At 41.4% G+C, this 53,949-nt stretch overlaps 1 protein-coding gene across 9 annotated transcripts; it reads left to right on the top strand.

The window, feature by feature from the left end:
- The first annotated feature begins 17,205 nt into the window (after nt 1–17,205).
- tcaim (T cell activation inhibitor, mitochondrial) lies at nt 17,206–38,794 on the top strand. 9 transcript variants are annotated; one of them, XM_033641225.2, is made up of 11 exons: nt 17,235–17,269; nt 17,896–17,996; nt 20,857–20,989; nt 21,265–21,415; nt 21,496–21,751; nt 24,699–24,821; nt 25,024–25,121; nt 28,701–28,792; nt 28,879–29,111; nt 29,212–29,343; nt 37,926–38,794. In XM_033641225.2, exons 2-11 carry the CDS (start codon nt 17,932–17,934, stop codon nt 38,269–38,271), a joined length of 1,629 nt encoding a protein of 542 aa, XP_033497116.2. In that variant the 5' UTR covers nt 17,235–17,269; nt 17,896–17,931; the 3' UTR covers nt 38,272–38,794. The 9 variants fall into 9 exon arrangements, with proteins under 9 accessions (XP_078028137.1, XP_033497116.2, XP_033497115.2 ...); XM_033641224.2 differs by lacking the exon at nt 17,235–17,269 and adding an exon at nt 17,276–17,808; XM_078172011.1 differs by lacking the exon at nt 20,857–20,989 and having other exon boundaries at nt 17,206–17,269.
- The last annotated feature ends 15,155 nt before the right edge of the window (nt 38,795–53,949 follow it).

Genomic DNA, 53,949 nt, shown 5'->3' with positions numbered 1-53,949 from the left:
GCTCTAACTCGACCACACGTTATGCAAAGCACATGCCGTTCATCTCAAATGAAAGCTGAGACTCTGCTGTTTCCACACATATGTGCCAAAGCACTCTACTCCAAAGCTTCAGAGAGATAGAGGCCAAAGAACAACAACAGAAATCGTTTAGCCGATATATAGTTGTAATATTTCTCTTACCTTGTTGTTTTTGCCGAGAAAAGCTCATTCTGTCGTTAAATCACGCTTCATTCCCATTTACCGACATGTCCATCATTCAAAGGAATCTGGGCGGAAAACTTGACGGCCCGAGGTTCCGGGGATAAGCATAACAATGACCACTCACAGCAGCCGACATCTCCCCCACAACACGTTCTGCTGACTCTGATTGGCTTACAGTGCTGTCAATCTCTTTTTGGTGGGTATGGCATCATTCTATTGGCTCTAACGAATCAAACAAGGTGTCAATCACTCAAATTGACCGAGCCGTCACAGAGATACGGACCTCCAAACCTCAGAATAGAAACTCAGTTTCAAATGTAGTAGGTGCATATTGGTCAGTTTGGGTGGGAAATAGATGAAAAAAACGAAATGGACAGTTGTATGTGTATATCCTAAACATCATTAGGGATTTACAGAAACAAAAAATTAAAGATATAGGATTGTATATGACAAAAATCACATGCAAACATGGTGCAATTTTGGAGAGCTCACCTGGATTTTCTGTACTAAAACCTCTCTAATATTCTTCCGCTTCACTTTATCAGAATCATCCTTTGCAGAGTTAATGTTCACATACTGTGCTATGATTTGATAGAGGTTTAGAGCTGCAGCTGCATCATTCCAAAGGAATACTCATCCTGAAAATGCTTTTTTTTTTAGGCGAACCTCAAAATGTTTCATTTGTGCTGTGTGCCATCTTCATTTACTCTTCACGTATAACATATATGCTGATATTTACACATCTTAACAAATCTCACAAGTGTTCCCTTTACCATGACACCAAAAGTATTCAAACAGACCTTGTGGTTGCAGAGACATATTCATTTCCTTATGGGTATGCAATTTTCGAGCAGAGGCCTATAAAATAGGCTTCGGGTTTAAAAGGCTAAGTTATACCTCCAGACAGAAAGTAACACATACACGTAGTGTTTGTGTGGATGGTGGAGATCAACCTGTGGACAAGAAAGAACACAAAACAATACAGCAGCTCAGTGCTCAGGTGGAGACTTTAACAAACATGGTTGCAGCTTTAATGGACCAGCAAACAGCAGTCATGCATGCAACCTACTCAAAGACCCACACCCACGACCAACCCGCCTCCTATATCCCCTCCCAGTAAAGCCCCCCCATTCTACACCAGGTCAACCCCCTCACAAGGAAGACTAAAATGCTAGTTGTACTAACTGTTCACTCCACGGCTCAGAACTGTAATCACTTCTTTGTGTGTGGTGAATTAGGACACCTGACTGTCGGCTGTTTAAAAGGAGCCAGGCAGCAGGGAAACTGGAGTTGGTCTCTGATGAGGAACAACCCGGTAACCCCCACATGTAAGCAATGACAGTCTAAACATAAAAAGCATTGCAAAAGACCTTGTGTCCCCTGCTCTCACAAGACACCTTTCGTTGAAAATGCAAGTCACACAGCACCACTGATTGGTAGGAAGAGTCTGCTCAAATGTTTCATTAGTGGTTTTGCAGCAACCGTGCTATTCGACTCCAGCTCACAAGTAAGCATAATTGATAGGTCCTGGAGAGAGACATTTATCCCCGGTCACCCAGTACGACCACTGGAAGAGCTTCTCAACCCAGGGGAAAGCCTCAACCTGTATGCTGCAAATGGACAATCAATCCCATATGATGGATGGGTGGAGCTTACAGTCAACCTGCCAGGGAAGGACAATCCAAACCTTGCAATACAAGTCCCCCTGCTTGTAAGCCAGCCTCCCCTTCCTCTGCCCCAATTAGGGTCTAATGTTCTCAATGAGATGATTAATGGGCCACAGTCCTCTGATGGTACACATGCTATGATTACTAGTCTTTTGCAAAAAGCACTTGGCGTGGAGGGAGACTAATCAAAAGGTTTGGTTAACTTCGTTCAGGTCCAAAAGACACCAAATGACAGTATAAGTGGGTAAAGAGGATTTGAGTATCTCAGCTGGAAAAATGGCGCATGTGAGGTGCAGAGTACCACCTTTGACACGTCTGACCCTGTTGTCTTATGTGAACCCTCAGAAGAGAGTACACCCTTAAAAAAGCTGAGCTTCAGGGAGGGCCTCTTAGAGATCAGTAAGAACAGGTGGATGAAATGAAATCATTCTCCCAAAGAAAACCCAGTTGGGCATCATCCAGCAAGTAGTCAAAGTCATTGAATTGAGAGAGACAGAGGCACAACAGAGTGAGATGCCACAAGCTCCAACAGTTACGGCAGAAGTCAATAACATCACCATTCCTTCCACTGGATCACTGGAGACAACTATGTCCGGCGTGGGGCTGAGAGAGCTACAGAGACCATGAGGAACATCCTTGGCTTTGATGATATCGACATCTACCAGTTCAGCTGAGGTGGTCTGAAGCGGAAGAGCCTTCTTTCCTTCTTCATCCAGTCCCTGTGAGCCACAGCAATCCCGGATGTCCACCTCATCCACTGTGGTGGGAATGACCTGGGAGATGTCTCAAGTTTCAATCTAATCACAGCAAAAGAGGAGGACCTGCACCACCTCCACCTGCAGCATCCAGACATGATCGTTTTCTCTGGCACCACCCAGAGATGCAGGAGGAAGGCTGCTGCCAATGCTGTAAAGATTATCAAGGTTTGTAAACAGTGTTATGGCTGCCTATGTTCATTGTTTAAGTGTCAGCTTTGTACATCACCCTCACACAAAGCTTGACACTCCTGGGCTGTTTGTGACCAATGCAGTTTATTTCACCATGAGGGAAAATGAAATGTTTTTAAACAGTTAAACTGAGTCCATTAAAGCCCAGCTTCAATAACAGTGAAATGTTCATGTCCAATAGTTTGTTCTCTGCTGAAGTTGAGTCTTAGAGGATTTTTACATTTTGCTCAGCTTTATTTATATATATATAATATATATATATATATATATATATATATATATATATATATATATAATATATATATATATATATATATATAATATATATATATATATATATATATATATATATACATATATATATATATATATATATATATACAGTACAGGCCAAAAGTTTGGACACACCTTCTCATTCAATGCGTTTTCTTTATTTTCATGACTATTTACATTGTAGATTCTCACTGAAGGCATCAAAACTATGAATGAACACATGTGGAGTTATGTACTTAACAAAAAAGGTGAAATAACTGAAAACATGTTTTATATTCTAGTTTCTTCAAAATAGCCACCCTTTGCTCTGATTACTGCTTTGCACACTCTTGGCATTCTCTCCATGAGCTTCAAGAGGTAGTCACCTGAAATGGTTTTCCAACAGTCTTGAAGGAGTTCCCAGAGGTGTTTAGCACTTGTTGGCCCCTTTGCCTTCACTCTGCGGTCCAGCTCACCCCAAACCATCTCGATTGGGTTCAGGTCCGTTGACTGTGGAGGCCAGGTCATCTGCCGCAGCACTCCATCACTCTCCTTCTTGGTCAAATAGCCCTTACACAGCCTGGAGGTGTGTTTGGGGTCATTGTCCTGTTGAAAAATAAATGATCGTCCAACTAAACGCAAACCGGATGGGATGGCATGTCGCTGCAGGATGCTGTGGTAGCCATGCTGGTTCAGTGTGCCTTCAATTTTGAATAAATCCCCAACAGTGTCACCAGCAAAACACCCCCACACCATCACACCTCCTCCTCCATGCTTCACAGTGGGAACCAGGCATGTGGAATCCATCCGTTCACCTTTTTTTTGCATCTCACAAAGACACGGCGGTTGGAACCAAAGATCTCAAATTTGGACTCATCAGACCAAAGCACAGATTTCCACTGGTCTAATGTCCATTCCTTGTGTTTCTTGGCCCAAACAAATCTCTTCTGCTTGTTGCCTCTCCTTAGCAGTGGTTTCCTAGCAGCTATTTGACCATGAAGGCCTGATTGGCGCAGTCTCCTCTTAACAGTTGTTCTAGAGATGGGTCTGCTGCTAGAACTCTGTGTGGCATTCATCTGGTCTCTGATCTGAGCTGCTGTTAACTTGCGATTTCTGAGGCTGGTGACTCGGATGAACTTATCCTCAGAAGCAGAGGTGACTCTTGGTCTTCCTTTCCTGGGTCGGTCCTCATGTGTGCCAGTTTCGTTGTAGCGCTTGATGGTTTTTGCGACTCCACTTGGGGACACATTTAAAGTTTTTGCAATTTTCCGGACTGACTGGCCTTCATTTCTTAAAGTAATGATGGCCACTCCTTTTTCTTTAGTTAGCTGATTGGTTCTTGCCATAATATGAATTTTAACAGTTGTCCAATAGGGCTGTCGGCTGTGTATTAACCTGACTTCTGCACAACACAACTGATGGTCCCAACCCCATTGATAAAGCAAGAAATTCCACTAATTAACCCTGATAAGGCACACCTGTGAAGTGGAAACCATTTCAGGTGACTACCTCTTGAAGCTCATGGAGAGAATGCCAAGAGTGTGCAAAGCAGTAATCAGAGCAAAGGGTGGCTATTTTGAAGAAACTAGAATATAAAACATGTTTTCAGTTATTTCACCTTTTTTTGTTAAGTACATAACTCCACATGTGTTCATTCATAGTTTTGATGCCTTCAGTGAGAATCTACAATGTAAATAGTCATGAAAATAAAGAAAATGCATTGAATGAGAAGGTGTGTCCAAACTTTTGGCCTGTACTGTATATACATACATACATACATACACACACACACACACACACACACACACACATGTGTTTTTGTTTTTTTTCCCCATACCACACCCCCACCTGTCATCTGCAGAAGTTCTCTGACGACTCTGCCATAGTCGGCCTCATCACAGATGGGGACGACAGGGAGTACAGAGAACTGAACCAAGTCTTTGTGGACTGGTGCCTGAGGAACCACCTTCAGATCAACATGGGGAAAACCAAAGAGCTGGTGGTGGATTTCTGCAGGCACAGACTCCTCCCCCCAACACCGGTGAACATCCAGGGAAAGGACATTGAGATGGTGACATCTTTTAAGTACCTGGGTGTTCATCTTAACAATAAACTGGACTGGACTGATCACATAACAGCATTGTACAGGAAAGGCCAAAGCAGACTCTACCTGCTGAGGCAGTTCAGGTCTTTTGGAATGCAGGGGGCGCTCCTGAAGACCTTCTTTGACACTGTGGTGGCATCAGCCATCTTTTACGGAGTGGTCTGCTGGGGCAGCAGCGTCTCAGCTGCAGATAGGAAGAGACTGGACAAGCTGATCAAGAGGGCCAGCTCTGTCCTGGGATGCTCTCTGGACTCTGTGCAGGTGGTGGGAGAAAGGAGGACGACAGCCAAGCTGTCATCTCTGAGGACTAATGACTCCCATCCTCTGCAGGAGGAGATAAAAGCTCTGGAGAGCTCCTTCAGCGATAGACTGATTCACCCAAAGTGTGTGAAGGAACGCTATCGCAGGTCCTTCCTGCCTGCTGCTGTCAGGCTACATAACCAACACTGCTCACAATAAACTGCACCATAGACACTTTAGGGACACTATGGACACTTTATAAACACCACAGCTGTTTGCTGTTTTTCGCACATGCAATCACTTTGCACTAGATATGCTCTTTTTAATCCATTGCTCATTTGTATTCACTGCTCATTATTATCCACTTCTCAGTCTCATATAGCCATTTCTTGTGTTTTTGTACTTTATTTTGCATGCCTAGTTTTTAAGTTTTTAAGTTTAAATTTTGAAATCTTTAATCTGACTCTTTCCCCTTGACTGCTGTAACACTGGAATTTCTCTATTGTGGGATCATTAAAGGTGTATCTTATCTTATCTTATCTTATCTATAAGATAAGACACTATTTCTATATTAGCTTTAATTAACAACATAAATGATAGAACAAATCCTTAAACCATCCTTGAACATTTGACAATGAAGGATAAAACAACAAATATCAACAGTTTGTGCTTTCTGGTGTATTTTTTCTGACATTTATAATGAAACTGAAAAATGCAAATTTCACCAAAGTGTCATATTAGATTAACTATGAGGCATACGGTAAATCTGAAATAAACCAGACAACAGTGTTCTATAGTTACTGAAAAATGCACTCAGTACTGTTTAATCATGGTGGGGTTATATAAAATTCAGTGAAATAGAAAATATCATTACAAATCACAAAGGCATCAAACACTTTTTTAAAATGTAATTTCTGTATAATTTGGAATAAAACTAATGTACATAAGCTGTACCACGCTGACATCTTGTAGGTCTGGATCAAATGAAAAAAACATACAAGGGCATGTGGTATGAATTACTAAACCCAACTGCTTTGAAATTAAAATCTTAATTGTCAAATTTACAAGAAAAAATACCTGGTGGCCTGATGTGATGCCTAGCTGACAGCCTGTCAGTCAGAGTGACCATGCCCTTAATTATGCAGACCTTTGAGCCTTAATAACATTTAAACGGGATCATAATAAATTCACCCCGATTCAACCCCATTCACAATACACAGTCACTCCGTTAAAATGACCTGGGATAAAAGGGGTTAAATATGACAAGTATGTCAGTACGCAGAAGGACCAAGAATAGTGGCAAATATTGGCAAAGCTGGCTGTAATCAGAGCCAGCTGTAGCCAAAGCTAGCCGTCAGCCAAGCATGTGGTAGATATGCAAGCTTCAGATGAAGCACAGCCACAGTAAGCAAAGCAATGGTTATGGATATGCTTCATACTGATCAGGCAAGGTTTGGTTGCTCAGGAAGAAGAAGAGGTGACCTATGGTGCTCCTTCAGCTAGCAGCCATTACCTAAAGTGAGGCATTCAATTAGCGACTACATGCTACATGCTAAAATTAGGTGGACCTATCGGCAGATATCTGCAACAGAGTTACTCCTAAAGGAGGGGTGGGAGCCAGCCAGGACAATCTACAGAGCCATGAGTCACCAATGTAAGCCAAAGGAAAAAAAAAAAAAAGCTTATGGCACAAAACCATGCAGAAACCACTCTCATACCTGCAACAACTGCGGAAGCTCTATGAACTGGAAGTGGGGCGTGCATTCAGTCTCAGAGAGAGAACTCTAATGATAACTACCTGCCTTTATTGAGTGTTCACACATGTTGATTGGCTAGAAATTGCAGACAAATTCAGGCAGCAAATCATACAAGCTCACGTAGGCTGAACAGGAATATAATATATTTCTGTTCTGCTACAGTTGAAGCGCAGTTGCCATTTTGGTCTGAACGCTGCTCCAATTAATATTAAAGTAAAAGCATAAAGCATCTGTAATGTCAGTCATGAAATAAAGACAAGCAGTGTCCTTTAATTAACAGCTTCAATTGATAGCCTATCCTTTCACAGGTTTCGTAGGTTTCCCTGAAATGTGATAATTAAAGCAACACAATGGAATTTTTGAGCCCTCAATATATAGGCTATCCAAGATCCTTGTGATGGTACATCACCTCACAATAGGTTGGATGACACCTCCGTCATTGCTTGAGAGCGTCTGTTTCACTTGCACTGGCTACAAAATTTGGCTGCTTTATGGCATATGTCATATCCCTCTCCTCTCTTTAGAGTAGCTTAGCCATACTGAGGTGAACGAAGTTAGATGTGGTTGTCATGGCTGAAGCGACAAAGAAAAGGAAAAAGGTGAAAGTGTAGTCCGAGGAGACAAGGAAAAGAAACGAGAGAGCGATAAAACAAGAGCTCGAACAAGGATTAATATTGGCCCGTGCGCACTGTGAGGAGGAGGTCAGCCCTGACATGCCGAGAATTCGAAAATGAATAAATAAATAAAGCAATCGGCCTAATCATGGATGTACAAAATGCTATAAGGCTACTTTACCTGTTCTGAAGACATGATGATCGCACATTACACGGCCAGCTTCAGGAAGTTCACCAGTATCGTTGGCTTGTCAACAAATGCACGCACAGAAATATTTTTGCGACAGTTGTAACAGACAATACCGTTTTTCGTCTGTAGGGGGAAGCCGTGAGGTAAAAAGCGCAATCCTCTGTTATGTTGCTTTAAAGCCGGTACAAGGAACTTTTAACTGGATATGCAAAAGTCTCTCGTTTCTGCTGATGTCTGTGCGTGACCTACAACAGCAAATGAGACCATCGGTGTGAAGATAAGCTATTTCTATATAGTGTATATCCATACCTTTAGGAAACTGTCTCTGGGTCCGCCCCAGGTCACTTCCAGGACGAAACGATTTACGGCACACGTCATCTTACCTAGCTGCTTACATTTATAGTGACTCTTATAAATAGTCGCTATTCCTCCTCCTCAACCTGACCTCCGTGGGGAGTTAAAATAGCAGCAATCATCGGGTAAAAGTTCTGTGAAAGCACTGGACTCACCAACAGTCAGCCACGTCTCAGTCACACAGAGAAAACCCAATCCTCGGAAGTCAGGAAATCCTTCAGGATAAACGTTTTGTATGCTAGCGATCTAGCATTTACCAGCCCAATCCTGGCAGGAGCCGGCGGGTCCACGGTGTTAGCTGTCCGGGGAGCCACACACAGAGGCCGCAGGTTGCGCAGATTCACCCCACGCCAGCGGGGATGAGGAGAGCAGGGGCCGCGGGGCTGGAACACCTCATCCGGGCCGACGACAGGTACCAGCCAGGCGTCGACAGGGTCCAGCGAGTGCCGAGAAATAAAGAGGCGAGGCACCGCTCCATACTCAGTCCAAGAAGCCGTGGAAGTGCTCGCCAAACAGGCCTTCAGCCTTACTGCGTTTACCCCGGCGGCGGTGGTGCTTACGCCGGTGAGGTGGAGCTGCGGCGCAGCAGAGGTGAGCTGGGATCCCCGATAGGAGTGGGGGCAAAGTTTTCCCGTCTTATTGTATATATATTGTATATAGCGTGAGCCAGGTAAGCGTCTTTACGATATTATGCGCTAGAGCTCATGGGAAAATTAGGCTTCATTCCGGCAAAACACTACCGCTTTTATCAACAGGGTCGCCAAAATCAACTCAAAATTAAAGTTCCTTGTAGGGGCTTTAACAGAATATAGGCTTTAGCATAAACCTCTATTTAAGTTAAAGTCAGACTTAGACTGTTTTATGGCCTCAAGGAGACTCTTTTTATTACATATTATTATTCATCTAAATTACTTCAAAATACAGCTGTCAGATGCCCATTAATGTTCTTTAAACTGCCTGTAACCCTTCATCTTGGTTCAGTCAGTAATCAAGCTCATGGCATAATTACTGGATGAAAGACACATACAGACCCGTCATCAATTTGTAATGAAGTAACTTCTAACAAAAAAAAAGGGCCTAGCCAAGGCAGATATCATAGACACTTTCAAGTCCTTCACACCATTCTCAGTGGCATCTATTTGGTGTTGAATGAAGAGGAAAAAAAGCGCTCTCTGCCTCTTGCTTTCCACGAAAGCATGTGAAAGGGCATTTAGGTGTGCTGTCTCCACCTTAATGCGGATTTAGGCTTTTGTGTCAGCTCCATACAGAGCCTAAGCCAGGGCTATTCAATTACAAATTCAATTGGGCCAAATTTTATACAAATGCAAATTAATGTGGTAAAAGTAACAATGTTTATCATTGCACATTTAAAATAAAAACATAGATTTTCAGTCATGTATCGAAACAAGCAGCACAACATAATGCAGAACTAGAATAAAAAAGAGCTATCAATGCACAGAAGCATAATAAGTGGCATTAACAGTAACTAATAACACAGTCTCTCTACCAGCATCTCCCTCTCTTCCCTCTCTTCCCCGTAAATACACATGCACACACCTCACCTCCTGACGTTTTTCTTTGAGGTCAAGTACACAGCACATAGTCTTATATAGTCTATGGCAGCAACAGTCATGTTTACAACAACAAAGTCACAATATAATCTCAATAATATGTCACTGGAAACAAATCTCAAACTTCAATAAAATAAATATTCCTCCTGACATCACAATACTGAGTGAAAAAAGTAATGTTATGTAAGCATGAATAACATGGATATTAGTAGCAGTTATTCAGCCTACCCCTCCACTGTCCCCCCTTCACTGAAGAGACTCACTGTCTGCAGGTCGGCTACCTCAGGTACATTTTAAGATAAAGTGTTAGCCTACACACAGACAGCTTTCACTGTAGACTGTTTTTAACAGTTTGCTGTTAGCCCTACTAACGCGATGTGCGTGTGTAAACTGCGATTGTAAACTATAATGGCGGTGAATGAGAGACTGTGCACAGAGCCGATTGAAATATGGCTTTCTACATGCTGATCACATGTATTGATAAAGTATTGGCTTATTACTGGCAGAGGTTTTATTGGACTTACTTACAGTAATGATTGTTGTCAGCTAGAGTAATCGTGAAGTTGCATTCCCTTCATTTGCACCGTGGCCTCTGCTGTTGTCTGACTTCACTTTATTGTCTTCACAACTGGTTGTTTCTTACCTGTGTAATAAATATCAATTAAAGCTTTGTTTCCACTGAGGAAACTGGTTTTCAGCTTACAAAAACAGACATGTGGTTACATTTCTAGGGAGGTGCACTTCAGTAAGTATAAATCCCACTTTAGGCTTTCCACATACTGTATGCATGTGAAAGGGCATAGAGGTGTGCTCTCTCCACCTTAGGCATGCAGACTCATGGAAAGGCAGAGAGGTCCCTGAACAGAGCCATGCCTCCAAATATCATACTGCACATAGAAATAAAGTTTTTTTTTGACTGAAGTGGTCCTGACTGAAATACAGAAGTGTAAAGGCTGAGGAATGCTGCCAGGGAACAAAGCTCTCACTGTGTCACAGGGAAATATCTTCTCTATCTGCCTCTTTGTGGATTGGAAGTATTCTTCCTCTGTCTTCTACAAAGCCTTTGCAGTCAAACAGAAAAGAATGATGCAGTTCAAGTGAGCACACATACAGTATGTGCACACACCCAAATACTTGATTGGAAGTGCTCTCTGCTGCACAAATATCCCCGCTTGTGTTTTACACACATGCGCGCGCGCGCGCACACACACACACACACACACACACAGCATCGTGTTAAAAGGATCTTTCATTCAGCTGAAATGTCATGGCAGTTAGAGCTGTAGGGGTCACATGCCCGGGGGATCAGGGCTCAGAGGTCAGCAGAGTCAGATGAAGCAGCTGATTGTACAGTGGGATGGCCGTCCTGAACATTAGGAATGAGTGAGTTGGTGGCAAGGCCGCAGAGAGGCAGAAAGGTCAGAGATCAGATGAGCATGATCAGCAGAGCTTTGTGTTGTCACACTGTTTGACACATGCATGCGTGCCCACACACATATGCACACACAAGCATAAACAAACATGTACGCACACACACATGCACATGCACGTGCTCACACACACACACACACACACACACACACACACACACACACCTTTCCTCTCGTTACGTCTGTATTTCTCCACACACCAGGGGCCGCATTCACAAAGCTTCCTAGTACTAAGAGTTGCCTGTAGTGATGAAATTCCAAGAAAATTCTTAGACTTTTCCACTTAAAGTTAAGACTAGGTCCTTGTAAAGATAAAAGTTATTCACAAACCATTTTAGCCCTTAAAAGAGCTCCTATGGTGAAAAACTGTTAGGAGCAGGGAGGAGGACTTTCAAGAGGCTGAAGAGTTTCTGTATCGAGGAGAAAATGGTGGAAACACAAAGAGGCTGGAGAACTATTCTCCTAAAACTGAATGACAGTGAGTAAATGAAATGCCACAGATTAGATTGTGTCAGGATAATATTTGTGGCCGATCTAATTAGGGGTATGCACGCCTTTCCCACCTAACACAATATCATTATAATGCCAGAAATAGAATAATCACAACACTAAGATACTTGAAAAACTGGAAAAATGCAACCGTGCAGCAGTGATGACTTGGACCTGTCTAATCCTTCCATCAGCAGTCAACACACTGTATTACAATGACAACACTTTCAGAGTCAGCAGTTCATTTCATTTCCTCTGGGTGTCCACACCTTGCAGGCTCACGAAAGGGCGTGTCTGTGACAACCAATCACATCTGTTAAAAGAAAGCATCATATCTCCTCCCTAAAATAAACGTTTCTGTCTCTTCCTTGCTCGGAGGTGCTCTGAGAGCTTTCCTAAATCACTCCTAAGCTAAGATTCCTTACTAAAAATTTTTAGGCTAAGTTAGGAGCTCTCTGAGGGTATTCTCAGAATGTTTGTGAATACGGTCCCAGAACTTCATGTTTCTTTAAACGCATACTTGCATAGCTTGAAATTGTTTTCACATGGGTTTGAGTCAGGAGCTTATCTTGAGGGATGTGCTTTGGCACGCTCTAGTGGTGTGATTTCAATCATGCAAGAATAGGTTGGAATTTTAAAAAGGAAGCACTGAGGACATCAAAGGATCTTAGACAGAAAGACAGTAATCCCTATGTCTAATCAACCTGTTAAGAACGTGTCTCCACAAAGTAGAATCTTAATTTAAGCTTATTTGAAGTTAAAAGGTGATTTCCATTACTGCAGTAGCTTTTTAGTTGTAGCAATTGTATTTGTGATAAACCATTAAAAGAGCTAAAAAGGACATGCTTAAGTTTGTCACTAGTGGAGATGCTGGGTCACCAGCCACTACAAGCACAGACTAAGATAATCCGCATCCAGCCTCAGCCACATCTAACCCTAACCCAGTACAGCGTCAACAAATAGGCCTACTAACAATAATACGATGTTAATTGTAAGTAGAATTTTTTTTTCCCTTTTTCAGGCAATTTTGTGACAACATTTTATCCAAGCGATACTTTTACCCTTTGTCTTTGTTTCTCATTTGATCACTGTACAAGACTTTGCACAATATTATTAGATACAGTATTTGTAAAAATGTAATTTCTTCACTATATGGTTTCTTTGTGCAATACATGTTTTTTGGTTGTCCTTAATAAGGCAGGTAAATTCAGCCCTTTCCAATTACAACATAATACTAAACTAATACATAATACTTTAACTAGGTCAAGCAAAGACCCTGAGAAGGACCATTGGTGGCATTAGGGGGTAATTAACAAATGCTTTATTTACTGTAGTTCATTTAATGCATGCCATTTATTATAGTTATATATTCAAAACAAAATGTCCCTTTTGTTCAAAACAACAACAAAAATACACAATAAAATAAAATAAAATGCCATTTCCATTTTGACATAAATTCAAATAAATACTCAAATAAAACAAAACCTTTCAACATCTTAATTTTTTTTCGTACTTGGAACATGCCGTTTTCATTCAATCTAGGCTCCTACAGCTGGCAAAGTATCGATAAGCGTACCACTTCAAAACCAAAAGTAAAAAAAATGCCATTCTCACTAACAGCCTATCAGGGAATCGTTGGCATGAATATGACAGCCCAATCCAAAACACACACTGTGAAGGACTCAAGTGTTCAGCTCGCGGTACCCCAAGTGGCAGCTCGCGGGCCGGATGCAGACTGCGGGCCGCCATTTGAGGGCCACTTAGGCCGGAATTCCACTGGATGTGTGTCCATTGCTGAATGGCTGCGCTGGTTATCTGCTGTGTGCTCCGCCGTCCATCAACACCCACTGGCTGCGTTTGCTGTGCGGAGTGGTGCAGCTCCGCCGGACAGCGGGAGTCACGAGGACCCACGAGATCTCGCGAATTCATGCATAATAGCGTGATATAACAAGATGTAGTTTCTATAAACAGAACCACAAAACCAGAGGAGAAGTAGGAAGCCATCTTGGTGCACCTCCATGATTAACATCTCCTTGTCCATGGTGTCAGCGGGGTGAAATGACATCTGAAAACCTCTGACCTGTTGACTTCAGGCCTGTCTCCGCCCATTATGACGTTTTCAAGGTGTAATGCAGGGAAATATGACCCACCATGAACACTGTGTATTTTATTTTGAAAATTGACCGGATGTTTTATTTTGTTTCTGTGCACGACTTCCTGATCTGCTCTGTGCTGAATTGCTGCGTTGTGCTCCGGCGTCTGGCAAAAATAGAAGTCCTGCTGTTGCAGAGGATTCCGGAGCACCGTAGCTGTGACAGAGCGGGAACGCAGCACAGCCACAGCCGGTGGAGGCACACACATTGACTAGGCTATAATTGAAACGTATGGGCTCCGCTGCCGGCCCGGAGAGCAGACGCAACCAACATGCATCTGGTGGGTATGCTGGGGGTAAGCTATATGAAACCCATTTCTATGTGAATAACATGTAAAACTTGATCACTTGTACCTGCCTTGCAAAATGTCTGTGCCTGGCACTGCTTTACAGGTTAAATAAAATTTCATATAAAAGCATTTTATACCAAACTATTCACTGACTTTGTTCTCTTTAACAAGACAGTAATGGGCATCTGTGAGATCAGTAACAAAGAAACAAACAAAAAAAAATCTCGTACCAAGGTTCATTGAATTGAGCTTTTCTTTTGAACGTTGTTGTATATGGGCTAAGATTTTAGTCTATATATTTGTGAGTAGAATTCTGGTAACTTAACTGGTGATTTTGGACTAACAAAATCTAGACAAAATCTTTAAAGTATTCAACCCTCCAATTTTATACATCTATATGAAAGTTACTCCCAGAGGTGGGAAGTAACTAACTACATTTACTCACGTTACTGTAATTGAGTAGTTTTTTTGTGTAGCCTAATTTGTAATTTTTTCAGTAGTTTTTGAAATCTGTAATTTTACTTTTACTTTAAGGGATAGTGCATCCAAAAATGAAAATTCAGCCATTATCTACTCACCCATATGCCGATGGAGGCCCTGGTGAAGTTTTAGAGTCCTCACATCCCTTGCGGAGATTGGCGGGTGGAGCAGCTAGCACACCTAATGGCAGACGGTGCCCCAGACTAACGTCCAAGAACACAAAATCTGTCTCGTCTCGTCGTCCTCCGCTTATCTGGGTCCGGGTCGTGGGGGCAGCAGCCTCAGCAAAGAATCCCAGGCAGTCCTCTCCCCAGCCACCTCCGTCAGATGCAAAGCAATGCCAGACTGGGAATTGGCGATGCCTGCACTTGAGAATCTGGACATCAGTACTGACGAGACTGCTGCTCTTCAGAGACCGTGCATCACCGATCACCCTGAGCACGCACACGTGAGCGCGGAGCACAGAGAAACAGTCAGAGCTACAGGCTACAGTGAGGCTAAAAACAGAGTTCATATGACGTTTGTCGAAACAACTTTTTATGTCGGGGCTGCAGCACACTTGGATCACTATGGATGAGCAGTATGGAGATACTTTGTGGATTCAATTTTGTGTTCTTGGACGTTAGTCTGGGGCGCCGTCTGCCATTAGGTGTGCTAGCTGCTCCCCCCGCCGATCTCCGCAAGGGATGTGAGGACTCTAAAACTTCACCAGGGCCTCCATCGGCATATGGGTGAGTAGATAATGGCTGAATTTTCATTTTTGGGTGCACTATCCCTTTAAGTAAATTTTGACTTAAGTATTGTACTTCGCTGCATTGGAGGTTTTCGGCTAAATGGAAACCAAAAGAGTGAATCTCGGAAATCTTGCGTGGAATTGACCCAAAACAAGTGGCCAGTGCCGGCAAGTTACTGTAGAGAGAGATGGAGGAGGGTGGGAGTGCTTCAGCAGAAGCACAAGCAGACGCAGCAGTTGAAATGAACGAAAAAACGAACGAAACGAAAGAAAACCCCGTGTGCACAGTGCCGTTTATAATTGTAGGTCAGACAAATGCGGCCCGAGCCGCTCTCTTGTATGCTCACCTGTGTGTGTGTGTGTGTGTGTGTGTGTGTGTGTGTGTGCGCATCGGGACCAAACTCTGCCGCGCACGATACAGAGAGCAGAAGAGGGTTGTAAAGGTGCGACCATGTAGAGACAGAAATGACATGCCGTCATGTAAACAATATAAGTCATCACGTTATAAAGTGAAACGTTTCACCATATAACACGATAAATAGTATATTGTTATGTTATTATATGAAGCGTCCGTCGCACAAAATAATATAACTTTAGTTTATGAAGAGATAAGACGGAGCCCTCTCCTCTCCTCTCTATGCTTTACTTACAAGTGTGTGAATTGACCTGGATATGAAGCGTCCATAGCAACCAATAATATAACAGTAGTTTCTAAAGAGCTAAGACAACAAAAAAAGAAAAATAAATCAGCAGCAGTGGTCATATTTCAGCAGCAGAGCACCACCGCTGCTAGTTGCATATAGGGGAAACACTGTTGCTCAATGGATTTGTTCTGTTTTGGAATACACAGTAATCTTCCAAATTAGTGTTAGTGTATTTTAATATTGAAAATTTCACTTCAACAAGCTCTCTCTTTTTGACCATACACCTGTTTGCATCCATGAGAATAATGCCCAACAACATTGCTCAAAAAATTGCTCTGTGCATCATCAGTCTAACAGTTGTGAATCAAAATAAATGAGGGCTGCGCAATATTAGACAAAACTGACAATGCGACGACGATTTTGTATACTGCCATATGTATTGCAATATACAGTGTATTGCAATAACTTGAATAGCTCTATTTGGAAAGAAGTCATCATTTGTGCTTTGGAAAGGCTGTATTTGCATGAAATATACATTTTACAATCAAACTGTCATGGAAATTGAGAACTTCACAACCTAAAGGATTAACCAGCAAAATAAGTATGGCATATTGCCTTTGACTAATATTATATCGATATGATGAACTTATACTGCGAGTCTCACAATGTGACTATTGCACAAGAACACATTGCGATGGTGATGCTCTAATGATATTGAGCAGCCCTAAATTGAATTGAATTCTATGGTTCATCATACAAAAATAACCAGTTTTTGGATTGGATTTATGACCCCTGGACCATTTTTGCACTGCATAGTGACCCCCATCAAGTTGTTGGAAGTAACTAAGTAACTTCTACTTTAAGTACATTTTAACCTAACTACTTTTTACTTTTACTTGAGTAGATTTTTAGATGGGTAGCTTTACTTGTACTTAAGTAGAATTCCATCAAAGTAAAGGTACTTTTACTTGAGTAGAATTTTTCAGTACTTTTTCCATCTCTGGTTACTCCCTCACCTCCACCGCTGGTGTGCACACCCGTCATGTTCCTCCAGTCCGAGGGGTTGCGCCAGGGTGACGCTGCTCTGTTGTCAGTAGAAGAAGAAGAAGAAGAACGGAAGTGAAAACAGAGTCAGCTAAGCTAGCAGTCCTACGGTGAGGGCAGAGAGTGACTGTGCTCCTTGTCGTCAGTTTACCAAACAGCCATCACTTGTAACGTATTTTGAGCCTTTGATTGTCTGACGGCCGAAGTTGCTGCATTGCTAATACTTTACATGCCAGCCGGAGTCGCTAACAGGAGCCATGTTACGTAGCTGTCATTGACTGTCGTTAAAAGTCACATAGCAAACAACGTTGTAACCTTAACTCGCCGCTCACGTCACATCGACTCCTGCATGGAGGTTACTTGTTATTTTAGTCTGATATGTTGACTCATTATCGTCATTTAGACCCAATTTGATCTTTGTTTTGATGCATTAGTGAGTGTGTTATCCATAGCGCTCAGTGCAACTCGTATAGACATTGTAGCTAATATAGTTGATAATCCCTTAAGTAGTCTAAGATGCTTATTCCTTGGATATTTAGTTTTGAGGGTTTATGTATTTGTTGCTGACACTGAAGAACATAACAGATAAACGTTAAAATTGATCTCCCTTTGTGGGGCAAATGAGTCATTTCCTCCTGGTTGCCTAAAGGTAATGTAACTACGATTGACTAGGTGCTGTGTTGTGTTGACGAGAGACGCTGGGTAAAATTGGTGAAATGATGTTCTGTGATATCAGGACTGCCAATGGACTGGCTGCATAGGCCATGGTTTAATGCTCATCTGTTGGCAAGCAGCACCAGCAATGTCAGCCAGCTCCCTCCTGAGATACACCATCAGGTAACACTGCTTTGAGATATTTACAGGACTTTGTGCATGGTGTTGGATGTGACGTCAGCTCAAGCTCAAGAACAGATGAGGCTGCCATGATTGTGGTCACCTCAGGGTGTTGATGCTAAAAACCCCAATACCCCAAAAGTTGTGACACTGTCAAAAATGTAAATAAAAACAGAATGCAATGATTTGCAAATCTTTCTGAACCTATGTTCACCTGAATACAGTCCAAAGACAAAATATTCAACATTCAAACTGAATACACTTGTTTTTTAAAAAATGTAATTTAATTTTATACACTCATTCTGAATTTGATGCCTGCAACACATTTAAAAAAAGTTGGGACAGGGTCATATTTACCACTGTTTTACATCACCTTTTCTTTTATCAGTGCTCAGTGTTTAGGAATTGAGGACACGAACTATTAAAGTTTTGAAAGTGAAATTCTTTCACATTCTTGATATTAGGGATGGGAATCATGAGAGGATCCACAATACAAAACTATTACAATGCTTAAGTTACGATACAATATTATTGTGATTTTAAATATGTAGTGATATGCTGAGTATTGCGATAAAATGTGTTGCATTCCATTACCTTTTTTCAACTGTAGATTATGTCCCAAAGGGAAAACTTAGTCAACATCTGTTTTGTCTAATAAGATAAAGTTTTCAGTCTGTTCATCTCACTTCAGCAATTTTTTTCAGCAACAAAATGTATCTAGTGGACTGAAAAGGCAATTGATTATATGATTCTGGTAGGCTACTTAAATGTGTCTCATTGTCTTGCTGGAATAAGCAGGGATGTCCCTGAAAAAGACATCGCCTGGATGGCAGGATATGTTGCTCCCAAACCTCTATGGACCTTTCAGCATTCATGTTGCCTTCACAGATGTGCAAGTTACCAATGCCATGGGCACTAACACACCACCATACCATCACAGAGGCTGGTTTTGAACTTTGAGGTGGTAATAATCTGAATGGTCCTTTTCCTCTTTAGCCAGGAGGACACGTTGTCCATGATCTCCAAAAACAATGTGAATTGTGGACTCGTCAGATCACAGCACACTTTTCTACTTTATGTCAGTCCATCTTTGATGAGCTCAGGCCCAGAGGAGTCGGCTTTGTATTTTGAAGTTGATAATATGGCTTTCACTTTGCATGGTAGAGTCTGAACTTCATGAGTATTAGTATGATCAAACAATGACTCTCTGGATGTTCACTGGTGTGATTGAGGGATATTTTTTTTTTCAGAGAAAATCCACCACCTGCCCCTCTGTCTTGTTTGCATTGAGCTTGAACAGTTCCGCTACCACCACTGCACAAAGTTCAATTCAATTCAATTCAATTTTATTTATAAAGCCCAATATCACAAATCACAATTTGCCTCACAGGGCTTTACAGCATACGACATCCCTCTGTCCTTAAGACCCTCACACCGGATAAGGAAAAACTCCCCCCAAAAAAAACCCTTTAACGGGGAAAAAAAACGGTAGAAACCTCAGGAAGAGCAACTGAGGAGGGATCCCTCTTCCAGGACGGACAGACGTGCAATAGATGTCGTACAGAACAGATCAGCATAATAAATTAACAGTAATCCATATGACACAATGAGAGAGAGAGAGAGAGAGAGAGAGAGAGAGAGAGAGAGAGAGAGATGCAGGTAATGACAGTAGCTTACAACAACATTAATGAAAGTAATAATATTATAGTTATAGTTCTGGCTACTGTGGTACAATATGTTGAAAGTATGTATTAATATCTGACAGTATACTTGTGTGACAATAGTCATATGTGTATAATAACAGTAGAAGTATGACTAATGACTAATGATGGCAGCAGCAGCAGGAGGCATCTGGCAGGACCACGGCAGCAGCACAACCACACACGTCACACTGTCCAGGCACCGCTGCGGTATGAGTTAATCTGAGAGACAGTGGAGCACAAAGGCTCCGGAGAAGAAGCCGAGTTAGTGACATCCAGAATGGCCGAGTTAGCAAGATGCAGTTATAGGATGAGAGAGAGAGAGAGAGAGGGAGAGAGAGGGAGCCCGGTGTATTATGGGGGTCCTCCGGCAGACTAGGCCTAAGTCAGCCTAACTAGGGGCTGGTACAGGGCAAGCCTGAGCCAGCCCTAACTATAAGCTTTATCAAAGAGGAAAGTCTTAAGTCTAGTCTTAAATGTGGAGACGGTGTCTGCCTCCCGGACCGTAACAGGAAGATGATTCCACAGGAGAGGAGCCTGATAGCTGAAGGCTCTGGCTCCTGATCTGCTTTTGGAGACTTTAGGGACCACGAGTAACCCTGCGTTCTCAGAGCGCAGTGTTCTGGTGGGATAATATGGCACTATGAGCTCTCTAAGATATGACGGAGCTTGACCATTTAGAGCTTTATAAGTTAACAGTAGGATTTTAAATTCCATTCTGGATTTTACAGGGAGCCAGTGCAGAGAAGCTAAAGGTATTCACCTTCTTTTCTAATGAGAAAATACAGTTGGTAGATTTTTTACAATAAAGGGGATTATGTATTAACATTTGTGCTCAAATGATTAGTTAGTTGACAGAAAATTAACTAATTAGAGACCATCTTGCCATGGGATCACATCAGCCCTGATACAGCAATCTGTGACTTGAAACAAATGTGGGCCAGGGGCATTAAGTTTCCCCACTGACCCCTTCCCTACTTCCCACCCCTCCACTTAAGCATCCTTGCCTGCACCACACCCATTTTCAAACTCTGCCTTCACTGTGGTCTCAATAACACATCTCTGAGTATAGTTCATACCACTAATACTTTATCCCTGTCTTTTTCCACATCATGGAATAGAACTAAAAAAAATAGTTATCTTCCATGTATTTTTCTCTGCAGGCTGGAGAGGAAACATGTAGCTGCACGTTTAGTCCAGCAGAGAGCTCTGTCAGGGGCAGATGCTCTCAATGCACTCAGACCTTTTTATTTTGCTGTACATCCCGACTTCTTTGGTCAATACCCCAGGGAACGGGTAGGTCTCTCATATATCATGACTTGCTTAGATGAATGAAACATAATGTTGTAAATGAAACAAATGGAAGACTTGTGGGTAGACTGACATGAGGCATTTTGATGTGCTCAGATTGTCAGTAGTGTTTGCAGCAACAGGACTACACCAACACAGACAATTGTAGTGTTTTGCTAGAAGGCTGCTGTTGGTCAGAACACACGACTTATTATCATTGTGCAAAGATTTTTTTGAAGAGGAGGCTTCACCACACAGTGTAACATTCAATGTGTTCACAGGAAGTGAATGAGAATTCATTAAAGAGGCTAAATGGCTATCTGGACAACCTGCAGAAGCCCGGCTCACGCTCACTTCAGCCAATGAAGCTCACCTTTTATGTCAGGGACACAAAGGACAGCAGTGATGTGGGGCCAGACCTTCTTGTCTCAGGTGAACTTTCTATTAATATTACCTTTTAATATTTGGGAGTTCTGTCTTTGCAAATTTAAAACCTCTCCCTTGGTTCTCAGGGTTCCGGTCAGTGAGTTTCACCCTGCACACAAACGATGTCTTGAGCACAGTGAAGAACGTCTTGAAGTCCTGCAGCCTACCCATGGAGCACATGAAGGGACTGAAAGCACATTCAGACATATCTAAAAGTCCACCAGAGACGGGGTTGCCTTTCTACAGACCTATCAAATGGGATAAAAGTTACTACACCTTCACTGGATTCAGAGACCCTGAGCAGGAGCTGCAGCAGGCCAGGAGAGTGGAGCCTACACTCATGTTAGTAACACTGGACCTCAGCTCTGTATCTCAACTCACAATTACAACTGCCATACATACAGTACATTATGAAGACCTGGGTGTCTGGTACAGATTTGAAATATCAGAAACAGTTAGGCACCCTCTAAGGGACCGTACAAATGCCGCACTTTTTTGCACCATTGTTTTTAATGTAGATGCACGGCAGGCACACTCAAATGCCAGAGCAACACCGTTGTGACGCGTTTCTGAGTGCCTGTTTTTTAGGGCACATTGTCTGTACCCTGAGATAAACAGAGTTCAACTTTTGGAACGCAGCAGTGTGCACTGCATGTCATGTGACAGATAAAAACCAATCTGTCCTCTCATCTGTAAAAAGCAGTCCGTGGTTGATACGGGGAAGACGCTAATCATTATAGTGCAGGGCTACTCAGAGCTTTATATCTGTCCCACGGACAATATTTTAGGCCTACACACTTAAAAAACAGCACCTGGGAGAAGATCAGCTCTGCACTCTGGATTTCATGTAAGTAGGCTATGATATGGTGCTGGTTATGGTTGCTCAGCAAAGTCTCACAACACCTTTTCCAGGCGGTTAAAGACGCTGCATATGTACGGCCCCTAAGACCTCTGTAGTTTGTAGATTAAACAACCAAGATACAACATGTATTGGTGAGCTTTAGAGGTGCTTTTGAATGTTTGACAGAGCTAGGGTAACTGTTTCATCCTGCTTTCATTCTTCATGCCAAAATAGGCTAACCACCTACTGACTCCAGCTGTATACTGAACACATAAACATGAGATTTTCATTTTCATCACTTGAAGTCGATCTTCACACACGCACCATTTTCTGTTTTTGACTTTTTCATGTTGTTCAGCCAAATACAACAATCAAAGGAACTCCTCTTTCTGTTAGGAGGTGGACATCAGGTTTTCTAGTGAACATTTTTGGAACTGCCTGTGTATGCAGAGCCCATATTGTAGTATCTATAGAGGCCAGGATCTGAAGTAAAGTATAATCAAAGCTTATAGTGGGGCAGATAAGCTCATATATGGAAAGTATTGTGCATTTTATGACTAAAGCATGAAACTTTCTACAGTGTTTCTATATACCATGGAGTTTGTTTTTAGACATGGACCCACTTTTGAATTGACCTCTGGAACTTGTCAGAGGCTGTACATTTTGGGCTGTGAAAAACATGTTTTTTTCCACTTTTTTTTTTTACAGAGAAGAAGAGCTGTGGAAGTCACTAGTCATCCTAAAATTGCTTTAATAGGTGAAATCAGACTTACATTCTGTCAGCTGTATAGACAAAAAAAGGACTTTCAACAATTTGTGTTAAATTTAATTGAACAGTGCTGTCATCTTGACATTTCTTAATCTACCCTAGTAGTAGTTAAGTATTACATGGCATTATTAGTGACGTTTAACAGTCTCCTGAGCATGAGCAAAGGGCAGTACACCTGAGAGCAGCCTTTTTGCACTTGCAGCGAGTCGTACACCCTTTCTTGCAGCCACAATGGATTAGTTCATAGCAGCTCTGTGAGGCCTCTGGAAGGGTGGTCCACAGTGGCTGCCATCCCACTCCTTCTTTCACCCATCCCCAATCAGAAGGGCTTGGCAGCTGAGGGCCAGGTTCCAAGGCTTGCACCAGACATTGGCTTGATAGGAATGAATGAATGAATTAATTAAATTTGTTTATTTTTGGTCATCAATAGTAAACACATAAAAAAACTTACCTGATAGGTGGCCTGCTTAATGTGTTGCTCTAGTGCAGCCTTCGTTGGTGGCGTGCTCTCCAGAGCTCTGGATTTCTGAGTGAAGAGCTGTTTTCTAGCTTCATTCACCTCTGTGATTTCACTTGTCCTGTCATACATTAGTACAACAAAGCAACTTGGCAGAGAGCACAGAGTTCCCAGTTAGTGGGGTAATGCAGTTTAGACTGCTTAGATGTAGTTGGCTGGGCTGGATCAATCAGAACATGGCATTTTGACATGATGCAGGGACAGTGTCAGTGTTCTGAAGAGTGCAGTATATATAGCTCGCTGACACGTACAAGAATCCTGTAGTGCACAAGAACTTAACATATTAGGTGTACGTGTATATTCATATTATTTTACACATTGTTATTAAGTTTTTGTATGTTTGGTGCGAGAAATGTTATTAACATCCTCTTTGGAGGAATTAATGTTGAAGAGGTTGGAGGTGGATTTGCTAACATTACACAATAGCTAGCTAGCTAGCTGTATTTCATTTCATCCATCATCAGCATTTTATTTCATTCATCATCAACAGCTAGCTATAGTCTTTGATCAGAAGGAACATGATTAAAATACTCACTTTTCCATACATCAAAATGTCACTCTTATCTCTCTCGCAGGTGAAGTAGCCAACAGTAAACAGTGCATCCAACTAGCTCTACTGCCCTCTGCTGGACTGCAACAGTAGAATCATGCTACAAACTGACACATATAGACACAAGGCAATGGCTGAGGAAATAACAAGCATATATAATGGCCAATAATGGGCGAAAAGTGGAAAAATGCAATACTGAGGTCAATGACTCCTCAAGGTCACCAGAGGTCAGACAGAAAGTGGGTCCACGTCTGAAATTAAACCCTGGGGTATGTAGATTATATGCTGAAAGTTTCATGCTTTAGTCATAAAATGCACAATTGTTTTGCTTATCTGCCCCACTATTAACTGTGTTTGCTGCTGAATCGGTCATGTACAGTGCGTTTGTGGAGCTTTTTGACAGAAAGTAGCAGCTGCTGCAGAAAACAAACATAATCCATGCCAAGTTGAGTAAAAAAAAAGTTATGGTCTGGAAAACCAAAGCAATGAACTAAAAGATGCTTGAAAGCTCCATAGAGCTTAGGGGAACTGTAGATTTGAGTATAACTCTGTGGGTTTTTCCACAACTAATAGCCAGCTCAGAGTGGTTTCATGTTGCCTTTTCTTCTTCAGCTTGTGGCTGAGAAACAATGAGCCTGAGGCAACAAAGAAGCACGGTGCTAGTCTTCCCCTGAGAGAAGAGCTCAACAGACTGAAGAAGGAACTGTGTCACAAATTTGATCTCGCTGATATCAGGTACACTCAACTCTAGTGTTTGCCCTAACACTGAAGTGTATTCCTCTGTACTGTGAGTAACTGTGGAGCATGATTTAAATGACACAATAGAAAAGGTTGTTAGAGGAACTGGGACTTTTGAGCTTTAATTCAAGTCTATGCATGAAGTTGTGTGAGGCTGTGTACATATTACCACGATGATGACGTCAGTTGTGTGGTGTAGGTGGCAGCGCAGCTGGGGAGTGGCCCATAGGTGCTGTCAGCTTCAGAGTCTGAGCCGACTGTCTCAGCAGAACCCTGAGGCCCTGATCAACCTGCAAGGTAAAGAGTCTCACTGAGGACAGGACATCAGTCTGTATGCATTACCTGTCTGTGCTTTATGCACCTGCTGTGGAAAACAATGTCCTTATTTAGGTACTGATATGAAAAAATCACATCATGATAACTGCTATATTTCGACTTAACATACTGACGTCATACTGTTACCCATGGTAATAACTAGCTTGGCTGACAGCTAAATTATTACTGACTCGGTGGTGGTTTTAAAAAGAGGAGCAGCTCCAGTAGTGTAATAAATCGTGGCATCCTCAATGTTTTATGAACAACCCCAGACTTTTAGCGTCTTATTGCCCAGAGGAGTCCGGGTATCATCGGATAATTCCTAATTCATTTGCAATTCAAAAACCAGAAAACTAAATCACGTGATATATTTCTTTTTTGTTTCCAAACGAAAAACCAGAAAACTGCTTCCAAAAGACGTGCAATTTTGGTTTTTGCAAATTCCTTTTTTCATTTCTCATTTGGGACAGACAGTAGCGCAGTGCACAGACAGGAAGCGTAAGTGAAGTGTAAAAACGTCAAAATAAAATCCAAGAGGGTAGAATGGCCATTCTATTAAAAATGTAACACCCAACATTATGCAAGCACAGGATCTAATAAAATAAATAAATAGGCCTACATTTGCTATGCATATTAAATATATATTTTATCCATAAAATGTGTGATATTATTTAGTTGCGTAGTGTGAATTAATAGTCTAATTAATTACATATGTGGAAATAGCCTGTGTCATCTTTCCCAGTCACAGAAGTGACAAGCAGAAGTTACCATGTGTTACCAAACTGTTGTTAACCAGTTCACATACAGATGTTACTCATTTCAATGCCGCAGCCATAGTGAAGGGGGTGAAATAATTGATCCAGGTAGCTACAGTGCACAACAACAACCAGCAGGTGGCACATGTCAGCAATTGAGATGCAGCGTCCAACTGAAACTGTTTGAGAATTAGCAGTAGGCTACTGTTATATTTTCTGCCGGACCTGTACAGTATACTAACTCGTTACACAGTCTTAATTTAATAAAGGACATTTATATTATGATATTTAAACCAACCATCCGTATTATGAAACATGGAAATAAACTTTTAGCTTCTAAAGTATTTATTTAGACAGCTCTGATAGAGCTCAGGATTTATAAGGAGGACACTGCTTTACTCCAAACAATTTCACTGTATGAACCTGGACTTTGTGCGTGACCTTTTGGATGTGCAGAAGAACACAGAACATTAATTAACGTTAGATCCTGATACATTAGATCCAGATAATTAAGTTAGGCTGCTCTGTCTCGTGCGTAAATGCGCACAGCGTCTCTCTCAATGGGGAGACGCACATATCATTTCTGATGCGTCCAATTTTATTAGATCCTGTGCTTGCATAATGTTGGGTGTTATATTTTTAATAGAACGTCCATTTTATCCTCTTGGATTTTATTTTGACGTTTTTACACTTCACTTCGCTTCCTGTCTGTCCACCATGTTACTGTCTGTCCCAAATGAGAAATGAAAAAAGGAATTTGCAAAAACCAAAATTGCACGGTCTTTTGAATTTAGTTTTCTGGTTTTTCATTTGGAAACAAAAAAGGAATAGATCACATGATTTTGTTGTTCGTTTTTGGTTTAAAATGAAAAAAAGGAAAAAAAAACAAAACAGGTGACTTCCGTTTTTGGTTTCAAACGCAAAAACGAATTGGCTGAACATCCGCAGACCTGTTCAATATTCAATCCAAAAAGGAATAACCGTAAAAACGAATCGGCAAAAAACAAAAATGGGCCGGGTTTGATTGGTTTTTCGTTATTTGATTCTGACACCAAAAACAGTTTTCTGTTTTTTTGTTTTGAATCAAATAACAGATTTACCATTTTTTGGTTTTTGAATTACAAATGAAGTCCCAATTATCCGATGATACCCGGACCAAGAGGGAACTCATTCAGCGGCTCTTCTGACAGCAGCACAGCGTCTCTACCTCTCCTCTCCCGCAGTGCCCACACGAGAGTCAGTGTTATCAAGTGATTTTGTCATAAACCTTTGGTAATGTAAACCTACATGACGCCTGGGGTTTGACAAAAAAAAACCACGTATATGTTAATGTGCAATAGTTATGGTAGCATAACAGCCTGTCACAGGTTACAGCGTAATGATTAGAGGAGAAAAGGCAGAGCATAAAGGTCCAGGTGGAAAAAAAATGACTCCATCATTTAGGATTTTGCTAAAAGAGAAGGAAATCACCTATTGATTTATATATATATAGATCCCAGAGTGCATTTTTGCGTTAACAATATTCTTGACGATATGACAAATTGTAAAAAAATATATTATTATTAATTTAAAAACACAGTATTGCAACACAAGTGATATAGTTTTACATGTCAACCGAACAGTTTTCCTTCAGATATTCAGTAAAAACTAAAGAGAATTTCTCTTTAGTTTTTACTGAATATCTGAAGGTAACAGTAACTCAGAGTGAGATTCAGATTCTGTATACAATATTTATAGTGCAACAAAATAAAATCTAAATGTTCTAAATAAAATCTCTCTCTCACTCTCTCTCTCTCTACATATATATATACAAAATCCTCTAATCATTACGCTGTAACCGGTGACAGGCTGTTATGCTACCATAACTATCACACATTCACATATATGTAGTTTAATTGTCGAGCCACGAGCGTCATGTAGGTTTATGACAAAATCACTGGACACCAACTCCCGTGTGGGCACGGCAAGAGAGGAGAGGTAGAAACGCTGTGCTGTTGCCAGAGGAGCTGCTGAATGAGTTCCCCCTGAGCTGCAAGTTGCTTAAAGAGTCTGAGAAGTTCGGGGCCATTCATAAAACATTCAGGACGCCACAGCTAATCCCACACTACTGACGCTGCTCCTCTTTTTGGAACCACCACCGAGTTTGTAATAATTTAGCTTTCAGCCATGCTTGTTGTTGCCATGGGTAACAGTATGATGTCAATATTTTAACAAGTTGAAATATTGCAGTTATCATGATATGAATTTTTTATATCATATTAAAAATAATACCAGTATTATCAACAACGTTATGATACAGCACACCCCTAATTTTTTTACTTATTTTTCATGTATACACAAATGTTTTAGAGAATGTGTGGTCATGAAACTTTGCCTCAAAGGAAAGGATAAGTCATGAAAAAGCCATGGAAATGTATGGTTAAAATGTGCATAAATCCTGCTTGTAATTACTTCAACAAGTTGGGTTAGCGTTGTGATGCCATTGGCATAGGTTGCTGATTTAGGTTGCTTTTTAAATTGTCAGTGGGTGACAAATGCTGGCTCAGCCAGTTTGCATAAAAATAAACCAGTTTAAGCTCATACACTGGACTGGACTGACAAAACCAGAAATGGACCTAACTCTACATGGCAATATAAAACTAAAGTATTATTATTTAAAGATGCAGTGTCAAAGCAGCATAATTATCAACCTTTGATGAACTGCTTTCTACAACTCATTTCACTAATTTAGCTCCACTGCTTGAGACCAGCAAAATGGACTTACACAGGTGTGTGGAATTAACCTGCTCCTTTGCCTTCCCATTAGGACACACTGTGGTATTTGCTGACCAGTCAGGGATGAACGCCTCTGGAGACATCACACTGGGAACCATGGATGTTCATCATCAGTGGACCAAAGTAAAGTAGCCACAGTGCTCCTGCTGTCACACATTCTGTGTTTTCCTCTCTGTTTATGTACCCCTTCTCTGCCCGTGTGTCTCCAGCTGTTTGACCAGCTGCCTAGCTATTGCAGCCTGCAGCAGCAGACAGACTGGCTGAAGGAGAGAATCAGCCTGCTCCTGGGTGGGACTCAAGTGGTTCATGTGGAGAGGCTGGGACCAGTCCAACCCATTACTGAGCACTACAGCACCCTCAGCACCTTTCACAAGAGCCTGATGTCCCGACGCCTTCGCCTGCACCCCAGGAGCCTGCAGGGGCTCACCATGTTGCTGGATAAGTACGTTTTCACATTACCACTGAACACCTCAAATAATGTGACACACTACTATTTAAGTAAGAAGAAGCAAGAAACCATATGTTATTTGTGTCAATCACAGTGACCGCTCTAACCCCAGTCTTCATGAGATGGGGCACTTCATTATTCCCACCATCTGTGACCCTCCCAAGCTACAGGTCTTTCTTCAAAGCCACGCACCTGAGGCCAGAAAGCGCACCCATCACAAAAACCAGTGAGTCAAAAATCTCACTTTATTCTAGAACTGCCCACTAACAGGACCCAGACTCAACTTGCATTTTATTTGTTGAATCATTGCATTTTTTTTAGCAGCATCATTATGCACAGTGTTGCAGGCTACAGCCAAGTATTGCCTCAAAATGACTGTGACGAGGTAGAGAAAGAGTTATGGCAACAGAAACAGTTGGGAGTTGGAAGTTTTCCTTGAGGGCTTTCTACCAGCAAGGGATTACTTGGTTAAGGTTAGGAAGAAAGTCATGGTTTTGGTTAAAATGAAGAAAGAACCATACGGTTCTGCTTTGTGATGGTGATTTTAAAATGCCGGACGAAGATCTCTGTCGGATCAGAATGTTGCACAATTGAAATTACTGGAACTTGTCCACCCCAAGGACAAAACACCCAGACATAAGCAGAGTAATGTAGTGCATGCAGTTCAGTGCAGCCAGGAATGCACAGATTTGTACACTTGGGAGACAAAACAACCACTCCACAAGCGCATGGCACAGCACAGGAGAGCCAGCTCCTCGGGTCAAGACTCAGCTGTCCACTTACATCTACAGGAGAAGGGACACTCCTTTGAGGACAGCAATGTGCACATCTTGGCCAGGGAGGGAAGATGGTTTGAAAGAGGAGTAAAAGAAGCCATCTACGTCAAGCTGGAACGACCATCGTTAAACAGAGGGAGTGGCTTACGACACTACTTATCCCCCACCTACAATGCAGTCTTGGGATCCCTCCCCAGACGACTTCACACCCATTCACCCCTGGTCCCACCTGACCCTAACGACTCACATGGTGGCCAGGTGGGTCAACGACTCACATTGTGACCTTAACGACTCTGAAACTAAGAGCTCACGTGACCCCTATGACTCTGCAAGGGTTCCCACCCACACAGGGTTTATAGCCTGCAACTTCCTACCAGTCATTTAGAACTGAAGAAGCTTCTTGGATGAGAGGCAAAAACGTCTTCAGGAAACGCAAGCAAGTCCAGTTGCCTACGATATAGCACTTATGATTACCATGACCTGGATGACTGAGAATCTTCACCGACATACTGGAACCTTTAATACAGTGTGCAGATATCCTGTCTGCTTCCTGCTTAAGTTTGATTTTGTGATCCAGCACCTGTAAAAGTTTTTTGGATGTGCGCGCCCTCCACCCTGCTTGTTCTTGGGTTAAAATGAATACACCTCTGTCAGAAAAGGCTCTCTGGGAAAAAGCCTATAAGGGAAACGTCTCCCATGTGTGAAACAGAAGGCAGTGCGAGGCAGAGCAGCACAACTCATGTCTGTTGGCTGCTCTCATGCTCTCACGCTGACAGTCTCTCAAGTTGGCTAAACTACTTTTGAAGAAAGTGCTGGTACAAACACTTCTACTTTCTCAAGGCAGAAACCTGGTCCACACACTTACACCAACACAGACACCTCAAGCTACGCAAGATTAATTTCACATGTCGTCGTGTTCTGGTGTGTGTCACTCAAAAATCACAACGCAGTGCGAGTTGCTGTCTGAGTGTTGCTGCCAGGGGGCGCTATAACATGAAACAAGAAGAGAAACTTGAAGGCCAAAACATATAGGTGGCTAACGCTGCGCATCAAAAAATATGCCCCTATTATTGTCAGTGTAAAACCCCACACCAGCGGCAGTTAGACACATGTTGGTTCGCCTGGATGCGTTGTCCCACTGCACTTTATGCCCGCCACCCCGGAATGAAATGCATTTTTCCCCCACTCGCTCTCTGCTTGTAGATTCCAGCTCCCGTTGCAGCTCTTTTTCTCTGCTCCTGTGGCAACTTGACTCCTCTCCTCACCATTGTTACATAAAGAGAACTCTGTAGCTGTTGCTGTCTCGTGTGAAGGCGAATGGATCAGGAGAAGCTTGTTTTAGAGGTTGAGAAATATTCTGAGCTAATGGACCCATAATCCTGTCATTATAAAGACAATGGCCAAAAAGATACTTCCTCTTGAGTCATAACTCTGGTGATTGGCTCTTCAGATGAGAAATCAACTTTTATTAAGGCTGTCCACACTTGATTTTAAGCTAATGCAGAGGTGGAGTAGGTACTGGTCTTTCAGTAAAGTGGTAGTAACTTTCCATGGTCGCCTGTTGACGAGCTACAATGTGATGCGTCCAGTGTGTGCTAGGGGCAGCATGTAACGCATGCCACATGATGTATTTCTCATATGTGTGTATATATATATATATATATATATATATGTGTGTGTGTGTATGTATGTATGTATATGTATATGTGTATACATATATATATATATATATATATGTGTGTGTGTGTGTGTGTGTATATACATATATATATATATTTGTAGGTAAGGTGTATTGAAGAAAAGGCATCAGTAAAAATTTTGGGTGTTAATAAAAATGAAAAATATCTATAGATATTTCTCCCTGTTGAGGTCAGAAAGAAGGTACTGATTACACCGAGGCCAGCACGGAGATGCCCATAAAGAGCTTCTGTTCTCAGTTCACAAGGATCCTAAATGAGGACCAGGAAGCTCTTGTGGCAGAAATCCTTTCATTTTAACACAATGAACACTAAAACAAATATCATCAGCTTTGTTACTGACTCATACTTGTTTGTGTGTTCAGGCTGCAGGCAGAGGAGGAGGCTGTGGTGAAGCTGTGTCTCCACAGTCTGTCCCTGAGGAGTCTGTCCAAGGAGCCCAGTGTCAGCTCCAGCCAAATGATCCTGTGCTGTAAAAGGCTGGTAGAGCAGCGCTGTCCCCTCATGCAGGGCCTCCACATCTGTGTCTCTCACTTTTACTCAGTAATGCAGGATGGGGACTTGTGTATCCCCTGGGACTGGAAGAGCTGAACTGGAGGGACAAGGCCAGTCACAGTGTTGGAAATAAGTATTTTTAGTAGTTCAGGCAGCAAATATACAAGTTGTTAAACAGGATCATTTGTTACATGTCTGATGGCTACAATGGATTTCATATCTTTTCATTCTCAAGGGAAACCTTTGAAAAAAGAAATCATCTGTAGAGTGGTTTATTCAAGCTGACCACTGTGGGCTCATCCAAAGGGAGGCACTTCATCCTCTTACAGCAAAAGCCATATAGAAGAATCTGACCGACAGTGGAAGTGGCACCCAACATGGGGTGAGGACCAGCAGGAGTTGCAAAATGATAGACAAGAAAGGGAAGAAGAAGAAGCTGCATATAATTATGTTGTTATTGTTTTCACATTTTTCTCAGGTGTTTGCTTTTATTCTAAAATGCTGGAGACTTTGATCTCTTCAGGAATCAAAAGTCTGAGAGCCAAAGAGTGTTTGGTTGAAGTGTGATAAGGGATATGTAGGGATGTTTTGCTTGGCTACTAGGAGTCACAAGCTAGTAAGTTGGGAACCACTAGCAGATGTGCAATATGACTTTTATTTCAATTTTTTTTTTTTTTTTTTAGAAAAGTTGTTTTTTTTTTTTGTTTTTTTTTTTTTTATTGTGGAATACACTGAGAAATATTTAAATAATGGTTCTGTTAAAGGCACAATCTGTGCCATAATTGCAAACTAATATAGTCAGCAAACAACCAAAATGTATTACAGACGGTTAGAACTTATCAGTCTGATTGACAGACTGTATGCCTACAATGAAAAAGTTTGTACAAAGTGGAGCCTGACCATGTTTAGTTTCTCAGTTCTGACTGGCCTCACTGGGAGGCATGGAAAGCCTGCTGTCAGAGAGGGGCGAGACACAGTGAATTGTGAATAAGGAGATAACAGTACACTTCTTAGATGAAATAAAGAAATACATCAGCTTCGTATCTGGAGCTTACTGATTTTTTTTTAAGGGAACTCAGGCCTTTCTGAAATGAACCATACTTGGAGCACCTATGGTTCACTTCAAGTCCCTGTTACGGTTCACTTCATCCGTGCATTGTGAACACAAAGTGCTCCAGGAATGCTTTGCCAATTGCTTTTGTATTTTTGCCCTCTTGATTACATGTTACTGCTCTGGGATGCATGGGAAAAAATAAAAAAATAACGGAAAAAAAAAAAATACGGAATGAAGAAAACATCAAATGGCAACTGTCTACAACACAGAGAAACACTAACAACTTCATTAATTTTCAGTCCATATGAAAGAGAGGGACTTCATATGTGCAAAAAAACCCATAACACATCAAACAAAGGTACTACATGCGATTTACACATCTATTACCCTCTCTCAATGTAATTGTTATTTTATTTTTGTATTGGCACACTGTATTTGACGTAGTATGTATTGGGACATATTAAATCGTTTTCTGGCATACTATATAATATGGTGGTATGGCCATTGGAATGTACAGATAGATTTGCCCTTGCACACTTTTAGTCTATCTATATAGATAGATAAATAGACTACAAGTGTGCCAGGGTGGCTTTGTGTGTGTGTGTGTGTGTGTTTATGTATGTTAATAATCCAAAGCAGCAATGGTCTGAGCTCCAGAGGAACAGTAGTGTGAACAGCTGAAGTTGACCTGACAGAGAATTGAGTCCTCTTTCGAATGAACTGACAATGTGAATGCAAAAAGAAACGCCTCCCATTTCTGTTGTTCCACTCATCGGTCCACTTTAAGAGGACTGAATTTGGTTCATTTAAAAATGTGAAAACACCCATAGTCTCAGTCATTTGAATCATTTGAAGCACTGTTACTGCTGTACACATGGGGTGGTGGAGTGTTCTGGTTTTGTAATTTGAACAGCATATAAATGTGACAAGTGTCCTTCAACAATTACATAACGCTCAAAAACACTGAATTTCTTGTTCTCACTGCTGCATACTGGGAACTCTTTAGAGGGGCAACCCAGTACTGTCTCTGTAATATCACTAATTTTGTATTACCTGAGTCAAAATATTTTGAACATACTATAGTCAATCTTTTAGGCTATCACAATGTCAAATTTTCTGACCTCATATCCTGTTGCACCATGTGCTACTACACAAGATGTATTTAACCAAAACATCAAACTTCATGTCTGCCTAAATGATGAGGTACAGTGACTTCATCTTGCAGATGAGCATGGAAACAAGGATAAAGTATGATATTTTATTCTGCTACTATATTTCATCCCCACACTGTGTAAGGTTATTTGAGTTGGTACAGGCTTGTAGTCATTAATTTTCACTGCGGTTTGGATAAAGCATTGTAGATGTGCAGGCCCTGTAGGAGTTTGGTTTTTTTTACTTCCTTTTCTTGCTTTGCTCCACCCATGACTCCACCTGCTGCATGCCAGATTGCCTACAAACCACAAAAGATGTGGGGCATTTTTGTGAGCCACTGGTAGGGGCCAGCCAGGGCCCAGTCACTGCCTAATCATTTTCAGAATGGAAGCAAATCTCTTTTCTAAGTTCCTGTCAGTACACATGCTGGATCAACTGCAGAGTCTTTTGAGACTTGAAACAAACCGGTAATAATGAACTGTAATAATCCACCCTAGAAGTTGAAAATGCGTGGACTCGTTTTTCTGCATCTATTTGAGACAGAATATGCCCACTTTTTTGCAATATTACACAGGTTAAAGAAGGCAGTCTTTGAACTTTGTTTTTACAAGAGTTAAAGGACATATCTTGATCAAAGATTACACTGAGGTTCCCAAGGGGCCATATGCTTGCTGCGTCTTTAACTGCCTGAAAACTCAATGTCAGGCACCGGATGCTACTCCTGTGCCTTTTCCGTGCCAGCTTTCAGGAGTGCAGCAGCAGGTTACGTCTGAGGTTACTTAGCAACCTCAACAAGCACTGTATCATAGCCTATTTACTTAAAATCCTGAATGCAGAGCTGATCTTCCAGGTGCTGTTTGTGTGTGGGCCTGTTGTCCATGGGGCAGATGTTAACCTCTGGCAGCCTGAAGCATCCATCCTGTCTTCCCTTCTCTAAGTAAAATCAGCATTTAGTGTCATGAATGCAGGAATACACTCCCTAGAACTAAATGCAAGCTCTTGTACTTGCAGCATAAACAACCCGGGTCCATTCATTTCAACTTTCAATATGGCTCAAGCTGCCCTGCTTCCTGGATGTAATCTTTGGGGCCGATCAAGGCATTTTTTAACTGATCAGGATCGGGTATATTGACCTTCCTAGAGGATGCGACTCTTTGTATAATGTTAGCTGTTACATTTGTTTTTCCTCGCAAAGATTTCATGCAGAGTACAGCCGTCTCCAACTCTCCGCTCTCCTTTTCTCCTCCATTCAGCTGGTCAATAGTGTATGCCACATAAGAGTGGTATACAGCACCTGGAATCTGGTGGGAACCTGAAGAATAATTTAAGCAGTTCAGCACTGTAAAGTTTTTCTGATCATAAATCTGTAATGAAGATTTTGCCCGACACTTTTAAGTGAGAGGTGGCGCCGTGCGCCCCTAGAAATACAGGTAGCTGGCCGCTCCCCTCTTACTTTTGCTTCCTCCTTGGGCCAACATCCGGGTTGGTGTGGCGAAGAAGATTGTTTGGCGTGGCCAAGAATATGGCGCACAAGCCTCGCCAAGCCTGAGTGCACTAGTGTCATTGTCGCCCAGTGGAGTAGAACATTGTTTGGTGTGGCCAAGATATCGCGTCTTGGCGCATCGACATCCCCAATTAAAGGTATGGACCCGTGGCAAATTTTCCTGCATTTGTGCAGCTGACAGCGTGATACTTACACCTGTTCACGAGGCTGAAGTTGGCACCTTATTCACAGCCTCTTATTGGAATTTATGAAATATAGTAGGAAGATGAAATGAGAATTAGATTGTAAAGGTGTTTAATTAATTTCAAAACCTGGATTTTATTTAATTTAACTGTAGCATTACTCTCTAATATCTGTTACTCACAGTAAACTGATTTTCACTCTGATTGCTATTTCTGCTTGTATTTATATTAAAAAAACCATTATACTTACAGTGATCAAATCTGGCCTAGATTAACATGGAGACTATACAGAATAATTAAAACACAGTTTCTGATTTGTGAAGCCTTTATTCTATTTGTGAAAATTTGATAAAGGGCACTTTCTGTGTTTTTTATTCATCTGGACCACATTAGACCTGGTCTAGATCAAAAACCACTATACTCAGAGTGATGAAATCTGAATTAGATTGAAGAGGACACTCTAGAGAATCATAAAAACATAGTTTCTGATTTGTGAAACCTTTATTCAATTTGTGAAAATGCAATAAAGGTCCATTTCAATGCTTTTTTCTAATCTAGACCACATTAGACCTGGTCTAGATCCAAAACCACTATACTCAGAGTGATCAAATCTGGACTAGATTAACATGGAGACTCTAGAGAATCATGAAAACATAGTTTCTGATTTGTGAAACCTTTATTCAATTTGTGAAAATGCAATAAAGGTCCATTTCAATGCTTTTTTCTAATCTAGACCACATTAGACCTGGTCTAGATCCAAAACCACTATACTCAGAGTGATCAAATCTGGACTAGATTAACATGGAGACTCTAGAGAATCATGAAAACATAGTTTCTGATTTGTGAAACCTTTATTCAATTTGTGAAAATGCAATAAAGGGCCATTCCAATGCTTTTTTTCTCATCTAGACCACATTAGACCTGGTCTAAACCACTGGTCAAAAACCACTATACTCAGAATGGTAAAATCTGGACTAGATTGAAGAGGAGATGCTAGAGAATCATAAAACTTGAAAGGAATTGGCGATTAACCAAACTGGAAGAATCTTGTTTAATCTGGGCAGACAGTCTCAAAACGTATAAGAGGGGCCTCCGCAATGCCAGAGCAAACTATTACTCAGCATTAATAGAAGAAAATAAGAACAACCCCAGGTTTCTTTTCAGCACTGTAGCCAGGCTGACTGAGAGTCACAGCTCAATTGAGCCTTGTATTCCTTTAGCCCTTAGCAGTAATGATTTTATGAGCTTTTTTAATGCCAGATGCCTCCTGCTGCTGTTATCATTAGTCATACTTCTACTGTTATTATACACATATGATTATTGTCACACATGTATACTATAAGATATTAATATATTATTATTAATTATAATATTATTACTTTCATTAATGTTGTTGTAAGCTACTGTCATTACCGTCTGTCCTGCATCTCTCTCTGTCTCTGACTCTCTCTCTGTCTCTCCCTCTCTCTGTCTCATTGTGTCATGCGGATTACTGTTAATTTATTATGTTGATCTGTTCTGTACGACATCTACTGCACGTCTGTCCGTCCTGGAAGAGGGATCCCTCCTCAGTTGCTCTTCCTGAAGTTTCTACCATTTTTTTCCCTGCTAAAGGGTTTTTTTGGGGGGAGTTTTTTCTTATCCGCTGTGAGGGTCATAAGGACAGAGGGATGTCGTATGCTGTAAAGCCCTGTGAGGCAAATTGTGATTTGTGATATTGGGCTTTATAAATAAAATTGATTGATTGATTGATTGCTTGATAAAAACATTGAAACATCTGATTCGTGAAACCTATTTTCAATTTGTGAAAATCCAATAAAGGGCCATTTCAGGGCTTTTTTTTCTAATCTAGACCACATTAGACCTGGTCTAGATCTCTTGCTCTTAGTGCGTTTGTGCTGCTGTTATGCACACCCCTCATCTCCCCATCAACACCTTGTCTTGGCAGATTCATCGGTTTCATCATCTCCTCAGCCTCATCAGTGGTTTTATCAGAGGTCTTCTGCCAACACCTCCATTGTCTGGACTCCGTGAGGGGATTTATGACGCAGCTGATGCTACCTCGATCAAGAAATCTCCCCGCTGAGTCTGCACGATACTCCTGTACCAAAATCACCTGTAATAATAAACTATATTTTTTTCTCATTTACTGTCTGCTGATCGAAATCCTGCTGTTGTCTCACCTTTCTTCAAACTGGCCATGGTCAACCTCTCTCACTGCTTCAGCTTCTATGATTTTTCTCACTCTTGCCAAAGACAGAAAGTTCTATCTAATCCAATCTAATCTAATCTAATCTCTAGGACTTTACCATGGCTTGTGTTAGAAGTACAATAGTTCAGCCGTTAGTATGCTTCTTCATCATTTCATGTACCAATCAATACATTGTCATGAAAAACTTAGTCAAGACTTCATCACAACAATAAACATTTGATTGAGAGAATCATCTCGTTGATATGTCCATTAACATCTGTCATCATTTCAGACCCCGCTCTTCTTCTCCTGCCCACTTGTCTTCATTGCGTTCCTACCTTTGTCAGACACCTGCACCTGTCTGCTGACATGGTCCTCACTACATCATTATCCAAAGGTGTTAGACCTGCACAATAGCCTAATCATTTTTCACACTGTGAATTGTGTATTGTAGTTTTAGATTTTCACCACTTGGGTTTTGCCTGAATCTGAACACCACAATTTTGATTTTGAACTAGATATTTTTCAAAGTCTTCTTCCTTCCTGCCTTATATCTTTACCTGTTTGACCTGTTGTTGTTGTTGTTGTTGTTATGCTTTCTCACAAAGTAAACTCTGTTCCCAATGGTCTTGCTTTTTGATAATGAGAGTCTGTCAAAATCCAGAATGTGCATGAACATAGGCCTATTTAGCTATACATATATATTATATGCATACATCCAAATAAAATCCTATATCAACACTATTACATGGATTCAGCTAATTTTATGGCAGTTGTAGGCACTGTTTTATTTGATGTCCTTTCACAGCAATACAGTAGCCTAAAACACGACAAAAATGTCACAAAATAAAAACAGCAAATTTAGGCTGTTTTCTGGTCTAACTACAAGGTTGTTGCAAGACCTAACCACCTTGGAAGAATTTATGAACACTGGAATCAGAAAATGGAGCGTTTCAGAGCTTGTGACGTCCGATATTCCCTGAATGCAACATAAGTGGCAGGACACGAGATTGGCTGCATTTTGGAGGGAAAACTCTGAGTCATACTCTTTTCCCGAAGTAACGTTAGTTGCAGTCAGTGCCGTCAAAGAGCATGGATACCAAGAGGCGAAGCTCAATAGAATGACCTATAGCAACAGACTCGCCCATGGTTTCGTCCTACCGCCGCCATTTTGGACTGTCAGCAGACCGCCCCAAGAGTACCCAGCTGCAGACATAAACACATAGACAAACTGAAGTATATCGCTATTAATTATGCTTACAATGCTACTCACCTCGTGATAGCTTGGTCACAGCTGCTTTTTCACGTTTTTGTAAAGCAAAATATAGACTTTAAAAAAACTAAACGAAGAAAAACGGCCTAGATGGCATCTCTACATATTACATCCACTTATGAGAAGATTAACTTAATTACTCCTTCAAAATTACCCCATAAGCCAATCTACCAAAAAAAAAAAAAAAAAAATCTATATTTTAACTAGAAACACATTAATGGCGACGTCACATAGTCAGGAATAAAGGTTTATTTACAGTTTGTACAGTAAGGGGACAGTAATAATAATAATAATATATAGGCTATTTTAATATGATATATTTTAATGCTAAAAGGCCATACATACATATTTATATATATATACATATATATGTATATGTATATATATATATATATATATATATATATATATTTACTTTATTCTCCTCTCTCCTTGACATCTTGCATGTTGTCTGGGCGCAACAGTCCAAGCTCAACAGTCCAAAATGGCGGCAGCGCTAACGCAGCGCCCCTAGTGGCTGTGTGTGAGTGTGATCACATTTGTGTGTCTGTGTGTGTCTGTGTGTGTGTGTGACTCATTCAACCACAGCTGATCTTTCTAAGGTTAACCTGACAGTTAGCCATGATAGCTATGAGCCACACCCTTTCAGGGGTGATAACACTGACAGGGTTTCAGTCTCTGAGTGGGAAGAAGCTATGAGGCTTTATCTGAGCAGGAGGGGCATTGAACTATGTAACCAGGTGGAGGAGGTTTTGGACAAGCTAAGGGGGAGAGCACGTAATGTTGTGACTATTGGGCTTCGCAGCCAACCCTCTCTAGACTTAAAGTCAGGCCCTCAACCTGTATTTGACATACTTAAGCAGCACTTCGGTGACTCTGTGACCTCCTTTATGCCTCTTGCTGACTTTTATGACACAAAGCCGCGCCCCACTGAGACCGCTGTTGACTACTGGATTCGGCTTAACAAAGCCATTGACATTACTATGGAAGGACTACAGAAACAGGGAAAGACACTCGACAATCCTTCTCGGGAAGTGACAGTCATGTTTATCACTCACTGTCCTGATACTGAACTGTCTCTAGTCTTCAGTTGCGAGCCGCTTGAGGAATGGACCGCTACTGATGTTCAAGTGCGGCTGGATGAACATCACCGAAAAAGGCGCCTCCAGCAGCGTCAGTCTTCTAGCCTAGCTGAAAGCTTGCAAACCACCCAAGCTGCAAGAGTCTTGCATAGCCATGCCCGGTCCACATACCCAGCTGGAAGCCCGCAGTCTGCCCAAGCTGCAGAAGTCCTGCACAGTCATGTTCAGTCTGCTGAGAGCCCCCCTGACCTTCAAACAAATGCAGCCAGCAGAACAATTCAGACTGAAGGTCAGTCTCTTGAGCACGTTATCTCTCTCCTTGAGCGTTTACTGCAGCGAGAGGCCTTCCAGCATTCCAGGCCGCCAAGATCGGGTACTGGCAACCGCAACAGGTCTCGGGGTCTTGGTACCATTTGTGGGGGTGACAACCATGACACAATGTCACACTGCCGAAGAGAACGTCTTTGCTTTCGCTGTCATGCTGCTGGACATCAGGCTGTGACCTGCCATGTTGCCCCCCCGATTCGCCTGCTGCTCAGCCTGGTGGTCCCAACCAGCAGGAAAACTAGCTGGCCCACATGAGCAGGGGATGAGTGTAGGGCCAGATGACATGTCCCCACAAGATCTTGATGATGTTGACCTTGAGTCTGTTTACTCACAGTTTTGTGCTTTAACAAGTGATGACTCCACTGTAATATTCCAAAATACACAGAGACTGTCTGCGGCTGATAACCTTTTTCACATTGACGTGCTGGTCCACGATGTAGTGGAGCTTCGAGCCATGCTTGATAGTGGCTCGATGGCTTGTTCTTTGAGTGCTCATGTGCTTCCTCTTCTGGAGCAGGCCAATGTTGTTGTTTCTGGCTCTATTTCTCCTACGTCTGTTGTACTTATTGGATGTGGAGGTTCAAGAACGAGCCCTGTTGGAGTGTGTGAGCTTCAGATGAAGGTGCTTGGCTGTCGCTTCTCAGTCCCCACACTCATTGTGGAGGGCCAAAGTGATGAGCTCATTCTCGGCAGCAATGTCATAAAGCACTTCATTCGGGTGCTGAAGCACTCTGGGGACTTCTGGGAGAAAGTGTCCCTCTCAGATCAGGCTCCGGTGGAGGAGGGACACCTGCTGCAGCTGTTGGCCGCTGTGGAGACATGGAGAGGCGGTGAGTGTCCTGATAAGGTGGGAACTGTTAAACTGAAGCATGCAGTGACGTTGGAGCCTATGCAGGAACACTTGGTTTGGGGTCGCCTGCCTAAACATACATGTATCTCTGCTGGCAGCACAGCTGTCGTGGAGCCGAGTGAGTCAAAAACAGTGCCACGAACAGTTATAGTGGGTCGGGTTGTGACGCCGTTATGGGGTGATGGGTGGGTCCCGGTGAGAGTCATTAACTATTCCACCAAGCCAGTGACTCTGAGACGCAACTGTAAGATTGCTGACGTGTCCCCGTGTGTGGCGCTGGAGGACTTTGACATTGACCATCTGTATGACAATGACCGACCTAATGATGTGACATGTACAGTGACCAGGACGGTTGACCGGGCTGACACAGGCAGTAAAAAGAGCTTGACTGTTGACTCAGAGGACAGTACACGTGGACCTAGCAGTTCGGTGCTACATGACTTGGGACTGCAAGAGCAACAAGCAGAAGAGATTTGTTTGGGCCAAGAAACACTAGGAATGGACATTAGACCAGTGGAAATCTGTGCTTTGGTCTGATGAGTCCAAATTTGAGATCTTTGGTTCCAACCGCCGTGTCTTTGTGAGACGCAGAAAAGGTGAACGGATGGATTCCACATGCCTGGTTCCCACTGTGAAGCATGGAGGAGGAGGTGTGATGGTGTGGGGGTGTTTTGCTGGTGACACTGTTGGGGATTTATTCAAAATTGAAGGCACACTGAACCAGCATGGCTACCACAGCATCCTGCAGCGACATGCCATCCCATCCAGTTTGCGTTTAGTTGGACGATCATTTATTTTTCAACAGGACAATGACCCCAAACACACCTCCAGGCTGTGTAAGGGCTATTTGACCAAGAAGGAGAGTGATGGAGTGCTGCGGCAGATGACCTGGCCTCCACAGTCACCGGACCTGAACCCAATCCAGATGGTTTGGGGTGAGCTGGACCGCAGAGTGAAGGCAAAGGGGCCAACAAGTGCTAAACACCTCTGGGAACTCCTTCAAGACTGTTGGAAAACCATTTCAGGTGACTACTCACCTGAAGCTCATCATCGAGAGAATGCCAAGAGTGTGCAAAGCAGTAATCAGAGCAAAGGGTGGCTATTTTGAAGAAACTAGAATATAAAACATGTTTTCAGTTATTTCACCTTTTTTTGTTAAGTACATAACTCCACATGTGTTCATTCATAGTTTTTATGCCTTCAGTGAGAATCTACAATGTAAATAGTCATGAAAATAAAGAAAACACATTGAATGAGAAGGTGTGTCCAAACTTTTGGTCTGTACTGTAAATAACAACTTCCAACACTTAAATAGGTCATAGCACAAAACAGCAACATGTCAAGTGACTTTTTACTTTTATTATATTTAATACAATTGTATTTTCCTAAATCTTGAGACATCTCATATGTAAGCTAGACAGACATTTCACCTGCTCATTACTGTGCACACATGTACTGTATGTACTTAGTCCTAAAGAGCCCTTATGGTGCCAGTAGATACACAGAAACATCCCAGCAGGCTGTGCTTTGCAAGCATACGAAAAAGTTCCACCATGTGAAAATTATTTTTCATGCGTGTGCTTCACCTCCGCTGCTACATCTCCATCCTAGGGGAAACACTGTTGTGTGCCTTTTCTGTCACCAATTAATGCCAAACAATATAAATCTGAAGTATAAAAACGATCAAAATATATACGGTGCGCACTGTTTTAATATCTCCTTGCTCAATATTAATGTGCCTGCTACGGCTGGATCTGTGAGCATTTGGTCGCTAAGAAGACTGTTAAGAGTGGGTCAGCTTGATCTTACAACTCCTTCTTAGTGAAAGATCTTCTTAGGCAAGAGCGATCTGGGAAACGCGGCCATTATCATGTCAACATACAGGGAAAATGTGTCCAGAGTTTATGACATTTACCAGGAGAGCTAGAGCCATTTGACTAAAGCTGACGTTATTACTGCTGTAACATGATGTTATTAGGTCAAATACTACATTTCTAACAGTGTCTGAGCTGATTTATTGACACAGTATGCTTGTAGGCCGCTGTAACGTTAGGTTTACAGAGGAAATAACAGGATGTGACTTAATCGTGTGAAAATATTGTTAGTGAAACAGAAACAAGCGTTAGTTCAGGGACAAGAGCCAAGAGTCACAAAGACTCGCGTAGGCTATGTTAAAAGTTACTTACAACCGGTGTATTTACTGTAGGTTATGTGTCCGGGGTCCTTCGCCTGTGGAACGAGTAACGTGACCAGAAACTTGTCCCCAAACGAACACATGTTTCTGTTAGGCCTATGTGTTTCACTAACGTTCTTTATGTAGCCTATTATGAAGCATGTCAGGCTGGCCAATCAGTGGCAGAGCTGGGCCCAGAGTCACAAACAGCGCATTTTGACTGACACAGAACCAAATCCTCAGAACACCGGCACGCTGCCGGTTCCTGAACCTAATTAAGTAGGCTACTTACAACGGCATGAAAGACAATCTGACTTTCTGTTTGTTGTTGGTTATTTCCTTAAAAAACTACTTTATTGTCGTAATATTATGACTTCAATCTCATTAAATAACGACTTTAATCTCATAATTCTACTTTATTCTCGTAGCCTAATATTATGACTTTTTCTCATTTATGACTTTTCCCAGCAAGCATATTTTGGTTTAAAAAATGTCTAATAGCTGTCTACATGAAGACCTGACGTCTAGGCTAAATCACAGCTGAATTTGGGCTGTCAGTGAAAATTTGGTAGACATCTAACCATAGCCAAAGTACAGACGTCAACAATTACACGTCTAATCAACGACTACATGTATATGACTAATAGATGTCAAAATTATGTCTAGGCTAAATCACGGCTGAATATGGGCTGTCAGTGAAAATTTGGTAGACGTCTAACCATAGCCCAAATACAGATGTCATCAATTATACGTCTAATCAACAACTACATGTATATGTCTAATATATGTTGGGATTCACAGGACCACAGATGATTTATCATTTGGTAAAATCATCACTAATTTCAAGGCTTTTTCCTCTGCATGCTCTTTGTCTTCAAACAAAGAGAGCTAGGTGGCACCCATCTCCACAGGAGGTCTCACCTCATACCTCAGTGAGACTCAAGTCCCAAAACTTGATTGGACAAGACCTTTCACAGTGACATGTGACTCTGTGATGTCACAGGCCTTTTGTACAAGATCTGCTCCCTTCCACAGAACTTGTTCTTCTCTGCTCCAACCATGGAGCAGTGCTTTTCTTGCTCCAGCTGTTGAACAGCTAACACCTCTTCCCGTTTGGGCCTGGAAAGCAGAGGCCCGAACCCCTGCTCCATAGTCCAAACGAACGACCAGCTTCCTCGGATCAGAACCTTTGGAACAAAGGACAACAAAGACTGCATCTGGAACCATCTTCCCAGCCTTCTTCTGCCGGCTAACAAAGCACCATCACCAAGTGACTCTTTCTCCCATCCCCTCAAGGATCGGTAATGTAACAACTGGGCATAGCTTATCACAGCTTTACAGGCTAAGCAAGACTGTTTGACTTGTTGTATGTGATTTAATGCTGTTTACTGAGTTATTGTTGTGATTGTTTGCAGTTAGGTCATTGATTAGTTGGCTTCGCTGAAGCTAAGTGTTTAGTTTGCTAATACTGTTCACAAACAGATTCTTGCATGCAACTAAACAATCTCTGCACTAATTCAGACCGTTTACAACACACGTCACTTTGACATAGACTCATTAACAAATAGGCTTTCAACAGAGCTACACCCAAACAGGCATCTCCAAGTTCCCGCTTCTTTTCCTTTGTCTTTGTCCTGACCACACGGTCAGACAAATACCTCGACCGGAAGCCAGCCTTGATTTGGCCATTTTGATAGTTCTCTGTTGTCAGCCATTTTGTTTTGTAGGCCAAACGCCTCCTTGATCACCACACCCGCCTTTGTCTTTCTCTTCTTTCTCTCTCACACACACACACAACACACATATACACACCAAGCTTGTATATAGTTAGTTAGAATTTGTGTGTTTTGGTTTGCTTTGCTAATTTGTGAATAAATATAATTCTTTGGAATCATGCCTGCTGTCTGTTTAATGTTGCACAAGAGTGAATGAATAGTCAACCTCTGCTGCGTCAAGAACTCCGAGATCCTTCAGGCGTTACTGTTAATTCTGGTTGTTGTCATTAATTTAATTATTAATCAAACTCCAAATTAATAGTTTAGCGTATTTTATGAGACTGATATCCTTAACTGGCTATCATTTTTCCCGTTACGGGAATGGTGCCCCATGAGGTGACTTAATGTTAATTAAGTCACATTATTTAACATAATTATTAATTATTAATAATAATTATTAATTATTTCCGATAGCCAATTTAACCCCAACATATTTGGTGCCTCGTGTGAAGCCTAAGGTGTTGACCCCAACATATTTGGTGCCACCGTGTGAGGTAAATATGTTGATTCCCAACATATATATCAAAATTATGTCTAGGCTAAATCAAACCTGAATTTGGGCTACCAGTGAAAATTTAACAACTACATGTGTAAGTCTAACATACGGCAGAAAAATGTCTTAAGGGTTCCTTAGGTTCAAATATTCTGTTAATAATTCAACTGAAACAGATCAAATGTAAAACATTTGTTAACATAATTACCACATTTTAACAAACAATATTTAACAAACAATTTAACAAAAATAAGATATAAAATATATAGATATAAATACATTTAAGACGACTACACACAATAAAAATTAAGGGAAAATAAAGAACATTGTAAATTACATTACTTAAAATAAATAAAATTAAAAACCAAAAATGTGACCCAAAAACAGTGGAGAAAAATGCCCACTCACTTACAACTTCACAGCCCACAGGTTGGGAAGCAATGATCTAGATATTAATTGGGTTAAAACCCCAAAGGGGTTGAACCCTATTGTTTTCCTCCCGGTTTATTATTATTATTATTATTATTATTATTATTATTATTATTATTATCATTATTATTATTATTATTATTATTATTATTATTTTTCTTCTGCCTTGGGCTATGATGAAACTTTGCCCAATAACTGGAATTGATGTCCATCAGGTTTTCAAAAAGTATGAGCCCAATCGGCCAGATGGTGGTGCTGTAAATAAGGCCTAAAAAGTCGATTTTCAAAAGGCCACGCCCCTCACACCGTAAATCCGATTGACTTGAAATTTGACACTCAAGTCCAGCTCAATGTGCTCTACAAAAAAGCCTCTTGGACCATAAAGTCCGCCTAGAAATATTTTTTGCTAATTTGCATAAATTGAAAATCAGTAATATGAATAGAACTCCTTGAATTTTCAGTCAATCAAAACCAAATTTTGTACATAGCCTTAGGGGATGGAGATACTTCTACTATAAATGAGCAAGATCATACAAAAAACATGGCCGCCATTAACAAAAATGTCATCGGGGCTTAGAAATGATTGGCCATAACTCATGAACCATTTGTCCAATCATCATAAATCTTGGTACATAGCTTCAGTCCGACTTTAACCCCTTCCTTCTGTTGACTGAAAAAGGGTTTGAACCCTCCATTGCCGCTTGCGGCTATATTATTATTTTAGTGAATACTAATGAACTAATTAACTGAACTAATAAAATAAGAACTAATTTTTTTTGTAACACCCCCAGCTCTCCCTGGGGCCTGCTTCAGGTGTTCAGCCACTGAATTTTTGATTTCCACCTCTGTGGCGGACTTGAAGTTTGTCGTCACTGCATCTATCAAGTCAGAAAGAATTTGATAAGAAAAGCAAATTACAGTTGTGACAGGGAATCAAAATACTTGTGATTGAGTATTTGTGTCAGCAAAACCCAACATACTGATTAGGCCTGTTGGAAAAAATCGATTCGAGTTCGAATCGCGATTCTGATGTCACGCGATTCAGAATCGATTCACATTTTCTAAAAATCGGTCTTTACAGAGAGACTAAGGAAAAAGTTGGGAACGCTGTTATTAAAGCCGCCCGAGTAGCGCTTACATGTGACCACTGGATCTCTAGGGCAACCGAGTCGTACGCCACATTCACTGCCCATTACATCACAGATGAATGGGAGCTCAAGTCTCAAGTTTTGCAAACAAGGGCGATGCATGTAAGTCATACTGCTACTAACGTGAATGAAACATTTCACGCGGTCGCACGAGAATGGGGGCTGACGCTCAGTGACTTGGTGATTGTTACCGATAACGCAGCCAACATGACTGCTGCAATGCGGCTTGATGATGAGCTAACACACATAACGTGTTTTGTACACACACTCAACCTTGCAGCCCAGAAGACTCTGAAGCTTCCTACTGTTGCCCGGCTGCTAGGGAGGATCAGACGAATAACCGGGTTCTTCCACGGGAACGCCGTGGCAGCTGACGCCCTAAAAGCGAGTCAGAATGAGAAGGGGATCTCGGATCACTCATTGATATCCGACGTCACAACCAGATGGAATAGCGCGCACGATATGGTGGAACGGTTTCTGGAGCAGCTACCTGCTGTATGTGCCGCTCTTGCCTCTCCTGATGTGAGAAGAAATAACAGCACCGACAGTGCCGCGCTAACTGATGTAGAAATCAAACATGCTGAAGAAATAGTCATGACACTCAGACCATTGAAAGATGCCACCAACATTATGTCCGAGGATTCCTCTCCCACACTGTCAGTCATAGCTCCACTGACTGCACAGCTGATTGAAGACACAGAGTTGGACTTGGCTGACTCTCCAATGGTCCGTGACATCAAACGGGCGGTCCATGAGGACTTAGCACCAAGATACAGCAGTGTGAAAACTCAGAACCTTCTTCACATGGCCTCTGCACTCGACCCCCAGTTTAAAGCACTGCCTTTCCTCTCTGAAGAAGAACAGCAGGACATCCATGCCAGGATGATAGCAGAGGCTGTAGCACTCGAGGTAAAATGAACTTATTATTTATTAGTGTGTGTGTGTGTTGTACCCTGCTGTAAGTAGCCTATATTGTCATGCCAGCCTAAATGCCCATTGCCTAAGTTTTCATACAGTTTTATATATACATTTCATCAAACTAAGTGCTTTACTGCTTTACATACAGCAAAGGTGAGGAAAATTAAAAAACAACAACATTGAATTAAGACAGCATGGAAAAATAGACTTAAGAGAGTAGAAAACAAGAATAATTTGAAAATGAACAGACAAGTAAGAGAATAATATGTAATTTCCTTATGGACTTTTGTTTACAAAAAGTAAAACATGATAAATATTTTCCTGCAGGACCCAGGAGAGGCTGTAGGCAGTCCTGTGGAGCCAGAGACAGGCCAAGCTGAAGGCCCTGCCCCAAAAAGAAGATCAGCATCTGCTGCACTGGTCAATCTGCTGGGGAAGACATTCACTGAGGTCAGAGATGCCCCCAAATCAGTCAGTACCAGAGCTGAGGAGGAGATGAAAAAGTACTCGGAGCAACCTGCACTCCCTCTCACAGAAGACCCCCTTATGTGGTGGAAGTCCAAAGAGAAAGATCTCCCTCTACTAGCCAAATTAGCTAAACGCATTCTATGTATCCCTGGTACAAGTGTTGCAGCAGAGAGAGTATTCTCTACTGCTGGAGATGTAGTGACAGCTCAGCGGAGCTGTCTCTTATCAGAGCATGTAGATCAGCTCATTTTCCTCCAAAAGAACCTACAGATTAGTGACTATGATAATTAATCCTCCTATTCTACACTGACATTTTTGTCAAGCACTTTTGGGATTTGTTGTCAAGTTACAAAGTTTTATTGTACTGTTTTGTTAGGAAAAAAAGGGAAATGTAACTGTCTACTACAGTAGTTTGTGTAATTTTATTTTTGGAAGTGGAATGTTCTCAGAAATAAAGGCAGCTAGCCTAAGTCAAGTCAGCCAGGCTAACAGTTTACAGTAGTAAAGAAGTTGTTGTAACAGTATTAATGTTTTTGTTAAGACAAAAATGAGAAATATAACTACTGGTATTTATTTTAATCACTAAATTATTTTGTCACTAAATAAATCTGTGAAGGGGCTGGTTTCAAAAGAGCGCTCAAAATCCAATTTTGGGCAAGCTACTTGGAAAGTGCAGTGATGAGCTTAGCTACTAGATACTCTATATTAAATGAAGCTTCACTATACCAAAGCTATCACCCTCAGAAATGTAGCAAGCTAAGCTACAGCAAAATAAAAGTAACTAGTGCAACTAATTTACATCCAAGCTGTGTGTGTGTGTGTGTGTGTGTGTGTGTGTGTGTGTGAGAGAGAGATTTTTGCAACAAACAAACTTCATATCTTGACATATATTTACTCTCTAAAGGTCCCTTCTGTGTTTCAGTAGATTTCTACATACTCAGGACACAGCACAGACCTCTACAATAACATGTGTAAGTCAGTGATGAGCAGTTTTTTGACTGTCATTGATTGTCATTGGTTCAGCTCTTTACGCACAGTTCACCCCCCGACTCATCATACGGCGCATCCTCCTGCTACAATACATTTGTCAAAGTAAGTTTATAACATGCAGCGTTCCGGAGGTATTCTAAAAATAGTGACGTTGGAGTAGTTTCATGTCGCATCCGACATCGCCGACCGGTGTGCTGGATTAACTGGTGATGAATCAACTGGTGAGACAGATGTGTGGTAGGCGTGGCCTTTGTGAACCCGTTGTCAGCTAACCAGGAAATAAACATTGTGATTGCTTCGCGTCTGTATTTCATTCATCTAAAGCTGTCGTTTGCAACATTATGATACAGTATACTGGTCTGGACATCATTCACCTTAATGAATTGCCGTTTCCACTGATATCCTCCAAAGACACGTTGAGCCACGGAGATGTCAAGCCAAGATGAGAGCCAGGAGAGCACGATTACCTGTGACATTCAGCAAACACTTCACAATAACATAATAAAAACCTGAATGCTTCCAAAATGTGAGCGGGTTGATATGTTAAAGTCACGCGATTTAAGTCTATAGGCTACAATACTAACGTTAGTCCGTGCCTCAGATGATTAGCGTATCCTACACCTGTGCGCACCTGTGCATCCAAATCGCTTTAAAATTAGAGTTCACAGTCATGTGAAATGTTTATGAATGAGTTTAAATGAACTGTAAAGAATATTGCTGTGTTGAGCGAAATTAAAGTGTGTAGCATTTGGTGTAAAACATGATCGATAATAGTATCACAAGTTAATCTGAGCGGATCACATGTTCCCACAGTGAGCTGCTCCACACTACACGCCAACACTTCTGACTGTATGTGTAACTCGCAGGCTGTGGGAAAGCACAGACAGCTCACAGATCCACTTGATATGGAATTAATAATGATATATGATAAAGACTGATGACAGGAACGTTTTGTAAGCGACTTACTGGCTAGCTGCTAGTGCTAGCTGCTGCTGCATTTCCCATTGTCTGTTTCGTGTCACAAGATAATACACAACGTCACTCGTATGGGCAGGACCCCGGCAGGCTGTGAGCATGCCGTTATTATTATACTTCCATGATGCCTGCACATCATTATTTTTATTAAATACATCCATGCATACTTTTTGCAGTCAAACTCTTTGGACACAGCTTGAATACCAACAAAATTTAATACTTCATAAAATCGCGATTAAGATTTTTTAGGGCCTTAATTTTCCCACAATACAAAAGTACCTGCAGGCAAGATGGCGGACAATGGTTCTGCCATATTTCCAATCCAATCCATCTAGATTACTCTGCTATCAACCATGATACTGTTGCTAAACTAGCGAAAAACAAACCAGTGATTTTTTTCATGAGACCTTTATCTCTGCATTACCGAAATGATTACAGCACATGTCTCATTAAGCAACACTAGCTTGCCAATCGAAAAACTGTTTTACCGAAGCCTGTATACCAAATATCCACGCTCCCTACACACTATGCATATGTTGCACGTCATATGCATAAGTAATATCACGTTATCACGTCATATGCATAAGTAATATACACATGATATAAAATAAAAACACAGATACTTACAAAATAAATCCAAATGAAGGGTATCAGTTCAGCCGGGCGTGCTCGTCTCGTGTTCAGCAGGTGTTCAGCGTCTCCTCAAATCTCGTCATACCAGATCTCGTGATGCCAGTTTAAATCATGCTCTCTGATGCTGAAGCCTGTCCTCTAGCGGTTAAGAACCATATTTGCATTTGGACTTATAAACCTGAATACACAACTTTCGAGAATATATAGGCTATGAGCTAGGCCTATATGTGACATCAAAAAATTAATGTTTGTTAATTTACAAGGTTAATAGTCTATTAATTTATGGTTGCAGTCTACACCTAGCCTGTCCAATTAGGCTACTGTAACAGTTAATGTGTGGCTAAATACACCACCCTTAATAAAATAATATAATTTTACTTTATTTTCATTTTACTGTGCATGCGAACATGACATTATGGCGTGGGTGGGCGGGGGACGTGTGGGGTGTGGGGTAGGAGGTGGGGGGGATTAAATTTAACATATTAGACTAACTTTGGTTTACACATAGCCTGTTTAAATCAGGGTTATAGACAACCCGTTAAAATTATAGCCACAATTTCACCGGAAGGGTTAAAAGCAGGTTACATGTAGCCATCCAATACAAGGCTAAAAAATGGCTACACATAGACCATATGAAATAAATGATCCTACCACTTTTATTTATTATTGACATGCCAGACATCACGGGATATTAATCATTTCCTGAGCTGCATATAAAAAAAAGAACAAAAATGAAAAACTTTTGTCTAGAAGTGGTCTACAAATAGACGGTCTAATCAGAAACTAAATCACGGCTATGTAGAGACCTTGTCCAAATAATGGAGATAAACATATTTTAATTACTGTTGACTCTCCATACGTGATTGAATATCATACCGCACGCCATCTGCAATGGCAAAAATTACATTTAATAAGGTTACATGTAGCTAGACTAAATCGGAGCTAAATATAGCCAATACATTTTAATTACGACTATTGCTTGCTGGGTATTCTCGAAATCTCTGATTTTTTTTTTCTTCATTGTGGCCCTAATACTCTGTCGTACCCTAATGCTCCGTCATAATTTGCAATATATACACATTATAATAAAGATATGGGATATAGTCAAGATGGCACCACCCGAATGGCAGGTGGTTACAGTAGTTCCGACCCCCCTTCGTGGAAGTGCAGTATGTGGTTCTGAGCGAAGCAGTGGCTAATGTGGCACCTTTCCTGATCTCATAATTACAAGATCCTGATGTCGTAATTACGAGATCTTTTCTCGTAATTACGAGATCCTTATCTTGTAATTATGAGATCCTGATCTCGTAATTATGAGTTCTTTTCTCATAATTACGAGATCAGGATCTCGTAATTACGAGATAAGGTGTCTAATTATTTTTTATCCAGTGAATGCAATGCGCTTCCGTAGTACGTACACAGTGCAGTTTAAATATAAGGGATGTGGATGAGGATATGTATTTATATATGTATACAGACCAGTATAAGTACATTAATGACATAGCATAATTATATGATAGAAATGTATTATTACACAGTATAACTATGTGTAATGTGTATATAACATATATTATTGTCTGTCTTGTTTAAATATGTCTTTCCTTACCTTTGTGAAACAGCATGTTGCTTTTATTGCTTTAAATTATGTTTTCAATTCTGTCCTTAGCCTTGTATGGTTGTCAGGAGTAATCACATCCTAACATTTATTGATAATTTAATGATTCTAATGATTTATAACTAATGTTATCTTAATTACTTTCAGTGGGACAGAAGGAGACCAATGACAGGTGACTACCAATGACTGTCAAGTGACAGCACAGTGGGTCACTGGGCTAGCAGCAGCAGCAGCAGCAGCAGCAGTTTATAGACATATATATTTTATGTATCTTTGTCTTTTTACGATGTACTTATTTACTATAACAAATTAATTTTTAATAAACTCAGAAACGTGACTTGGATGTCAAGCAGTTTGTCTGTGCCCTTCCTTCTGTGTCGTCCTCTCATACAGTCTCCACCATGGTGCTGTGTGGGGATCTTCCAATCGTTTAGAGAGAGAGGTACACATGCACAATTTCTTCATTGACACAGAGATAAGAATTTTTTTTTGGCTTTTTTGGCTTGACTGCATTAGCACATTTCCACAAACAAATACCACACTATTGGGAAGCCCAGTGTTTGGTTTATTAAAAATAAGGAACACGGAAAGGCTTGCAAAACCCATGGAGTTGAGACTCAGGGTAAGGGGGT

Source organism: Epinephelus lanceolatus, chromosome 10 (genome assembly GCF_041903045.1).
Source record: "Epinephelus lanceolatus isolate andai-2023 chromosome 10, ASM4190304v1, whole genome shotgun sequence".
NCBI lineage: Eukaryota > Metazoa > Chordata > Actinopteri > Perciformes > Serranidae > Epinephelus > Epinephelus lanceolatus.
The sequence above is the reverse complement of the archived record's forward strand: the minus strand, read 5'-3'. Positions and strand labels throughout refer to the sequence as shown.

Bases quoted from the DNA above. Each gene is read 5' to 3' on its own strand.
- tcaim (XM_033641225.2), top strand. From the start codon at position 17,932: ATGCTCATCTGTTGGCAAGCAGCACCAGCAATGTCAGCCAGCTCCCTC. The intron at 20,990-21,264 runs GTAGGTCTCTCA...ATGTGTTCACAG, and splicing joins GTCAATACCCCAGGGAACGG to GAAGTGAATGAGAATTCATT. The intron at 29,344-37,925 runs GTGAGTCAAAAA...TTGTCTTGGCAG, and splicing joins CGCACCCATCACAAAAACCA to ATTCATCGGTTTCATCATCT.